A 57,945-nucleotide genomic window follows, 5' to 3' on the forward strand; every position below is an offset into this window, starting at 1 on the left:
ATCACAGTGTCCAGTAAGAGTGACTAAGGATAGGGAAAGGGACTGAAGGCTACAACGGAAGACAGAGGAGAAAGAAAAAAGGGTTACTTTGGGGTGCAGATCATTCAGGATTTTGTAGACCACAATAAAGACATTGGATTTTATTCTAATTATAATACTAAGCCATTGGAAGATTTTGAGCAGAGGATTGGCGTGGTCTGATTTATATTTTACAACAGGGATCACTCTGGTTGCTGTATGAATAATTACAGGATAGTGTGGGAGTTGGGTATATACCAGAGTATAACAAGAGAAGTGTGTGCACATATTCACTGAAAGACAGATACGAAAATGTTTATAGCAACTTTATTCATAATAATCACAAACTGGAAACAATCAAAATTTTCATCAACAGTAGAATGGATTTATAAATTGCAGTACAGTCCTACAATGGAATACTGCACAGAAGTAAAAAATGCTGCTGCTACATGCAACATGGATGAGTCACATAGTATTGAACAAAAGACACAAGAGCACATATAATTATTACATTTACATGAAGCTTTGAAAAGACAAAAGCAAACTATGGTGATAAAGGTCAGAATAGAGTTTCTGTGTGCAAGAGGGACATGAGGGCATCTGCTGGGGTGCTAGAAATGTTTGGTGTCTTGATCTGGGTGATGGGTTCAAGGGTGTATATAAAAATCCACTGAAGCATACATTTAATATTTACACTTTAGTGAATATACCTCAATAAAAAAATATTTTTAAAGAAATTATATAAATGGAGAGATATAACCATGTGTTAATCTAGTGCTGTCTTCCAAATATTTCTGGTTTTCTTCTGAGGCACATGGAAGGATTACACTCTTCCTTGAACTTTGGTGTGACCATGGGATTTGTTTTGGTCAGTGAAAGTGCTTTAAGAGCCTATAAGGGATTTGCTGTATTGTTTTCATTTCCCAAAATGAGCAGCCACATCCTACATGCTATCTGCTTGGTTAACCTGAGTCCCAGAATGAGGACAACTTAGAGCAGGGATCGGTGAGCATTTTCTGTGGGGTCACATAGTAAATATTTTAGACTCTGTGAGGCATGCATTCTTTGTCACAGCTATTTCAATTCTGCCATCATAGAACAAAAGCAGCCATAGCCATAAATAAGTGGGAAAGGCTGTCTTCCAATAAAACTTTATTTACAGACACAGGCAACAGGATGGAAATTGTCTGTGGACTGCAGTTTGGTGACCCTTGACCTCGAGCAAAGTCCCTAGCCAAGTTGTAAGAGAAAAGTTATGGAGATTTTGTGGTTGTTATTCTACAACAACTTTGTCCATCTTGATACAGAAATTGGCACCACTTAAATAAAAAACTTAAACATACCACACATTGGCTTAGTTGGTAGGCATTCAGGAAACTGTTACCAGAGGATGGAAGAAATAACTTATGGGGCAAATCATGTTATGGAGTGTGAAACTGTCTCCTGGGAAAGCCTGGAAGGCACAGAATCTATCCTTTACTAACGGGGCGGGAAGGAAAACAAAATGTTTTATGGTTGCTATTGGCTGCATTTGACAAAATGTATAGAAAAGAGATGACCTCAGAATTCATCAATTTGCAAGCAGAAATGAAAGGGGGCAGAGTTCACAAATTTGAGTACTTACTAGATAGGATGAGGCCACTTCTCAATTATGAAAAGATTAAAGAGAAATTCTTTAATTCAAAGAATTAAAGAAACCCACTGAAATTCAGTTTTGCAGCAAAGATCACTGGATGACTATCACACCTACTGTTAAGATTTCTGGATGAGCTAATGTGCCTCAGACTCAAAGTCCAACTAAGTGTAACACTGGTTAATCCCTTAAATTGGACAAAATGGCTCAAGGAGAAAAAAGACTATGGGTATAGTTCTTCCACAACACCCCAAAAGCCCCAGTTACCCAGATATTAAGTTCAGAGGCACGTGAACAAGAAAGCAAAGAAATACAGCAAATCTAAGACATACACTTTGACTACATGTTACTTTTGGGTCATCATCCTTGGAGAATTGATGAGGACATTCTATAGGCAAGAAAGCAAGAGAACTGGGTATCTAGGGACACCAGGAAGACAGAGTCATTCCTCTAATACTTTATCAAATTTACTTACTTTTAAATCCCAGAAGAGCCAGAAATCATCTGTAAAGGAAAGTAGCAAGTAAATAGTATGCCATTTTCTTCTAGGATTGATACTTTACAAAAGGAAAATGAATATTTTAAACAGCATTATCTTTTTCTAATGCTGAGTGTAACTTTTTAATTACTGAAGTATTTATTGTTTTAGTTCACTAAATAGCTGTCCACCTTTTTCATCTACATTCCTTTGGAACTCTACCTTTGAAAATTAGAGAAAAAGAAAAAGAAACGAAACTAAGACTTCTTAACATTCCATAGAGTTATGTAAGTATACCTGGGTTTGAATCCTGGCTTTACTACTTACATTTACTAGGGCAAATTGCAATCTAAGATTGTTTCCTCAACAACACTCACATAATAAATAATTGAGCCACATGCCAAGCACTGAGCTAAATTCTGGGAATACAATTCTCTAGTCACAAAGAACTTAGTTTCATTTCCTAATTCGTAATACGTGAATAATAATGACCCAACAAACAAACTAAGGCAGGAAGACCTCAGTGAAGGTCAAATGAGACTGTGAAAGAGCTTCAAAGATCAGAAAACACTACACGCATATTTATTCATCCAAGCTTTTATTGGAATGCCAGACATTGTGCTAAGCACTACAGACAGAACAGCTAGCAAGGCACGGTCCCTGCCCTCGGAAAGCTTACAGTCTAACAGTGATCAATAAAGACGTAGCAACAAAATGTGCCAAGTGTGAGGCTGGGAAAAGAAAAGGGTATTTAGAGAGAGTGCGCAGTGGGAGCACCTGGTCTAGAGGGCATCAGTGAAGACTTCCTAGAGGAGGTGGTATTTAAACTGAGACCTCAAAGATGAACAGAAATTGTATCTTACCCTATGCAGTGGTGAAAGCAGTGGAGAGATATGACCAGGTAGGTCTTTTGGAACAATCTGGCTACAGCGTTAAAAAGGATCAAAACCAGAGAAAAAGAGACTAACATGGATGCTGTTGCTATAATTTAGGTAGCCTGATGGCCTGAATTGGCATGGTAGCACTGGAGAAGTGAGAAAAACCTTAGACAGTAGACTTAACACAAAGGTTTTTGTGAGCAGATGTGATGAAGAGTCATGGATAGATCAGTTTTTGGCTTGGGCTAGGGCAACTGGTAGCAGTAGTGCCATCCACTGAAAGAGGGAACAGAAGAGGAGCAGGTTGGGGGCAAGATCAATGGCATGCTGTGGTGTCCATGAGACAGCAGAGTGATTTGAGTTAGCAATTAGATAGATATGTGAATTAGGAAAGGCCTAGAAAGCAGATATGAATTTGGGGGTCATTTGCATATAGATGGTAACTGACCACGGACAGAGATGAGAGCAGCTAAGATGATGTAGAAAGTAGCTCTGAAGCAAAATTTTAAAATCACAAGAACACAAACATGTAAGGGAAAGAAGTGCTTACGAAGCTGACTGAGAAAGCATACCTGCAGATAGTAGCTACCCCTGAAGCCAACATATACAAGTACTTCAAGGAAAAGTAGTCAGTGGTGTCAAAGAGGGTAAGAACGCTGACAAGGATCTAGCTGGGTAGAGTAGTTTGAGCGGCACTGACAGACTGGGAATACAGACAAAGCTTTTCAGAAAACTAGTAGGAGTGGGAGATATAGGGACAAAAGTTTTTTTTTTTTTTTTAAATAATACTTATTTTAACTATATTCACTGATACAACAGGACCAGTAACAACTATTTTGTAAAAACAAAACAAAATTTAAAAGACTGCCATGCAGTTACAGAATTACTTAATACAGAAAACAGTAATATACACACATTTTTTTTTTTTTTTTTTTACAAACAAGACTAGTTTATAGCAAATTCTCTATTATTTAGGGTCAATTTTAAATCCTTAGCTTGTATCTCCACCCCAACTCAGTGACTACATGATGCAAACTAGTTTTATTACCTTAAGCAAAATATATAGTGGAACTTCACAAAATGTACAAGACTTCAATATTTTAGGAACTAGAGTAGGAAAGCAGAAGCAGGTCCTCCAAACACTTTCAGTAAAGCAAATGCCATTAAAGAGAATGCTCCAAACTACTGGCAAATTACCGGTAGATTGGGGTGTGGGTGGGGGTGTGGGTAGAGGGGGTTGGTTGGTTTTTCACTGTTTTCCCAGATATTTAAGCTTACTGCCTGTTAACCAAAAATATCAACTTGACCATTCTCGATTACTAGCTTGTTAAATAATTGCTTTTCTGCTCTAATTACGTTTAACAGAATAGAGCGCTTTAGTCTGGTTCAATATAAAACTGACTTATAAATGCTACTCTGAGCTACCAGAATCTATCACAGCCTTTACCTCACCTTATCAGCCAAACCTGGAATGCTGGAATTAGTTTCCCCTACAAGTAGTGTCAGCTTGCCTGACCTGCCTTTCTCATCCTGCTTCTACTGGTAATTTGCCCTGTCCCTCAAATTAAAATAATCTACAACGGGGAATCTACTGGCACTTTGGGAAGCAGAATTCTCCATTGTGCCTGGCTGTCCTATGTACTGCAGGGGCGCTGGGTGGGGTAGGGTGGGGGGTCCTTCATGCTTAAATGCCAGCAAAATCCCCCCAGATCAGTCTGACAACAACAACAAAAAACCCCTCCATTTTCCAACAACCTCCGGAAACAGGACTTACTGCTTCTGGTTGAGAACCACTGACACAATCTTGGTTCCTGAGCTCTATGACATCTATTTTGATTACTCAGGCAATTCCTTCTAAATTGTTGGTTGCATCCTGGTTCCATGAATTTGCTGGATCAGTGACCACAGAATAGCGTGTTACAATAGTGAAGACAGGACTTCAGCACAAGTTTGCAAATTGTACTTGAAAGGACCTCTAAGTTGGGTCCTGCTTTTAACTCATTTTACATATTTAGCTTACCGTAAGATTTCCTTTTTATGGTTAACAGAAGTTTGAAAATTACTGTTTTAGCATAAAGCAGATGTCTCACTAGAAATATGGATTTGCTACAACCTGTTAATAAAACTGCTTGAGAGTCAAATATTTCTACCTGTGCACTACCTTAAATACAAAATGTGTGGGGCAGTTTTAAGTTCTATAATAAATCCACTTCCAGCAGCTAACACAATCTGACGTCATATCACTTTAAAATAAAGAGTTTCCTTTAAACAGGATTTCTTTATAAAGCAGTAACACCCATGCATAAAGCTAAAATATCTCACACCTCCTGATCCTGGAGAGCAATAATCTTAATAATCTTATTGTCATCCTTTTTTGATAGGGCCAAACTTGTCTGGAGTAGAATAAAGAATTACTACTAATGGGCAACCATTAAGATTCTATACTTACCGTAGTCCTTTAATAGGCAAGCTGATAAAACAGCACCCAAGTGTGAAAAATTCAGGGGAGACCCCCAATAACTGGATAGTCTGATTTCCAAAATGCAGGAAGGCTCCTAAACCAGCAATTTAAAAATAATTCTTACTCCTCTAACTAAAATTTTGTATGATTATTTTCTTCTACTGGTAATATTATCGATAGGGCAGGAGGGGGCGGGGGTGAGAGGAATCTGTATTTACTTCAGACTCAGAAAAATGTTTAAAAAAAATAGTCTCAAACATTTTGATAATTAGACAAAATACCTCCACTGTATGTACGTTCTTCCTTTTCAGAAACTTCTGAACTTGCTATGTGAGTTTCTGCAAACTGGCTCAAACATACATTTAAGGAGTTGATTACTTCAGACCATATGCATCAGAATTTTAACACTTTGTTAAAATAAGAGCTAAAATTTCTTCAAAACATACTTCTAATTCAACTCACATCAATAATGAACTTCTTTAAAAACAATTATATCACAAAAGCAAAAGACAATGACTTTGTCATTAAATTAAATTTTTAAAAAAGGTGTTTGCATGTCTCAGTCCCATGCTGCCTCTTGAGATGAAAAAAAAAAAAAAACATGTCAGAAGAATCTGAATCGTGATCAAGTTGGATGAATAAACTTGGTGCCTTGCCACAATCCAAATTAGTTAACTCGAATAATCAGACAAATGTTTGCTCTTAGAATAAGAATCTCTTTGAGTGTCTCAGTGTTGTACTACCAAGGCTTATGGATTGGATTCATTTCTTCCTCTCACAAGGTCATCCCAATGCGGCTCTATTTCAGTTGTGGCAATCCTAAACAGGGCGTGGAGATGCTCGTCTGTCAATGGCTGGCTCAAAGTGTGTTGGTTTCGAGTCAAATACGAAAAAGCCTTTTCGCAGATTTCATTACTATCAAACAAGGATGCCACCTTACAGGCAACCCCTTTGATAATAGGGTAAGATTCAGCAGACAATCCAGCATAGAACTGCCCCAAGTCTTTGACTCTGTATTCATTCCAAAGGTTAGTATTCGCCTGAAGTTTTGTTAGCTCCACCCTTACCGAAATAGGTGCATATTCAGGTTTAAAGTTAAAAGGATTTGCAAACAGTTCTAAGTCCTTTTTAATGAATCTGAGGTCCTTGAAATGTCTCTCAAATTCTTTCTGTAGACGACAGATCACCACTTGATACCTATCAGGATCAAATATTTTTTGATCTTCTTTAAGATGCTGTTTAAGCTCATCAACAACTTCTCTGAAGGCTGCAAAGTGTGTCAGATTTTTTTCCTCAATATGTCTCTGCAGTAAATTCAGCTTCACTTCAAAGGTACAGATATGGTCAAAGGCAGCAGCAGCAAAGACCTTACTGACTCTCAGTAGCTCACTGAGCTCTCGAAGGTGGTCCATAATATCCACCAAGAAGCCGAAGTCACAAAGCCACTGCTTGTCTGTGAAATGGACTGTCGTTGCCCCTATTGACACCAAGAATGCTTCTATCTCTTTCCGCAGGGAAAATATTAGTTTTAGAGTTTTCCCCCTTCTAAGCCAATTGTTCAGGCATCGTCCATTAACCCTTTCGCCATGCTCCGATTCAGATTCAGTCAGTAAAGCCTGAAATTCGGGGCGCCTAACACCTCTGGTCTTAATCAAAACTATCCATTCTGAGATAGTATTTATGATCTGATTTACGTCTACATCGTAGGAGCTCAGCAGTTCCAAGTGCAGGAATCCTGAATAATGGATAACATTCCAACAGTTGGGGCTTACAGCCTTCTCCCTCATGTACGACACCAGTCCCGAGTTCTCACCGATCATCCTCAGAGTGTGGGTCGTGGTCAGTCCAACCATTCGCTGCAAGCTAAGCCCTGCGGTCTGCAGGGCCTCAAGGATGGCCGCCATGAGGGCACCAACGCTGAAGTGGCGAGTCAGGTTGATGATGGTCAGAAGCTCCTCTTGCACCTCCAAGTCCTGGCCCACGCCGCGGACAAAGACCAGCAGGTAGTTCTCGTAGGCCACAAAGGCCTGGTCGTCCAAGGCAAGGGAATAGGCCTTGAAGTCCTTGGCTCTGTCGAAGAGCTGGCTGCGTAGGTTCTTGTTAATGTTCAGGACCCTCTGCCGCGTGACCTCCGGAGATAAGTCCACACCATCCAGGACGCCTACGTGATCGGGCAGGACATCCCTCAGCATCACTTCCATGCACTGGTACACGAAGTCCCCTTCGCCCCAGCCGCGACCCTTCAAGGCCAGGAGGCGGGCGAGCCCGAGGCCTGCGCGGGCAGCCCTCTCCTCGGGGGTGAGCGGGGCGACCACCGGCAAGTCGCCCTGCCGCAGACGCTCCACCAGCGCCGCGCGCTCGCCCTCCGCCACATACCGCTCGTAGTAGTCGTGCTCGGCCTCGTAGTGGCGCCGGACGTCGCGCTCGCGGGTGGCCACGACCAGGCGGCGGCAGACCAGGCACAGGGCCCCCTCCCCCTCCGGGGGCTCCACCACCAAGTAGCGCTGGGTCCACTCGGCTCGGAAAACGCGAGATTCGTCGACTTCCATCTTGCTCCTCTTGGGCGTCATCCACATTTTACTGCAGGCCACGAGAATAGGGCCGACCTCCGAGAGGCCGCAAGGAGAGGGGAGGAGCGGGCGCGGGCGCGGGCGCGGGCGCGGGAGCGGGCGCGGGCGCGGGAGCAGGCGCCTCCTCCGCTCTGCGCCAAATCACCCCAGCAGGGGGACACCAACCTCCGTCTGCGGCCCCCGCCTTCCTATTGGCTGCAGATTTCGTCTGCCTTAGCCCAGGAGCGAGCCAATGGGGAGAGCGGACAGAGCGCAGGCGCACACGCTTGTAGCCGGCGGCCCGAAGCCGTGCGCTAGGACTGGACACTTGACTGGCAGGCGGCTGCCCAATCAAGAGCTCCCGTGCTCCGCAGCGACTGCCGAGGGGAGGTGGGACAAGACCGCGTAAACAAAGTGGGTGGAAAGACGTGAGCACGAAACCCTGAGGTGATTGGTTGAAGTCACTTCCGGTGAGCGTCTCGACGGGACTTGGGCTCCTCTGGCGCCAAAATGTCGCTCGTAGCGGGGGTTATTCGGCGGTTGGACGAGACAGTGGTGAACCGCATCGCGGCAGGGGAAGTTATCCAGCGGCCGGCTAATGCCATCAAGGAGATGATTGAGAACTGGTACGGAGGGAGTGGAGCCGGGCTTCCTGGTCAGCTACGACTTAACAGGCCCCTCTTCAGGATGGAGTGCGGACACGCCTCCCTGCCCCGGGCGGAGGCGCCTACGGGCATGCGCACGGCGCCAGTTGCCGCGGGATCCTGCCTCCTGGCTTCCCGCGTAACGCGAGTTCCTGGGCGCTCTCGCGAGAGGGCTGTGGGCCCCGCCGGTGGGGGCTACCTAGTACTGTTGTAATGGCGCCGTCAGTTACCGGAGCTGCCTTTAAACTTGTATGTGCGGAAGGGGCGAAATTTTAAATGCATACACATTTTCGTTGGGGGGGGGGGGGTCTCTTCATGCTTCAGAGGGTACCGTGTTATGCGTATTAACGTTCCTTGCTTATTCCAAAAATAATCCGTTCAATTCATTTTATTCCAAGTAAATTGTCGAGGATTTAGGACAGGCCAACGGACTTCGGGTTTAATTTGTGATTTTCCCTATTGCCAAATTAGTGACCCAACTTAGTGTTTTCCTCCCTTTCCTTTCTTCGTGTTTTTTGGGGGTTGGGGGGGCACGTCGAAGATTCCTGATTTTAGGGAGTTTCCCGTGGATTCTTAAGTTTAGCCGTGTCACTGGAAGGAAGAGGTTAAGAACCTGGAGAGAAAGGCGGGTGTCAACCATAAACTTCAAAAAAGACGTGCTCATGATGTACCTAAGCGTCACCTTCGTGCTGAAATCAATTGATGCTAATAAAATAAATAACGGTGAAAGAACAAAATGGCCCACGAAGACTGGTGGGTGCGTGGGGAGGTCTGTTGTGAAAACATAAACCAGCGCTCGGGGAACGGGACTGAAGGGACGGGGCAGCAAGGGCCTCTGAGGGAAGGGAAGGGGCGGGAGCGGCCGGCGCCTGTCCCTTCATCTCCCGTAGAGGCAGCGGGTTCCACCCACGCCGGGGCTCCCCGACGCGGCGATTCGCTGCCGCTCCACGCACAGCCAAACCAGCATAACAGCTGAGGGGCCTGTCACTGGTTCCGTGTGGAGTCCAGTTATGCTCTTTTTAATATGCAAATCAAGAGTTCAATTCATGGGCTTCTGAGGAAGGTCTTTAACATTTAAGTAACTTATTATCTTTTTTTTTTTTTTAAGATTTTGTGTATTTATGAGAGACAGAAGCGGAAGGAATAGCAGGCTCCCTGCGGGGAGCCCAATGGGGACTAGATCTCGGGCTCCCCGGGCCCCTCCCCCAGACCTGAGCCTAAGGCAGATGCTCAACCACTGAGCCACCCAGCTGCCCCTTACTTCCTTATTTTAGAAGAAAGACTTTTCTGCTTGAGGAGCAGATTACTTTTCTTTCTCTTGCAGCCACAGACTGAATTTGTTTTCCGTAGTCTGTGCTCTCTGTGATTGTTGGCTACTCTTTGAAAGTACAAAAGATTTATTGGCTTCTCAACTCTCTGCATTGCCATTTTTCTCTCTGTCCCCCACAAAATGAATTTTCTTAAAAGGGAATAAATAGAAAAATACAAATGGTTTTTTGAAATGGCATCTTATTAGGGTCACTTGGGAACCTGAGGCTGAATAAAATTGAAGTAATAAATGACAAAATTAATTGAGAAGAAGGTAAGAAGTAGGCACATGGTAAAATGATCCTACTTTTAACTTCACTTACTTTCCCAGAGGAACAGAAATGATGTTGAACGTCTTATTGGAAATGCCTCCTCATGCCTCTCTCTTCCCCCTCTCTCACACAGCATGTAAACTCATTACAGTGTAGTCACAGAGTCTGTGAAAAATGGAGGAAAAACACATTAATCAGTCTTCTATTTATTGGGAATTTGTTCTTACAGTTTGGCTCATATTAAGATACGTACGTTAGAATAGTTGGAGAATAATACTTTTTTTTCTCTGTTTGATTTGCCAGTTTAGATGCAAAATCCACCAGTATCCAAGTGGTTGTTAAAGAGGGAGGCCTCAAGTTGATTCAGATCCAAGACAATGGCACTGGGATTAGGGTAAGTAGAACCTCAGAGGAGCAGGCTGTTTGTGTGCTCTGTGGGATACATCTACAGGAAGTGACTGAGAGCCCTTCTCTGTTCTGTTTCTCTGTTCTGTTTCTGGGAAACTGGGCTTTTGTGGATGGGATTTTTTTTAAACTGAAATATTCAATACTAGTGATAAATATATATTGAGTACCAAGTCAAAGCTGGACACTTACTCAGGAAAGTAAGGCCAAGGATAGAGTCATGAGGCTGCTTAAAGGATGAATGTTCTGGGCAGAGAGAACATGCAAAGACCATGAAATGGAAGTACACTTGACTTGTTTAAGGACCAGCAAGGAGGCCAGAGTGAGGCTTCTAACAGGGTGAAGAAATGGAGAAATAGTAGGAGATGAGTAAGCTGGTCATAATGGACCCCATGGGCCCTTGTAAAATCTTTAACTTTTAGTCTAAATAAGGTGGGATACTGTGAGGGTTTTGAGCAAAGAGGTGACATGGCTTGGTGAGTTTTATAAGAACCCTTTGTTTAGAACGTAGAAGATAGTCTATAGCAGGCCAGGACAAAGGCAGTGAGAAAAGGACTCTTGGAGGATCCAAGAGAGGGGTGACTGTGCCTTGGACCAATTTGGTTGCAGTAGAGAGGCAAGAAGCATTGAGATCCTGCAATGATTATGAAGACAAAGCTCTCAGAATATGCTGATGCATGGTGTAGGAGAAAGAGGAGTCGAGAATGATTTCAAGGTTTTGGCCTGTGCAAATGGAAAAAAAGAGTTGCCATTTACTGATGAGAAAGCCTATGGAAGAAACACATTTGAGGCAGATCAGAAATTCATTTGGGTGCATGTTAAACTTGAGATGGCTCTTAGTTGAGTAACTGTGTGAATCTGGAGGGCAGAGTAGAGGTTTGGACTGTAGATAAAAATTTAGTGTGTTGCATTTTAATGGCATTAAAAACCATGAGACTCCAGTGGAAAGGTGCTGAACGTTACAAGTCGTTAGGGAAATACGAGTAAAAGTAGCTATGACATACTATTTGACACCTGTTAGCATGGCAATTATAAAAACAATATAATAACAAGTATTTTAAAGGATATAGAGAAATTAGAACTTTTGTGCATTTGTTAGTGGGAATGTAAAATAGTGTAGCCACTATGGAAAATAGCCTGCTGATCCCTGAAAAAAATTAAGAAAGATTTACCATGTGATTCAGTAGATCTGGTAAGTATATAGTCCAAAGAATTAAAAGCAAGGTCTTGAAGAGGTTTGTACACCCCACCCAGTTCATAGCAGCATATTCACAATAGCCGAAAGCTGGAAGCAACCCAGGTTTACATAGATGAGGGGATTTAAAAATGTGATATATATATATTGAAATATTATTCAGCCTTATAGAGAATTCAAACTCAGACACATGCTGCAACACGCATGAACCCTGAAGATATTATGTGAAGTGAAATAAGCCAGTCACGAAAGGACAAATACTATATGATTTGTCTTCTAGGAGGTTCCTAGAGTAGTCCCATTCATAGAAGGTAGAATGGTGGTTGCAAGGGGGCTTGGCAAGGGGAAGATGGAGAGTTATCGTTTAACAGGGACAGAGTTTCAGTTTGGGAGGATGAAAGGGTTCTGGAGGTGGATGATGGTGATGATTGGACTATAGTGCAAATACACTTAAGGCCACAGAACTGTACACTTAAAAGTGGTTAGGGCAGCCCGGGTGGCTCAGCGGTTTAGTGCCGCCTTCAGCCCAGGGCCTGATCCTGGAGACTTGGGATCAAGTCCCACGTCCAGCCTGCTTCTCCCTCTGCCTGTGTCTCTGTGTCTCTCATGAATAAATAAATAAAATCTTAAAAAATGGTTACAATGGTGAAGTTTTTTAATGTATATTTTACTGTAATTAAATGCCTTTGTAGATTTTTAATAAAAAGGTTTTCTAATAATAATGATTTCTATAAAATCCATGTGGCTGGGAAAACTCATCAAGAGAGTGAGTGTAGGGGATCCCTGGGTGGCGCAGCGGTTTGGCGCCTGCCTTTGGCCCAGGGTGTGATCCTGGAGTCCCAGGATCGAGTCCCACGTCAGGCTCCCTGCGTGGGGCCTGCTTCTCCCTCTACCTGTGTCTCTGCCTCTCTCTCTCTGTGTCTTTCATGAATAAATAAATAAAATATTTAAAAAAAAAAAAAAAAGAGAGTGAGTGTAGACAGCAAAGAGGTCCAAGGCTGGAGTCCTGGGTTACTCCAAAGTCGAAGATGAGATGGAACCAGCAAATGCAAATGAGAGATGTGACTAGTGAGAGAGAAGGGACATCGGGACAGTGTGTGGCATTCTGGATGCCAAGTGAGGAAGTTACTGCTGATAACTCTTTTTTTAAGAGGGATTTCTTCTTGGATTCAGTCAAGAAAAGGGGAATTCAAGATTTGGAAAAATGAATACCATAATTATTTACTTGTTTTTTGGTATCTTCTAGAAAGAAGATCTGGATATTGTGTGTGAGAGATTCACTACAAGTAAACTGCAGTCCTTTGAGGATTTAGCTAGTATTTCTACCTATGGCTTTCGAGGTGAGGTAAGCTGAAGATTAAAGAAATGTGTAGAATATCCTCCTGTGATGACATTTCTGCCATTGGTCAACATATGTTTCTCAACAGAGGTAAATAAGATATGATGCTTTTTACATGTTAAATATATGCAAATTGAACAAACTTAATTACATTTTATTTCCCAAAACCAAGGATTGTTCATAAGTACTTTAACACACTGAAAACTATCTTATCTACAGATACAGCTCCCCCTTCCCTCCTTCCAAGATGTTAGGTGTATTTTAATAGAGAATGCAGCACCATCTACAAAGGTTTTTTGTTTGTTTGTTTGTTTGTTTGTTTTTTGTCAAATTATCAAATGTGAATCTGATTAGTACTTCCTGAATGCCAGTACTGGGAAAATATAGGAAGCAAGGGAGCATGGTAAATGATACAGAAGTTAGGAAACTACATGATAAAAGTCTTGTTTGTTTCCTTCAACAAATAAACTACAATGAAGAAAAGCGGAGGAGCAAGCAAAAACCTGTAGATTAAAAGAGGCTTGGAGCACCTGAGTGGCTCAGTTGGTTAAGCCTCAGACTCTTGATTTCAGCTCAGGTTATGATCTCAGGTTCATGAGGTCGAGCCTCACCTTGGGCTGTACACTGGGTGTAGAGTCTGCATTCGAGTCCCTCTCTTCTCCCTCTGCCCCATCCCACCCCTGTCTTGAGCCCTTTTGCTTACTCTGTAAAGGAAAAAAAAAAAAAAAGAGGCTTAAGAAGCATATGAACCAGCTCCAATGCATACATCTTACTTGGATCCTGATTTGAGCAAACTGTAAGAAGAAAAATTTTGAGACAGATATTTGAACATATTTGTTATTTGACAGTTTTAGGAAGAAGTTGTTGGGGCACCTGGGTGGCTCAGTAGGTTAAGTGGCTATCTTCAGCTCAGGTCATGATCTAGAGCCCCAAGTTGGGCTCTCTGCTCTTTGGGTGTCCTCCTCCCTCTCTACTGCTTGTGCTCTCTCATGCTCATGCTCTCTCTCTCTCAAATAAATAAATAGAATCTTTAAAAAAAAAAAAAAAAGAGGAAGAAATTGTTGATTTTCTTAGAATAGAAAAATGATATTTTTTGGAGGAATTCTTATAAGATATATATGGGAATATTTGTGAATAAAATTATGTGATGCATCAGGAATATACAATATAAAGAGTAGATAAAAACATTTTAAGACTAAAATAGGATCTTATAATTTTATGACATACTCTTGGTATTTTTTCATTCAGCATATAGTTCTATGTAATTTTTAATAGTTATGTTTTAACCTATTTTATTATTGTACTATGGTTTATTTAAATTATTTCCTGTTGGGAACCCTGGGTGGCGCAGCGGTTTGGCGCCTGCCTTTGGCCCAGGGCGCGATCCTGGAGACCGGGGATCGAGTCCCACGTCCGGCTCCCGGTGCATGGAGCCTGCTTCTCCCTCTGCCTGTGTCTCTGTCTCTCTCTCTCTCTGTGTGACTATCATAAATAAATAAAAATTAAAAAAAAATTATTTCCTGTTGAACATTTATGTTTTTGCCATTTTCTTGGTGAATTTTCATATATTCATATACAATGTTTTGTTCAATTACTAATTGGGGTAAATTTATAGAAATAACATCTGTAGGGCACTGGGTGGCTCAGCCTATTAAGCATCTGACTTGGTTAAACATGATCTCAGGGTTCTGGGATGGAGTATGTACTGTATATATTTATTTTATTTTATTATTTATTTTTTGTTTTTTTTATATACTGTATATATTTAATGTCCTTCTCACCCAGGTCTCAAAATCATTTACATTTTTAATGATGAAAATTAGCTCAGTCACATTAACTAGGGAAATCCAGCTAGGACCTGGTACTCTCTGAGCCTAAGCCATGCTCCTTATTAATGAACTGAATCTGCCACAGGCTGTGTTCACTGTCTTTTGAGTTGCTGTCACACATACCCCATCACAGTGCCTGGTTGCATTTTTATATTCTGTAATGTCCTTCTTGTGAAAGGAGGAACAGATTCCAGTGGGCTAGGAAACCAGTCTTGGTTACACGGGGGGGAAATGGTCATTTTTAAAAATTTGTTTTGTCTTAATTAGATAATTTTAAATTGGGGATCCCTGGGTGGCTCAGCAGTTTAGCGCCTGCCTACGGCCCAGGGCGTGATCCTGGAGTCCCAGGATCAAGTCCCGCGTTCGGCTCCCTGCATGGAGCCTGCTTCTCCCTCTGCCTGTGTCTCTGCCTCTCTCTCTCTGTCTCTTATGAATGAATGAATAAAATCTTTAGAAAATAAAAAAAAAAAATTTAAATTTACATTTCTAAACCTCTAAGTGCTTGCAGAAAACCGTTTTGTGTAATAGTGTGCAACATTATGTATTTGGAGTGCCCCCATTTCTGAAGGCAAGTTTCCAAACTCTTGGAAGGCAAATCATTCAAAATAATATTAAGCATGCCTATAATTCTGCTGCTTGAACACACTTGATGCTAACACATTTATAGTCTGGTGCATTTCTTTGCAATGACACGGATAGAGCTAGAGTGTATTATGCTAAGTGAAATAAGTCAAAGAAAGACACATACTATATGATTTCACTCATATGTGGAATTTAAGAGATAAACCAACAGCTGACTCTTAACCATAGAAAACAAACTGATAGTTACCAGAGGGGAGGGGTGGGGGTGATGGTGAAGTAGGTGAGGAGGCTTAAGAGTACACTTCTTGTGATGAGCACTGAGTAACTTACAGAATTGAATCACTGAATTACACATCTGAAATTAATGTAATAGTGTATGTTAACTATACTGGATTTATTTTTTTTTCTTTTTTTAAGATTTATTTATTCATTTATTTTTGAGAGATAGAGCATGTGTACGCATGCACATGGGAACAGAGGGAGAAGGAGAGGGAAAGAATCCTTAAGCAGACTCTGCACAGAGCCCAATGTGGGGCTCGATCTCACAAGGTCAAGATCATGAGACCATGACCAGAACCAATATCAAGAGTTGGATACTTAACCAACTGAGCCACCCAGAAACCCCAATTATACTGGATTTAAAATAAATTTTTAAAATGCGCTGGTGTTTCTTTTTACACTTTTTCTAATATGTATTTTCCCCTTGTTCTGGTAATATGCTACAAATTCAATTTGATATCCTTTTTTTTTTTTTAAATATCATGAAAGTAAGTGAGCAAAATACCCATTATTGCCATTTGTTAATACAAAATGGAAGGGGTAATTTAGATCACCCTTCTCTTTAATGAGGTGACAGTGGGTGACCCAGCAGTGAGTTTTTCTTTAATTCCAATTTTCTTTTCCTCCTAGGCTTTGGCTAGCATCAGCCATGTGGCGCATGTTACTATTACAACCAAAACAGCTGAGGCAAAATGTGCATACAGGTATGGTGCAGTCTGCTTTCATTCATGTATTCATCCTGAAACATGCTTTATGCCTAAATTTCAAAACCTTTCTAACCTTTTCTAAACACCAGTGTCATCTATTTTGACCAAGATCTTGGATAAGTTTTCTTTCTCTATGGACCAGTTGATAATGCACAGGGGTGATTATTAGATAATAATCTTACTCATGGATTCTTAACAGATAAGATGTGACATATAAGTGTTTATAAGCTCTATTACCCAGATGTATTCTAAGTAGGTGGTAAATGCGGATGTGATTCTGCCCTTGTGTGCTGTAATAGTGTATCACTTTGTCTGATTACAGGATTGTTGCTGGGGTGATAGAGGCTCATGGTACCTTAGCTAGCCTGTGAGCCCCTGGCTCCCTGCCACACGTGTGTGCCTGTGCTGGCTTCCCCTCCCATGGGTGGCCACTGGCACAGCTTTCAAAGGCTGACAGCCTTGGAACAGAACAAAAACAGGATTTGAGGAATCATAGTTACACCTTGGTTTTTATAAGCACTGGCCATTTACTAGTGGAGGACAGGTAGGAGTACCTAATTTAGGAGTACCTTAAAATAATTTTTTAATCATACAGATTGTTCATAAATTAATATAGAAAATAGCTCCAAATACCTAATGGAAAAGGGAGCATTCTAGAGTATACAGCACTGTTGCTGGAGGAGTTTGACTCTATGAATTATACTTGCCCTAGGATCTGGATGTGCTGATATGATCAGAATTCCTTTTCACAAAACAGGGAGATACTTGAGGATTAATGTCTTCCTAAATAGCCTGGGACACAAATTCTGTTTCTTTACTACTGGGATTATATGATGCTCCTGCTTGGGAGCTCCAGGGGCTTCCCTTCCATGGTGATATGAAATCCAGAGTCAACCCTAAATAGCACACTCCCACTGTGCTCTGTCCACCTTTCTAGCCTCTGCTCTCCACAAATTCCCAGCTGCCAGGTGTTCCAAAGCTTCTGTGCTTCTATGTTTTCTTTTCCTAGATGGTCTCTGAAACTCTTCCTCCCTAAAGCCCAGATGAATTGTCATCTGTTCTCTGATGCTTTCACCCCTTTCACCGCCCCCAGGCTGAATAGTTGCTTCTCTAGATCACTTAGCACAGTGTTTTGCACTTTAGGGAAAAGTGATTAAGATTAAGAGTTCTCTAAGGCCTTTGTTTATTACCAGGGCCTCTGCCGGCCTGTCAAGTGGTAGCCCCACCAGAGGGTTACAGAATTATTGAAAAAATTTTACCATCACCTTAGGCAGTGTCAAAACTATTTCTTTGTAGCTCAAAACTCAGGAACTAAAAAAACAACATCTACTAGAAGTATAGGGTTTTTTTTTTTTTGTTTTTTTTTGGTTTTTTTTTTTTTGGTATCCAATTGGAATGATAATGGAAATAATAGAAAAAGAAGAAAACGGCAATTAAGACAGTAGATAGCATGGCTATACTTTAATCTATTGTTGTTATAATTCACTTTTTACTCTTTGGATAGATATTCCACTTCTATTGGATGCTAATAATCTCTTATATTTTCTGTTAAGAGCAACTTATTCGGATGGAAAGCTGAAAGCTCCTCCTAAACCGTGTGCAGGCAATCAGGGGACCCAGATCACGGTAAGAATGGTACAGGGGAGTATAAGTTTTTGGAAAGAGCTTTGTGTGAATATTGAAATGAAGAATAAAATTGTCTCTGAGTTTTCAAAGTAATAATAAAATGAATTTTTGTTAGTTAATAGAAACAGCAAGATACTGCTCTCCAAACAGGAGGACTGATAATTGGCTTTTGTGACATGGTAGCCTGTGTGCTCCCTCCATCTGTTTTGACAGACTGGGAGATTATTTTATTGGAATGGCAGAAATCAGTGGCAAAGTAGTTGGCATTGAAGGAACCTTAAACTTGGCTCCAGAAGACATGAGTTAGAGTCTCAGCCTTGCCACTCAGTGGTTGTGTGTCCAGAGGCAAGTTGTTTACTGGCCCTTAACCTCACTTTTCCCATCTCTCAAGTAGAATAAAGAATATTCGCCTCTCTGAGGGTGTTTGAGTAATATGATTGTATCATTAATCAGAGAGAGTCTAGTGTGGTGCCACATTCCGTCTTTTCTTGTTGTGTAATCCCCTAAAGTACCCCACTATCATCTTTTGTGTCCCACCACTCCACCTCCAACCCTAGCTCACAGACATTTCCCTGAAGGCTCTAAGCCCTAACCTTGGTAAGTAAGGCAGGCAGGAGGCAGAAATGAAAGTATGCTTCTAAATGCATGTTAAGACAGATCATGTATATAGGGTGATCACAGTGTGATTTCCAAAAAGCCCAAATGAGCTCAAATTTTCTAATTATTCTTAGTTTGAAAAATATGTTTAAGGGCATCTGGGTGGCTTTGTAGGTTAAGCATCTGCCTTCAACTTAGGGCATGATCCCAGGTCTTGGGATCGAGCTCCACGTCAGACTCCCTGCTTAGCTGGGAGCCTGCTTCTCTCTCCTCCTGCCTCCCACCTCCCCACTACTGCTGGTGCTCCTTTGGGCATGTGTGCTCTCTCTTTCTCATGCTCATTCTCTCAAATAAAATCTTTTAAAAAGTATGTTTGGATGCCATGTGATAGTGTAATTATTTGAAAATTTGCGTTTGCCCCATTGAATCATTCACTATCCTGGGTAAGGCTGTGCTTTATTTGTCTTTGTATTCTCAGCACAAAGAGCCTGACCCAGAGATAGCCCCCAGTACCTATTTGAGGAATCAATGAATGAATATGGAAGCAGAAAAAATATACTTTATTTCCTTTGTTTGTTAAAGCTGACTTATCTCTTGCCCCTTCCCCTAATCAGTGCTTAGAACTATACCATTGGTAAGTATAGTTGGATTCTCTGCTAGCCAGCTTTAGGTAGACAGCTTGAGTCTTTATTTCCATGCATTTCTGTGAATTTACAAGAAAAAAATCTATATTTTCAGGTGGAGGACCTTTTTTACAACATATCCACGAGGAGGAAAGCTTTAAAAAATCCAAGTGAAGAGTATGGGAAAATTTTGGAAGTTGTTGGCAGGTACAGTCCAAAATCTGGGAGTCATTTTTTGAGATCTCTCACTGAAGGAACGTGTGCCGGTGCTTATAAATTGAGAACAGTTGGGCAACCCAGGTGGCTTAGTGGTTTAGTGCTGCCTTCAGCCCAGGGCTTGATCCTGGAAACCTGGGATCGAGTCCCAAGTAGGGCTCCCTGCATGGAGCCTGCTTCTCCCTCTGCCTGTGTCTCTGCCTCTCTTTCTCTCTCTCTCTCTCTCTCTCTCTCTGTGTGTGTGTGTGTCTCTAATGAATGAATAAATAAAATCTTAAAAAAAAAATTGAGAACAGTTGGTGAGCTAGGTGGAAAATAGTACATTGTGTTCTAGCCTACAGATGGTTTCTGGTCAAGATTTAGTCACTGGTTCTGGGCTTTGATCTCTCCAGGAAGGAGCATGGTCTCTTCATTGAGGGTTCTTTGGTAGAAAGCAAAACAGATGGACTCTAGCCAACTTGAGTCCAAAAGAAATTTATTGGAAGGCTAAGAGTGACTCACCAAGTGGCAAGAAGTGTTAGTAGCTGGTTTCTGGGGAGGATGAAAACCAGGCTGGCTTCGGGGATTTGATAGTGGCCCTGGTACAGTTGTTTTCATTCTTTTCTGACTACTCAAGGGTCTGTTTCCTGGGAGAGTACATCAGATTGGCATGGCTTGGGTCCCCTCGTCAAGTGCCCCGTCTATGGGGAGATTCCTTGGTTGGCAGTCTAAGAGTACATCAGGTGGAATGGGGATGAGGTCGTTTCCCAAAGAAAGACTGGGGGCTGTTAAAAGAAGAAGGAGAAAGGGTTCAGGGCAGGTGAAAATAATGTCTACCGTAGACTGACTTCACCTGCTGGTGTTGGTGGATCTGACATGGGTTCTCTAAGCCTGCACATCCTTGAATTGTAGCAGAAATCTGTTAACCTTTTTTCGGTATTTCTGATAACTCCAAAATGAGTACAACAATGAGTCCAAATGAGTATTTGCTCCTAATAAAATGGAACAGACTTATACATCAAATTTCTTTGCTTTTCCCTGGAGTTGTATAAATCAGCATCAATGTTAATTATCTCCTGTAAATAAAGGAGTTCTAGTTGACTGTTTTGGATCTAGGTGTGGTCAAGTGAATTCTTTATTGTCAGCTGCATGAATGCATTTTGCAAGACACAGTCCTTCAGTTCATGGGGCTTATGGAGGGAGGAGTAATCAATAAATAATAGGCAACAGAAAAGACTGGAAGATGCTGGAACAGCCTGGGACTGAGGAAGAAGCGGGTGAGGGGAGGGGTTATCTTGAGGGGCTCTGGGAGAGAAGGAAAGAGTTCAGGAGTTGTAAAGGCAAGGTTCTCAAGATGCAACGTGGACCTGAAGGGTTTGTGAAAGTAAAACTGTGGGCAAGGAGGAGATTATATTGAAATATCCTTGAGTGTAGTCAGAACCCTATTAAAGGAAAAAAAAACTGTTTTTTGTTTGATTCTGCCACATTTAGCATTGTTATCTCCATGAAGTCTGTGGGTAAAATATATATGGAGATATTCTTGAGTGTATGTATCTCCGTTTAAATCACTTAACCCTACGGATTTATTTAACCGGTAGGGAAATCTGCCTTATATTGTGCATTTGGCCACTCTGCTGACGATTTTCTTGTCTTTTCTTTGCCAGGTATTCAATACACAATTCAGGCATTAGTTTCTCAGTTAAAAAAGTAAGTGGTTGGTTTATAAGGGATGGTTATATATTAGAAAAAGGGATTTTTTTTTAATACTTCACCTGAAGAACTAAGTTGAGGATGTTTCCTTCACAACTGAGACAGTAAGTTGTATTTTCTGCTCTGTTCATCAGCAAGGCGAGACCGTAGCCGATGTTAGGACACTGCCCAATGCCACAACGGTGGACAATATTCGCTCCATCTTTGGAAATGCTGTCAGCCGGTATGTTGATAATTGATATTTTGAAAAATCTGCATTCCATGTCTTGGTTTATCATTTATCACATTATTTTGGAATCTGCCAAGGTAGCACCTGCCTTAAGAGTTTGCTTTAGTGAGATATACGGGCTTATTTCTGTGCTTCGGATTTGTTCATGGAGTCCTGTTTTCAGGGAACCCACACTTCCTGGATGCATGTTATCTCCCAAATGCTCTGGCTGTAAAACAGTGTGTTCTCTCTAGTCTCTGATTCAAAATATTGACAGTGTAGTAGGATTCTTTCATCTTCCAGTGCTTCCTCTTTTCCTGATATTTCCCTTATCAGCACATTGGGATTTCACTTGTTATTGTTTGGCATTTATTCACTGCCTCCCATACCTGGCTTTGTGCCAGAAGTTAAGGATGCAAAGACAAATAAACTATTCCTGCCCTTAAGGACTTCCCATCTGGTGGCAAGTTGTTACCAAATCTTCATCATCAAGGAAAACATTGGGGAACTTGCAGTATAGACTCCTGACAGCACTCCTCATGCAAGCAAAAGCCACAATTTCTACCACCGAACACTGGCTCAATCTCAGGACTCCGCAGAGCCCAAAGTGCCCCTGTCATAATCTGAAGGGGAAAATACTAAGGGCTCTCCGTGTGCCAGGCATGGCATGATGGTGTGGATGTAGGGTACATGCAGATGGAGAAGGCAGCCCCTGGCTTCACTTTTCCCAAAAATCTTAGAAGCAGCAGTAGTCCTAGAGCCCAGTTTTGTACTTCAGAGGGTAATTTACTCATTTCTTTGAGCAGAACCAAATTCCTGACTAGGGAACAGTCTATTTGCTTTTAGTTACCCTTTTCTTTATTAATTGTTAATGAAGTTTTTCAAAATGTGTTCCCAGAGCAGGGAGAGCACACTATTGTACAAGGAAAACTGTACGAGCTTTCTTTATTCTTTAAAGACTCAGAACTAGTCGTTATGAAATTCCTAGGGACAATAAGAGATTAGAAATTGCCCAGAGCAGCAGTTCCCAAAGGATATTTCCAGAACACCAGCCTCTTGAGACAGTTTTGGGAAGAAAGGCTTTGCTGGTGTATTGTGTGTGAGAAACACCGCAAGCTGTATTTTCTTCTCAGAGACTCAGAGTACACATTATTACTTGACAGCTTTTACTGTACATTCAGCAAATGCTTCATGAATGACTACTGTTTATTAGGTGCTGTGCTGAGAAATATAGTAGGGCATAAAGCAGAAATGCTTCTTGCCCTCAGAGGACTCATATCCAGTTGGAAAGACACATGAAATAATTATTATGCCATTCATTAGTGATTGTGCTAGGTGTCTCAAAGGAAAAATATAAGGCACAACGGGAGAATCTCTCAGGGTCAGGGAGAAGGGATAGTCAGAGAAAGTTCTTTGAAGGAGTAAGCCCAGACATAGGAGGGATAAGGAGGAATTAACTAGCTATCAGTAGGAGCTTTCCAGGCAGAGGGACAGCACTTGTGAAGATCCTCAGGCAGAGGTGAGTGTGGCTTATATGAGGACTACCTTTCATCCATTAACCTCACCTCCCCATAAGCACAGCCCTGAGGACACCACACTAGAGCCCCAGTGTGGTGCTGTTCATATAGTAAGGGATTCAGTAGAAATGAGCCCTTCTGGAATTTCATCTTTGGGGTTTACTAAGATCCATAAAGGTCTCAGCAAAATAAGGTCTCAGAGCTTGGACTTGTCATTATGTCCCAGTAGTCAGAGCAGTGCTTGGCACAGAACGGAAGTACTTGAGAACAGTGATGAGGTGAGTAGGTGGGTAGATGGAGGGACAGACAGATGGATGGATGGATAGGTGGGTGGGCCCAGAGGACTCAACAAAGCCAGTCTCGGGAGTCCTTATTTGGCACTATTAGTTTATGAAGGAACCCTGATTTTTCCAACTTTCATTCTTTATGCTGTTTGAATTTTCCATTATTTTCAAGACCTTCAAAATTTTTCTTTTTCAACCAGAGAACTGATAGAAGTTGGGTGTGAGGATAAAACCCTAGCCTTCAAAATGAATGGCTACATATCCAATGCAAATTACTCAGTGAAGAAGTGCATCTTCTTACTCTTCATCAACCGTAAGTGAAAAATAACCATATGTGGAAGTCTGTCCACAGGAAATTTTATGGGCCTGTGGAAAAATTCCGAATCCATAGGTTTGATTACATGCAGGAAACCCTCATGCTGAAGTGTAGCTTGGTTAGGAAGCATTTATAATTTCTAGCCTAAATCTACTCAGCCCTCTGATTTGTGCTCATTGCTGGCTGACTATTGCAGTGTGTGGTTGTTGCCTCTGGAAGAGAGCATCTCTGAGCCTGACCAGCTTCCTCCCCTGCTGGCATCAGAGCCTTACAGCAGGCCAGGCTTTGAACTGCACAGCAGGACACAGGGAGGGGGTACCTTGGGTTTAGGCACTGTCATCAGTAAAGAAACGGAATGTTAACCCCTTGGGAATTTTTCTTTTTAAAAAATGGGTTATTTATGGTATAATGAGTGGTACTGGAAATCAGGGAGGAAATTAACTAAATGGATTTGAATTTTTGTCAGATTCCTCTCCAGTCTTTATCTCTCTGTGGGCATATTGTTTACATGATTGCTACTTGTTGAGTAAATACTATTTTGCATTCTGTTTCTTTTTACTTAATTGCATATTATATGGTTTTGAGAGACTGTGACGGGGAGCCACAAATGGATCTGATTCAGTTTTTAATTTCCCAGCCAGAAATGCATCCTGTATCTTACCGTTTGTTCAGTGCTTACATTTTTATCATATATATCCTTTACCTTTATTGTTCAAAACAACTCATTGTATAGTTTTGTTTGCTTACTGTTGAAAATGGTGTATTCCCCTGTTCCATTTATAATAATAACCATCTAGAAGTGTCCCAGATTATACATGTTTTACAGCAGTTTTCAAAGCCATATAGAAACAGGGAAGAGGGAGTCAATATAGACACATTCTGTTAAACTGGTCTATATTAGTATGGTTTTTTCCTACTTCATTAAGAAAGACTTTAGCCTAATCTATAATAAAGCTTGCTTTAATCAAGGCTTAGAAATGTTTTTCATTTGTTTTTCTAACCATGAAGAACACTGCTTTGTGACACATCTGTTGGCTACAGAATAGACAAGCAGAAATCGGTGTAAGTGCCATGTGGGGGGCCCATGTCCATGCTGCTGGTGAGTCCTGCATCAGCGTTAGCTAGTCTGGTCACCATACGAAGTTCCCTATAGCAGAGAGGTCAGACTCTTAGAGCACATGCCATGTGCTCTCACTCAGGCAGTGGAAAAAGGAACATTGTTTCGGCGTGTCTCCAGTCCAGAAATCACAGCAGAAGGGCTCTGGCCATCCCCTTGTCAGGTGCCCACATCTGCTCAAGGCCTGTGTGCTCAGGGCATGTGTTACCACATATAGCAACTTTGTTGAGGGGCTGTGGAGTCGGTGAGGACTCAGAAAATAATGGTCTCCTCATTGATAAGATCACAGCCTCTCTTCCTATTGGAAATAAAACCATGGGACATATCCTTGGCTACACCATCCCAGGAGAATAGATCACCAGCAGGTCATCTGTCTGGGGAGAAAGGAGGACTATGTTTTCAGAAAATACATTTTCCTCTGATTTTTTTTGTCTTACCTCTCCCAGCTTTTAGTGTTTTCCATCCCCTTCAACTCTGTGTCATTTCCTAAATCACCTTAAACATACATTCAGATATTTGTACTGCCTTTCAGTACTGCCTAGAAAACTGTATCTTACATCATAACTCAGTTGGGATACCCCACTGTTGGACCCCACCCCACCTGCCCTGGGCAGAGTTGGTTGCCTCATCCCCCCATTACTTAGCACACATCTCTCGTGTGGTTTACCACTTGGAACTGGAGTTCATGTAGTCACCAATGTATTGTCTCCCAGCCCGTGGCATATGTGCTAGGCAGCCAGTACATATGTGCAGCAGGAAAAGTTTGAGAGCTGATGGATGCTGCCTGCTGTGCCCAACAAGGGCAAAGGTAGTCCTCCCAGGCAGATTGAGGGAAGGGCAGCCGGGAGGTAGAACTTAACTGTCTTCCCTTGTTTCTGTGACTTGACTGAGAGGAGACAGCTCGAAGACCGGGGTGAGATGCTGATGAGTAGCAACACATGGAAGGCCTCTCTTCCCTGGGGTCTGCTGCAGATGTCACTCTAGAAGTGTTTTTCCTGAGTGATTTCATGGCATGGTATGAATGTGTACCTCGTACCTCTCCTGTCAGGACAGTTTTGAGCTGGTTACTCACCTTTTATTTTCTAGATCGTCTGGTAGAGTCAACTTCCTTAAGAAAAGCCATTGAAACAGTATATGCAGCATATTTGCCCAAGAACACACACCCTTTCCTGTACCTCAGGTAATGCAGCGCCTGGCTCCTCACCCGAGACTCACAAGGAGTAAATTCTGTCCAGCTGCCCTCTTTGAAAGAGATGGGCTTGCTAATAGCTCCATCAGAGTGAATCCCATCCACCATTGGCAAAAGGATGTTCTGTCCTTTCTCACAGGTGAAGGGAACAGTTTTCCTTCATTTACTGATGCAGGAGAGTCTGACTGAAGGCCTCCCATGTGCCAGCCACCGTGTTAGTGAAGCAAAGGTGAATAATGGATCTTGTCCCTGAACCAATCAGAAACTTCACCCTACCTGGCAGAGAAACTCCTTCCTCCTCCACAGGCCCTCTAGTGCCTTGTACTGACAGGGATTCACATTGTGGGCACAGAGCAAGCAATGAAAGATGGATATGGAGCTGAGGCAATAAGGTGATAGCTGGCACGGCCTCTAAACTGACTTTTTTTTATTACATTTTGATGATAGAGCATTCTCTCACATGCATTCTTGCTTTGATCCTCAATACTGACAAGTAAGTAAGGGACAAGTTCATGGTTACAGATGAGAAAACCCATCCAGAGGTGTTAAGTGACTTGCCCCAGGTCACATAGTAAGAAATACCATGAGTTCTGGAATGATGGTAACAACTGATGTACAATGTACCAAGTATCTGCAGAGTGCTCTGTGTGAATTTCAGCCCCACCATTTGTTATGTCCCCTTTATAGACAAGGAGACTGGGGCAAAAAGGGGTGCTGTCACTGCCTCAAGGCTGCACAGCTTCAGAATCCAGGTCGCTCAGACTTGACCCTGAGGTTCGACCACTGTGTTGTCTCGCTTTCCCAAGCCTGCTGGTCACCGTGTATATCGTATGAGAGTTGTCTTCCCCATTCCCCACCACCGGATGTAAGACGTAATTGCTTACTTTTATCCCTGCCAGTTTAGAGATCAGCCCCCAGAACGTGGACGTCAATGTACATCCCACGAAGCACGAAGTTCACTTCCTGCACGAGGACAGCATCCTGGAGCGGGTGCAGCAGCACATCGAGAGCAAGCTCTTGGGCTCCAACTCCTCCAGGATGTACTTCACCCAGGTGAGGGCGCTCTTTGTCCAGCTCTTGTTCTGGTGCTTTCACCCACTGCCTGAAAATGAGGCCCATCTGACATGAGAGCCCAGATTTTGGCTTGTTGCTTTAGGACTGTCTTTCCAAGGATTACCAGGATAGTTTTTCTTTAGTAACATTTCCTTTTTTGAACCTGACTGTGAAAGTATTATGTTATCCCTGGGCCTGGTCATGATTCAGTCTCTGTCTAGAACCTTAGGCTGACTTCTCAGAAAAGCAAGCTGTCTGAAACAGCATAGGGCACCTCTCCCATGTACTCTTTTTCCCTGAGAGTATTCAGGAGGAGGCTGATCCCACACTTACAGGGCAGAGTGGAGGGGGCCAGGTCCATGAGAGGTAGGGGGACAGTGGGAGGAGCAGGACCTTTAGTTTCAGACAGGCCTGGGTTAGTGCCATGTGACTATTAACCTTCCCTGGTCTCCCTCAGTGAGGACCAAACTGGTCACCCTCACATCTGAATGTGGTTATAAGCAGTAGGTGAAGTGTCTAATGCAGGGCCTGGCACCATTTACCTTATTAGAATTCCCCAGGTTCTAAGTGCTTATGATTCTGAGCTACTACTCCCAGCTCTCTGGGGCCTCAGTTTTCCCATCTATAAAATAGATGTGTGGATAATATGATCTCCAGTGTCCCATCCCAGTTCTGACATGATGGGATTCTAGGCCGCACAGGGTGAGGGTGTGTTCAGAAGCACCACAAACCCCAGAACTACAGAAACGGAAACATTCCCACCTGCCCCCCTCCCAAAAAGAGGGAGAAGTAATGCGCCTGAGTGGCTTGGTCAGTTAAGCATCTGACTGGATTTCAGCTAAGGTCATGATCTCAGGGTTGTGGGATTGAGCCCCATGTCAGGCTCTACACTGGGTGGGGAGCCTGTTGAAGATTCTGTCTCTCTCTCTCTCTCTGTGCCCCTCCCCGCCTTTCTCTTCTACTCTTAAAAAAAAAGAAAAACAGAAACATTTCCCCATTAGTTGCACCAGGTCCTGCAAGCAGAGAGAATGGGCTTCTGTGAGCCTGCTTTGATTTACCAAGCCAGTGAATGCTTCCCTTAGGAAACTTCACAGAACACACCTACCTGGGAGGTGGCATGGGCAGTAAGCAGTGAGAGTAAATGCAGTTAGAGCAGCTCCACCACTGCTGGAGCCCAAGCAGAGGATTGGGCAATGAGTACACTCACGCTGCTACTGATGCCATCTGAAGGGCATATGTGGCAGGTGGGCAGAAGGAAGTTCTCCCTGGGCACAGGGTGGTGGGCCCCTGATGCCACATGAGCCCTATGTCTTGTATAGGTAATAGGTATGCACATCCTTTAGTGCTGTTGTTGAAATGAGGACACATGCGCTGTAGGGGAGCTGGACCTGACACGGTGGGTACAGCTCTCAGCAATGTGTGATACATAGAGAGTGCTCAGTCACTGGTAGTTGGTTTATACTTGTTGCTGCATCTCATCTTCTGTCTCCCTTGTAAACATGCACTGAGAGTCCTGTGTGGGCAAGCGGCTCTTGACTGCCTGGGAACCCACCACTGCTGGTTCCTGCCTTCATGGAGGCCCTCCTGGTCTCCTGGAGAATATATCCCATGAGAGAGAGGAAAAGAGGGACTCTGGGGACTCCTGGGTGGCTCAGTTGGTTGAGCATCTGCCTTTGGCTCAGTTCATGATCCCAGGGTCCTGGCATGGAGCCTCGCATCGGACTCCTCCACTCAGTGGGGAAACTGCTTCTCTCCCCTCCTTCTGCCTGCCACTCCCCCTGCATGTGCTCTTGCTTACTACCAAATAGATAAATAAAATCTTAAAAAGAAAAAGAAAAAGAAAAAGAAAAGAGGGACTTGGGAGGGTGTAAGAGTAATCAGGGAAGGGAGGGAAGGGACGCAGAGGCTGGGACCCCAGGGCTGGGTAGAAATGAGATGGACAAAGGGGACGAGGCATGGAAACAGGATTTGTGGCTGAGGTATTGGTGAGGAAAATGCCTGAGGGGTTGGGGGAGGTCAGAGGACGTGTGCATGAGGGTCTGAAAGTTCCACGTGGTGGATCCAATATCACCCTGGCTGCCATCAGAATTCCCTGGGAAATAGCACTCTTGCCTGGGCCTTCTCCAGACCAAGAAGTCAGTCTCAGGTGGGGCATAAGAGGGAGTACCAGTAGTTTTACAATTTTCCCAGGTGTTGTCATGTGCAGCCAGGGGGAGATCTGAGTGTGGGCCTGCTGGGGAGCTGGCCCTGGAGAGAGGAGGCTGTAGAGGTCCCTGGTGGTAGACGTTTTGGTCAGTATGTTAAAGAGTTTCTGCTTTGGCTCAATGGGAATTGACGAGATCCAGTGTGCATTTTCTGAAAAATCCTGTGGTTGCAAAGGGAGAGGATTGCAGAGGGGCACAGTGGAGGCCTGCAGTTATTTGGGAGAAGCAATGAGGGGCCTGGGCAGAGGAAGTAGCTCCACTCACAGACGGTGGAAGATCTGGAATTGCCAGGACCTGGAAAGGGTTTGGCTGGCAGGGAGCAGAAGACAGGCTCAAAGAATGAGATGAAAATGAAGAGCATGTTGTCTGGGCCCGAGTGGTTGTCCCTTGCTCTGTCCTAGCTGAGGTCAAAAGAAAGACATTTGCCAGAGGTCCTGGCTACACTGGGGAAAGAACATCTTGTCTTCCTCCTTGTCTTATTTTGCATGAGTCAGATTCATTTAGTTAGCTTGAATAAATAGTAGTCTTTTCCTATAGAATTCTGCATATTACTGACCAGTGTGTCTTCAGAAGGAAAGTGGATTTCTGGATCTGACAGCCTGCCTGTGTTGGTGAAGCAGCAAAAACCTTGGCACATTGTTGTGGGTAGTGGGGTCCACATTCCTCTGGGGGCATCAGAATACCTTCTCTCCCACTCTCCAGCTACACCTTGCACAGCATTGCCCAGGGTGTACAGCATAGCCCTGGTTTGTAGTGAAACTATTTGGTATGGAAATTAGGAAGCCTGGGAGCTCTTGGGTTTTGTTGCATCTCCATCATATTGGACAAAATGTTTCACTTTTTGCACTTTAAAATTACTGCAAGTAGTTATGTTAATTTCTGCTGGTTTGGCCATTGCATAGCCAAATGAAACAAAACAGTTGACTCTTTAACAGCATGGGGGTTGGAGCTCTGACCCCTGGGCAGTCAAAAATCTGACTCTTCAAAAAGTTTAATTCCTGTTAACCCACTGTTGACCAGAAGCTTTTTTGACAACATAAACAGTCGATTAATGCATATTTTGCATGTGTTATATAAAGTATTTTTACAATAAGTAAGGTAGAAAAATGTTATTAAGAAAATCATAAGGAAAAGAAAATACATTTACAGTCCTGTACTATAAAAAAATCAGCATGTAGGTGGACCCACAGTGTTCAGATCTGCTTTGTTCTAAGGTCAACTATATTCACTTCATTTGCCTATGTATGCTACAAGGGTGTTTATGTTGTCTATGAAGGAAGGTTTTTCCTTTTTGAGCAGAGTTGCTACCTTATTTAACTTGTTATTACTTAGCTCATTATTGAATATTCCTAAGTACACATAAGAGTAGATATTACACAAATAGTCCATGTACCTGTCACTCAGCTTCAACAACCATCCTCGTTTTGCCATATTTGTTTTCTCTTTCCCTTTCTCATTTGGTGGTGGGGGAAAGAGTATTTTTTTAAAATATTTATTTATTTTAGAGAGAGTGAGAGAGCACACACAGAAGAAGCAGGGAGAGGGAGAGAGTCTTTAAGTGGACTCTGCACTGAGCATGGAACCTGATGTGGGGCTCAATCTCACAACCCTGAGATCATGACCTGAGCTGAAACCAAGAGTCAGATGCTTAACCAATTGTGCCACCCAGGTGCCCCAAGGGAAAAGAATATTTTAAAGCACATTTCAGGGATTTACTCTTTTCCCTAGTATTTTATTATGTGTTTTTAAATATTGTTTCCTGGGGCACCTGGGTGGCTCAGTGGTAGAGCATCTGCCTTTGGCTCAGGTCATGATCCTGGGGTCCTGGGATCAAGTCCCACATCGGACTCCCTGCAGGGAGCCTGCTTCTCCCTCTGCCTGGTCTGTCTCTCTCTCTCTCTGTATCTCTCACGAATAAGTACATAAGACTTTTTTAAAAATAAATTATTAAAATATTTTCCCTTATATAATCACAATGTCCTTTTTTATACATAATAAAACTCATAGTAATATTTAATTTCTAGTCCATATTCAAATGTCCCCATTGTCCAAAAATGATCCTTTTATAAAGTAATTTTATTCAAATCCATATCCAGTTAAGTTCCACTCTTATAATTTATTGTTGTCTTTTAAATCTCTCTTAAGTCTCTTTGAAACCAGAGAAGTCCCTGTACATTTTTGTTGTTGTTCCTATTGGCTTATTCTGAAGGCTTTCTGTAGAATAATGCACATCTCTGTTTGATTACTTATCATTAGTGTCATTGAACTTGTTCTAATCCTCCACATTTCCTGTAAACTAGGAATTCCTATAAACCGGCATGATTACATTCAGATTTAAAAAATAATTTCTGTATGAGAATTCTTGATAGATGATGTCTTGTATTTTCTGCCACACCCCAGCAGGAGGAGGCGCATCCTGACTTGTTATGTCATTTTGGTGATAAGACTCCTCAGTGGGTTCAACTGGTGACCGCCTGTTTCTTCTTCCTCAAGTTCCCCAGGAATATTTAGTTTAATGATTTCACCATTCATTGATGACCATTACCTGAATCACTTATTTCACGAGGATTTCAAGATTATGATTTTCTGATTTTATTTTCTGTGTTTTAACTAACTGTAATTCTTCTGTATACAATAACTTTCCCTCATTTGTTAGAGCTTTTTAGTTATCCTGAAACACAGTTCATAGTAGAAAGTAAGAGTAAATGCTGAGTTCTGCCCCTTTAATTATCAGTTTGCAAAGGAATGAATTCATGTCCTGATGATCTCCAGTGATTTTTTTTTGAAGATTTTATTTATTTATTTATTTATTCATTCATTCATTCATTCATTCATTCATGAGAGACACAGAGAGAGAGGCGGAGGCATAGGCAGAGGGAGAAGCAGTCTCCCTGTGGGGAGCCCAATGTGGGACTCAGTCCCAGGACCCCAGGATCACAACCTGAGCCCAAGGCAGACGCTCAACCACTGAGCCACCCAGGTGCCCCTCCAATGATGTTTAATGACTTTGTCCTCTTTCTTTCTCTTTGCCTCTCCCTATTTTTTTCTTTTCCCTTGATATTTTAACATAGCTGTTAACAAAGCAATATCGTTTAATTTTATAGTCATTTTTCTTTTGGATCCTCAAATCACCCCATCTCAGACCAACAAAATCCCCTTCAAACTGGTGCTCTTGTCCTTTTGACCCAATTCTATTAGTCTTTGATGGTTTCTTTATTTCTGACAAGAAAAGATATTGTATGCTCACTCTGTACTTTCCCATTCCCAAGTCCTGGAATTGGCCATTTCTCCAAGGAACTCTGGTTTGTTTTAGTGGGGATGATGTTTAGAGACTATAGTTATGGATCAGAGGGTCCTTATTGCTGCTGGATGGTCATTGGCTTTCGGCCTTTCCAGTGGACAGAGCTAGGAAATATGTATCTTTAAAAAGAGACAAAAGAGTAGCCGCCAGGAGCTGGTAGGGAGGGAGAATGGTGAGTTACTGTTTCATGGGTACAAAGTTTCAGGCTGTGAGGGTGAAAACTAGAGTTAGATGGTGGTGATGGTCACACAATGATGTAATGTACTTAATGCCACAGAGTTGTACACTTAAAAATGGTTAAATAATAAATTGAATGTATATTTTACTATAATAAAAAAACGAAAATCTCTCCAGACAAAAATATGAGAACTTCACATTAATATTCCCTATTTCAAATGAATTTTAAAAATTATGAGCATTTTGCTGAATTTTTATATTTTTACTGGTGTATCTTTTAAAACTTCAAGTTTTGGTCTGAATTGCTTCTATAATAATATTTCTATAATGATTATACCTGCTTCTAGCTCTCTAGTTCTGCTTCACTTTGGGACCTGGACGTCTTTCTTCTCTCTTTTTTTTTTTTTTTTAAATTTTATTTTTTTTAACCCAACTCTACACGCAACTTGGGGCTCGAACTTAAAACCCCAGATCAAGAGTTGCATGCTCTACTGACTGAGCCAGCCAGGTAACCCTGGAACCTAGACATACTTACTTCATATTCTGAATCATGCCACTGTCTCCTTTTTTGTGTGTGTGGATGTTTTGTTTTGTTTTGTTTTGTTTTTTTCAGATTGACTCTACTTCATTGAAATGTATAGGACAGAATGTAGAAAGGGTTCAATATCAAACATAAATGAGTCATATGTTACATAAATGCCATTGAGCTTGAAAAATCACAGCGGCTAGAAAACATTTACTTAAAAAAGTTTTTTAACCTACTACCTTCTTTTTTGACACAGACTTTACTACCAGGTCTTGCTGGCCCCTCTGGAGAGGTGGTTAAATCCACAACGGGTGCGACCCCCTCATCTACTGGAAGTGGCGACAAGGTCTATGCCCACCAGATGGTCCGCACAGATTCACGAGAACAGAAGCTCGATGCCTTTCTGCAGCCCATGAGCAAGGCTCTGTCCAGTCAGCTGCAGGCTGTTGTCCCAGAAGACAGGACCGATGTTTCCAGTGGCAGGACTGGGCAGCAAGATGAGGAAATGTTTGAACTCCCAGAGCCTGATCAAGTGGCTGCCACAAATCAGGGCATGGAGGAGGAGACAACAGAGGGGACTTCGGAAACATCAGAGAAGAAAGGGCCCCCTTCCAGCCCAGGCAACCCCAGGTATGGACTTCGGGAGGAGTGCAGCTTGTCTCTGCTATTTCTTCCTGAAACCACCTTCTGGCTTGACTGGGCATGAACCACCTGCAGCTTCTCTCTGCCTGACCCACTCTCTGCCTCCAATGAGATATTCTTTGCCTTTGATCATGGCTTGAGCAGCCCCCACTCAGTGGCTTTTGAGATATCTTAAATGTCCATGGCTCCAAGCATGAATTAAACACACACCAGAAAAAAGAATAAGATTTATCCTTTATTTTTAGTTCCTGGATTTTGATAAAGTCTCAATAGCAGAGGTGGCTAGAAAGAACCCTAAAATATCCAGAAGATTCTCCCTTATTCCACTCAAAACTGCTTCAACTCCTCTCAGGAAAAATGCATTTTCTCAGTTCAAATTATGAAGACCCTGAAGCCCACGGGCTGGTGGTAAGAGTGGGAAAAGGGCGGATGGCAATAGTGGCTGTCCTTCACCTGTGCTCCCAGGACGTGCTTCACATGCTCCTCAGACTCCTTGGGCACATCGCCGAGCCCAGGCCCCAGGCAGACGCTCCATCCCCAGCAGGCTCAGGATGAAGACGCCTGCTGTAGGCGAGCATCTGTGTAGCGGCCTGCCACTGAAACCCTGGTGCTGAGTGGCTGCTGGAATTCGGAGGAGTGGGACGAGTTACTTGACTCCAGTTTCCTCGTTGCCAAGCCAGTCTAGCAAGACGACTTGTTGGGATGTTTCCAGGGAGTAAGAAAGGGTGCTGCCACTTGTGGGTAACCCACGACGTGCTGGATACTTTACATACATTATCCCATTTCATGCTCTTAGCCACTCTGCAGGGCAGGGTTATGTGTCTCTCTGTCACCAGGGGAAGTAACACCACCAGCTCTTTACCACACAGCAGTCAAAAGAAATCTCTGCAACCAGAAATGAGAATGTATCACTCCTTAGCTGAAAACCAATGCTTCCCCTTGCGTTTATTAGGGTGCACCCACCCTTCCTCCCATTTGGTTCCTCTCCCGAGGCCCACTCTGGCCACACTGTTTTGTGGCTGACGCCAACTGCCTGAGCTTCCCTCCTTTGCTGTCCCTGTGCTCTGGGTCTAGGAAGACTCTGCCTTCTTGTTGCTCAGGCCTCCACTCAGTGTCGCCTCTTACCAGAGGCCCTCTCACTGCCCCATCATCCTGTTACTTTGTTTACTTTTCTTCTTAGCTTTTTCTTCCACTTCAAATGATCTTTTTCTGTGGCTGTCTGACTCCCCAGCTAGAAAGTGAGCATGGTGAGGACCATCACCTTGTCTGTCTGGTGCATGGCTGCCTGGAGCTGGTGCTGTCACAGTCTGAGGGGGGTACTGAACGGGTGAGACTCAGCAAGGTAGGCACATATGCCCAAGGCCCTGCAGCTCCACAGGCGAGTGACTCTGGTGTCCTGCTGTGCACAGTGGCTGGCTGCAGCCGGGGGGACTCAGGATCCTCTGCTATGCAGTGTGCCAGAGAACAGATTGATCTTGCTAGTCTACTGCCTGCACAAGGACCCCCGCCCCAAACGTGCAGAGTCAGCATGAGAAGCTCTTCCCTGTTCAAAATGCAACATACAAAATTTGGATGACTTAAAAAAAAAAACAATTTTAAAGGGTAGTCATGATCTGTGGGCTCCTTATCTTCATTGCAGAAAGAGGCCTCGGGAAAGCTCTGATGTAGAAATGGTGGAAGATGATTCCCGAAAGGACATGACAGCAGCATGTACCCCTCGACGGAGGATCATCAACCTCACCAGTGTTCTGAGCCTCCAGGAAGAAATTAACGAGCGGGGACATGAGAGTATGTAAATGCTGTGCTCTGTCAGGGCCCCAGAGGACTGGACTGCTAATATGGAGTTTTAGGATAATGCAGGAAATGTAGATGGTAGGGTGGCCACTGCAGCGTGCTGAGCACACCTCCCTCTTCTCACCTACAGCAGCAGCAACAGCAACCAAAAGGCGGTTTTCAACTAGGAAGGGAAAAAGTAGTCTCTGGTTTTAATTATAATTAATCAGTATTCTCACTAAATCCTAGTTAGCTGGAGTAAAGCATTCATTTAAATAATCTTCAGTTTGTTTTTTATCTTAAAGCAGTGTGATGTCCCACAAGATTCTGATTTGTGGCCTGAGTGGGGTGTGCTCTTTCGAGAGCACACAGGCTTTGGAGGGCCTCGAGTGGATTATCCTGGCACTACCATTTCCGCTGTGCGACCTTAAACTTGTAACAACATTGCTGTGCCTCGGTTTTTCCTCATCTGTAAAATGGGATTAGTTTTACCCTTGAAGATGATTATGCTGGTTAGAGGTAAAATATAAGTGAAACAGCTATTACAGCATAAGAAGTCAGTAGATATTTTTATATCCCAAAGTCAAAGTCATAAATCAGGATCACCTTCCTCAGAAATAGCTTTTTAGAATACTGAAGTAGAGCTGCGTTTTGGTCCCTGTTACTTCAAAACTCGCTAAGAACGTGGTTTTAGGAATTAAATGGGGCCAGTCGTGTCCCAGGCACAAACTGAGCAGGGATTGAGGAGTAGAACAGCAACTTGGCCCAAGAACCATCTGCCCCAAGTGAGTCCAGGAGTCATGCTCCAGGTGTAGACGGCACTACTCCAGGCTCCAGATAGCCGCTCTGCGTGTGTCTACACAGCTTAGTCATGGCCTTGCTGTGTTTCACCTGTAGCACATTTCCTTAGTAAAATAGTTGTGTTTTAATGCTGTGTCTTAAAATATGACGATCTGGATTAGCTTATAAAGTCTCGAGTGGCCAGGAGCAGGGTAGCACTTTTCACACTAATCCTCCACCCTCTGAAGCACTGCCGTGGCTCAGTGGCACCTTACATTTTTCTCTGTACCATCTCCCCTTGTTTGGATGAGTTCATTCAGCAAGGCCTCAGTTTGCCTTTCCTTGTTTGTTTTCTCTTCTCTCAGCACTCCGGACCTTTCTTTGTCTGCATGTGGGCAGAGCTGTAGGTGTCTGCATGTGGGCAGAATAAAAGCTTCCTGTGACCAGGGTCTTGCCAGTTGTTGAAGGAGCTGCCCAGCGGCCTCTGATTTTTGTTTCCATGAAGATTTGCTCCGGTTGCTCCTCTGTTTATTGGCTTTCAAGCTGGGAGCTTTTAAAACCATTTTAAATAATGCAAGAGAAGTGGGCTGGCTGTTCCTTGATTTATTTAGCAGGCTCACTCACAGTAGATTCAATTGATAGCTTCCCTCAGCTTTGGCATTTACTGAGTCCTCCTTAAGGGTTTGTATCCCTTATGTAAAGCAGGCTATTTAAAGTTAGCATTTTGAAAAATTTCTGACTAGTTGCACAGTTTTCAGTGCAGTGTAAAGCTAATCTGTGTCAAGTTTGATAAGGTTTGGAGCCCATTGCTGAGGCTCAGATAATCTAAATGTTCCCAAATTGTGTATTTGTACACATTGTTTCATGTAATTCTAGAATCATCTTGTGAGAGAGGCAGAGCAGCTGCTGTTACCTGTTTTGAAGGTGAGGACATGGAATGGAAAATGGAGAGGACAAAAGAGGACAGATGAGTTGGAATATCCAAACAATCAGAAACTGACCTGGGGACACACCTCATTGAGGGCGGGTGGTAACTGGCAAGGCCTGCACACGAGGTGGCAGGCCCAGGATTCAGATGCTAAGCAAACCAGCTGCCTGTGTGGGCGGGTGCACCTTGCGATTTGATCATGCCAACTGAAGCCAGTGTTTCAGATGTGCCAGTGTAGGGTCTCACAGAAGGAGCACTGTCTGTCACATGCAAATGGAGTGAGCTGGAAGGGCTCTGTGGGAGCTCCTGCCAGCTGCACCATTCCCTAGCCTGTCGGAAATTCATTCACCTTTTTGGGGCATTATTTTCCTGCCCTCCCACATGACAGCACTGCTATAGCCTCTACTGGGCCCTTGTGATAAGCACCTGAATTACCATGTGTGTGCTTCATAAGGTCAGACCTCCGTCCCAGGTTGGGGGACCTCTACCTTGGGTCCTGCCCGCTGGTGTGTGATTTACACCCAGGGCCCCTGGTCCTCGAGGGGAATGCAGTATAGGGATTTCCCTGGAGCTCAGATATGGTGAAGTAGGCCACTTGCCTTAACAGACCAACGATGCAGCTGCTCCCCCACAGGAGGTCAGGGATGCTCTCCTTGTGCCAGAATTCTTGGTTGTGCTTCTTTGTGTGATGATTTGATCATGTATTGTCTGTGCGGGGATCGTGTCTGTCACGCCCACCATTTCACCCCTGGCATCCACAGAGGGCCTGGCAGGTGCACGCAGAACGTATGTCCTGAGGCAGTGTGTAAATGGTTGAGAGGAGGAGCATGGGAGGTGAATCTTTGTTCTGAAGGATGTCAGAGTTGAACACTAAGACAGTCTCTGGAGTCTGCTGGATCTCCCCATCCCCAGTGGTCACTTTCAGTCAACCAGTGAGGTTAATTTTTGCCCAGTACCCCAGTTGTTCATGGAATTAGGCTCATCTCAAATTAGTAATGACTGAATCTACTTGCTAGTTCCATAGTTTTGATCTATTAATTAATGAGGACAAGGACTGTTGTAATGTGTTTTTGCTGTCATTTGAATGTGAATGTGTTTAATATTTCACCCAACAATTCTATTTCCTTGGTCTTTGGAGAACGGTCCTGGGTCTCAGTGTTCATACTTTTGTATGAACTTGTATGTTGTATGAACTTGTATGGCTTGTCCCCAGATGATCATTTCTTTTGGCACGTGAAATCAGCTTGGCAAACATTTGTCAAGTATGTTCTCTGAACAAAAGGCACGGTGCAAGCCCTGAGGCAGAAAGTGAGGTGAATGAGCCTTGACCCCTGCCGTATGGGATAGCACAGTGTTGTGGGGAGTGTTTAGTAAGTAACTGGCTGCCCACATAAGGTAAAATGAAAGATATTCTGTAACAGAGGTGGAAGGCCGCTTCAGCAGAGCCCAGGGTGAGACATGCCTGGGAGGGCTTCTGGATCCTGTGAGACAACAGCCAGAGGCTATGCACATGGGACTTCTGTAAGGCGGTCCACCAGGGTGCTGAGCTTCTGCTCTGCACATGGTATTAAGAACTCAGGGACTGGTTGTGCTTCCTTCGGGTTTGGCTTTACTTGCCAGTTCTTAGAAAAACAGGCTGAGACCCAGGGCCTCCACTGAGAACTCAAGATGTGTGGTTTGGCTTTCAAGCATGGAAGGATCTTGTTCCATTTTGCTGCTGGCACAATGGCAGGGAAATGCCCACAGACTTCTAATGCTGTGAAGATATTTAGAGGAGGAATGAAATAGAGGTCCTTGAGGTCCTGATAAGAGATCGTGAAGAGGCCCAAGTAGCCTCATGAAGCCGAGGGAAGAAAAGTCCTGCCTGAATGAAAGAGCAACTCTGGAAGCCTTACGCAGGGCCAGCAGATGCCTCATTCCTTCCCTGCCCAGGCTGGCAAAGCTGCACCTTGGTAGCTAGGATGCGTCAGAGGGTTCCATGAAAAATCTGTATGGAAAACTCTCTGACCCTTTTTTTAGTGGATTACACTGCTTTCTCTTTTCTCCAGTGCCTCATTATTCAAGATTATTTGATGTTCTCCAGCTTTTAAAATAATCATTTTCCGCCTACACAGTACATCCTGTAGAGACATTGAGTTTCCAGTGGGAACAGAGGGGAACACTTCATTCTAAAAATGAAGAAAATAAGCCTCTTTTTATTGGGGGTTGGGGGGACAGAGTGTTAGAGAACTAATGTAACAATATAAGAATTCATTTGTTGTGGCCAAGCTAAAAAAAGGTATAGTGAAAATGTGGTGCATACCACATTGCTTATGCTTATTGCTGTCCCCAGACTCTTCCCTGTGGTCTCCAAACCCTCTTCCCCTACCCCTCTTTATGGTGGTGGTATTTTTAATTACATACATATGTACACACAATGTATTGGTAAATAAAAAATCAAATTTATAGAATATATACATAGGATCCACATGAGAAAAAACATGAACACTTGTTTAAGAGATAGAGCATTGTAGGTTTCATCACCTTTGAAGCTCTTGGGTACTCTTCCCTAACCTGTACCCTTCCTTCTCCCTTAGAGGTAACCACTATCTTAAATTTGTCATTATTATTTCTTTTCTTTTTAATACATTTTAGCACCCATATTGTAGCCCTAGAAAATGTGTTTAGTTTGCAAGTTTTAAATTTTACATAAAGGAATCATACTGTATGGGCTTTTTTTGATATTATAGATATATATAGATATATAGATAAATAGATATCACACACATTATTATGTTCCTAGGATCCATCCATCTTATTGTATACAGCTCTGGTTTGCTTTTTCTGTGTAATCAATTCCGTTTGGTGACAGTGACTGCATGTTTGTTCATTCTGCTGTTGAAGGATGTTTGGGCTCATGCTGCCTCATCCCCACCCCCTCATGCCCTGGCCTGCTCCTGGCCCTGAGGGAGTGAGAGTCTGGTGTATATTGGGAAGCTTGGCTGTAGGCATATACTCCGGAGAGCTGCTACTGGGTTGGTCATACAATGATAAACTGGTTTTCAAAGGGGTCAGATAAATGTACACACATTGTTGGTCCCACCAACAGGATACAGAAGTTGCATTTGTTCTCCTTCCTCTCTAGGGTTTGATCTTGACAGATTCTTTTTTACCAGTTTAATGTTTGTGACATGGTAACTGATGGTGGTTTTATTTGCTTCTCCCTGGTTACTATAAATTTAAGGATATTTCTCCTTCTGTTAAGTGTCTCTTCTAGTTTTTTGCCCATTTTTCTGTTGGGTTTTTGGTCTTTTCAAACTGATTTGAGGAGTTCTTCATATATTCCAGATATGTTCCATATTAGTTACATGAAAACATCTTCCCCCAGTTTAGGACTTACCCATTTTCTTCTTTTTTTAAACAAATACTCATTTCATGAACAGAAATTCTTAGATTTAACATAGGCAGATTTTATGAATTGTTCTTTACAGATTGGCTTTTTAAATCTTATTTACGAGATGCTTTCTAATTCTGGGATAATTAAAGGCACATTCTTATATTGTCTCCTAAAATGCTTATATGTAAATCCCTAGTCTTCTTGGAATTCATCTTTGGTGTAGGGTGTTAGATTCATGTAATTTTCATGTGGGTATCAAATAGTTCCATAAAACATTGTTACTTTCAGTTTGTTTGGACGTAGCAAATATTATTAGCTCGTAATTCTTTCCTTTAGATCTTTCATGGTCTGCCTGAAGCACATCCTGTAGTGGGGCCTTGGGTGGCCAACTGACTTGTTTTGTCTAATTCATCTTCATTTTGAAAAGTGTTTTTTTGCTGGGTTTAAAATTCCAGATTGACAGTCACTTTTTCTTAACACATCGAAGTTGGTGTTCTATCATTTTTCGCTTCCACTGTTGCTGCTGAAAATCCAGCTGTCAGCTTTATATTTTATTCTTTGTGGGGAATCCCTCTTTTGTCTCAGAGTGCTTTTAAGATCTCTTTAGTGTCATGCAGTATTTCTGTGTGCCAGGTGTGGGTTTTGTTGGGCTTCCTGGAACTGAGGCTTGGTGTCTTTCATCACTTCTCAGATACTATCAGATATTTTTGTCTTCAACATCTCCCCCTGCCCTTTTTCTGTTCTGGAACTTGATTTATATATTTATTATCCTCCACATTGCATAAGCTGTTTCTGTAGTTTTCCTGTTTCTCTGTCCTGATTTCCTCTCTTTATCTTTTTTTTTTTTTTTTTTTTAAGATTTTATTTATTCATTCATGAGAGAAACAGAGAGAGGCAGAGACACAGGCAGAGGGAGAAGCAGGCTCCAGGCAGGGATCCTGATGTGGGACTCAATCCCAGGACTCCAGGACCATGCCCTGGGCCAAAGGCAGACACTAAACCGCTGAGCTATCCAGGGATCCGATCCCTCTTTATCTAGATTTTTAATTTCAACTGTTATATTTTTAATTTTTAGAAATTCAGCTTCTTTTGGAGATCTTCATCATTTGTTAGTCTTCTGCTACTTATTCATTGCTTAATCCCTCCTAAGCATACTAAACATGCTTATTTTTCTCTTCCTTGCTGGTATTTCCAGTCTCTGAACCTTTGCAGAGGTTGTGTGGTTTCTTCTGGATTCTAATTCTTCGTGCATTCTTTGTGTGTTTTGTAATTTTTTTACTGCTAGCTCCTGGTATTTTATCTGTGGGGGATAATTTGAAGCCTGGATTGACACTGAATTTCTCCACAGAGAATTTGCATTTCATTCTGTTACGGACCTGGAGGAACAGTCAGTCCTGAATCACATTAAACTAAAATCTCCCCACGAGGTTTTAGGCAACACACTTAGCGTGAATCCTGGCTGTGAGGCCTAGCTCATGGTTACAGATTCTCAGGGCTGTGATGTTTTTTATGCTTTACTCCCAGGATCCAGGCTTGAGGTGGGTGGGCAGTTTGGCTCACTGCCCTGGGGCCTGGGACATAGCAGTAGTTCTTCTTTTTTGCCTGAGGGTAACAGCCGCTGGCATTTCAGCTTCCTGTGCTGGGGAAATGGTCTCCTGTTAGACTTCTCATTTCAAACCATTTTTGTTTTTCTTTCTCCACACCTCAGAGCCTACAAAAAGTAGTGTTCATGATTCCTGAGGTCCCTCTGGTACCTTTGAGTAAAGCTGGCTGCGGAGCTTGCAGCACTTTTCTGGCTTCCTGCTTTGCCCTAGGTGGTGATCTTTAAGTAGTCCTTTATCTTTGGGCAGTTTTTTGTGGTATTTTGAAAGATCTGTTATAATTTATTCCTCATTTGTATTTGTTTTCAGCAAGAGGTACATTTCAGGCATGCACATTGTGGCCTGTTTGTTGTCTTGAGCTCTGGGGCTTGGTGTTTTGGGCTGCAGAGAGGTGTTGGTGGGATGCCATGACTTACCTGCTTTTCATTTTCCAGCACTCCGAGAGATGCTGCATAACCACTCCTTTGTGGGCTGCGTGAATCCTCAGTGGGCCCTGGCTCAGCATCAGACGAAGTTATACCTTCTCAACACCACCAAATTGAGGTAAATGAGTGAGTCATGACAGAAGCAGGCCTGCTAGAAGAATGGTTCTCAAAGCACAGGCACCAAAAGCTAGGAACAGCGTTATGAGGTGTTTGGAAAGGTCCCAGACTTGGGGGACAGAGGGTTTCAAATCCAGGCTCAGGCATTTACCATTTATGTCATTATGGACAATGTACTTTCTTGAACTATGTCTCAGATTTCCCATCTACAAGATTTAGAAATTACTACTTAGCTTGCAGGGTTTTGTGAGGGTAGAAAATGACAGGGAAGCCTAATGTTTGGTAGGTTCTTGGTCCTTACTAAACATTGACGACTGTGGTTGAACCAGGTGTTGACGGGCTTAGTGCCAGTAGAGAATTCTAGCATCTGCTATGTGCAGCACGGTACTGTGGGATGCAAGAGAAAGAGGACCTAAGGCCCCCTTTCTTCCTTAGGGAATGTAGCCAAGGCTTACTCTCACCTTGAGTAAGGCGAGAGTTACCACATGAGCCAGAAGGGCTGACAACCATGGGAGGGGTGATCTCAGTGGTGCTATTTGCCCAGCCCATAGCCAGCAACCTTTCTATTGATTGTTTCCAGAGACCTTGGTGGATGAGCTCCTAGTGAGTCTAGAACCTGTATTAAATATGTTCTCAGGGATACCTGGGTGACTCATGGTTGAGCATCTGCCTTTGGCTCTCAGGTCATGATCCCAGAGTCCTGGGATCAAGTCCCACATCAGGATCCCTGCATGGAGCCTACTTGTCTGCCTATGTCTCTGCCTCTCTCTGTCTCTCATGAATAAATAAATAAAATCATAAATAAATAAATAAATAAATAAATAAATAAATAAATAAATAAATAAATAAAATCTTAAAAAAAAATGTTCTCAAATAGGTGGCACAGATGGGACATGTATTAGACATCACCTGTCCTCTGTGGGACCCTTTCCCATCAGCCCTGTTGTTGCCTCAGTGCTTTCTTGAGCCAGTGAGCAAGGGAGCTGCCTTATGTTGCTTGGGGGTGGCACACAAGATAAAAACCAATTTGATGTCCCTCACCTAGAAACTGCCCTGGTCCAGAGCTGACTGTTGGCACACATGCATCTTTGCATCCCAGGACTCACCCTTTTTAGCCCTTTGGTGCAGCTCTGTTCAAGGTCTATCATCTTTGAGAATCCTTTGGCTTATGCACTGGGCTCTCTTATTAATATGTTGGCAATTCAGCTATCTTTGTTCTTTCTTTTCCAGCATATAAGTACATTTCTAGACTACAAATCCCATTGTGTTCAGATTATTTCATTTTACAAACAATGCCAGGCCAGTCCCAGAATTTCAGTTTTTAATAAATGTGAGTGATTTCCCAGTGAGAAAGTAAAAGAAACAGATGGAGAACCAAGATCAGAGTGCAGTACCTGGATTCAGCTCTTCCCTTTTCAACCTTATTAACTCTGACCTGGGACAAGTCAGGTACTCACTGGGTACCTCAGTTTCCCCACTATAGTGCCAGTGTAGCAGATGCCTTGTCTACTTTGATAATGAGAACAAGTTTTTAAATAGACCACTGTGGTCCGTATTGCCTAAAAACTAGAAAGTACCATTTATTTCAGCACTATGTTGTATAAGGAGGTCAGTGTGTTGCATACTTCACAGCTGCTTCTGGAATGTTGCCAGCTAGTGCTTCATCGTACACTGTACACCGGGGTGGTCTAATTCTGCCTTGGGTGTCCTGGTGATTATTTAGTAAGTCTCCTGCCTTCCCTATACACACCGTACCATTTTTAATGGTAATTGTAAAGAAAAAGAAAAAAAGGTGATTTATAGGATTCTTTGTAAGTGGGGGGAAAAGATAAGCAAACAAAACTCTTAAATTTCACCTACGGGGTGCGTTCAACAGCTTTTAACCGCCAGTGGGTGGGACAGAGCATGGGTGACTTAGAGACTTAGATCTAGTGCTCTGAGCCCTGGCTGGAGGCCGCCAGCTGAAGCCCTGGCTGGAGCTTGCTGTGGGGCCCAGTTCCTGAGAGCCTACAGCCTGTCAGGAAGCCTCCACAGCAGGCAGAACCGTCCCTTTCTCCCATTCATGTTTCAGGGGTTATTTCTCCTATTTGCAATGACTGCTTGGATCTCAGGCATGGATTGAGCATTTCCTTAAAGTCACTTCATTTTTATTTTTCAGTGAAGAACTGTTCTATCAGATACTCATTTATGATTTTGCCAATTTTGGTGTTCTGAGGCTCTCGGTAAGTGTATTTCCCGCTTCTCACTGCTGAAACTTCCAACGCCTGGTCATTTCTGAAAATAATCGCTCTATCCTAATATCTGATTTGTAGTATATTAGATTTTCTTAAATATGTTTAGGATAGTTTCTGTATTGCACGATTTGCATTTGGAAGTATCTTTAGTTGTAACACAGGTTTATACAAAGCAGAATAGTCATTTGGTAGCCAGCTTTTTTTTTTTTTTTTTTTTAAGATTTGTTTATTCATGAGAGAGAGGCAGAGACATAGGCAGAGGGAGAAGCAGGCTCCTTGTGGCGAGCCCAATGCAGGACTCAGTCCCAGGACCCCAGGATCACGCCCTGAGCCAAAGGCAGTTGCTCAACCACTGAACTACCCAAGGGCCCCTGGTAGCCAGCTTAAACAAATGTGTATTATTATGTAGGTTAATATATATCTACTTAAGAAAACTTGTAAAGTGATAAAAGTAGAAATAAACATCCTCTAAACCCTGTAACCCAAAAACAGCCAACCCCAGTTGACAGTATTAGGGCATTTCTTCCAAGACCTTTTCATGTTTAATTTTAATTTAAAATTAAAATCAGACTGCTTATCTATATAGTTTCATACTATCTTTGTTACAGCTAACATACTCTACAAAAAAGACTTCTGGGATTTTTATTGGGATTGTCATGAATCTCCAGATCAATTTGGGGAGGAAATCTTTTGTTAGATTTATCCCTTAGTATCTCACTTTTTTTGTTGTTGTTGTTGCTATTATGCATGGCATTATTTATTTATTTATTTATTTATTTATTTATTTATTTAGATTTTATTTATTCACGAGGAACACAGAGAGGCAGACATAGGTAGAGGGAGAAGCAGGGTCCCTGTGGGGAGCCCGATGTGGGACTTGATCCCCAGACCTGGGATCACGCCCTGAGCTGAAGGCAGACACTTATCCACTGAGCCACCCAGGCGTCCCTATACGTGTCATTTTAAAAATTGTCCAGTTGTTTGTTGTTAGTATATAGAAACACAAGTGTTTGTGTATATTAATCTTGTACCTTGCAGCTTTGCCAAACTCACTTAGTAATTCTCATAGCTTTCTTATAGATTCCATCAGTATCTACATAGATGATCATGGTCTCTGTGAATAAAGACAGTTTTATTTTCCCTGTCCAACCTGGATCGCTTTTTTTCTCTCTTGCCTGGTTACACTGGCTAGACCAATGTTGAATAGAAGTGGTAAGGGGGCACCTGGGTGGCTCAGTGGTTGAGCGTCTGCCTTCAGCTCAGGGTATGATCCCGCAGTCCTGGGATCGAGTGCCACATTGGGCTCCCCACAGGGAGCCTGCTTCTCCCTCTGCTCTCTCTGTGTCTCTCATGAATAAATAAGTAAAATATTTTAAAAAGTGGTAAGGATGGAAATTGTTCTCTTGTTCCTGATCATAGGGGAAAACACATTCAGTCTTTCAAAATTAAGTATGCTTTCCGCCGTAGGTAGAGAGGAGATGGCCTTCATGAAGTTGCGGAAGTTCCCTGTTTCTTGTTTGCTTAGAGTTGTTTTTATTTGGGAATGGATATTGGGTTTTTTCAAATGCTTTTTTTGCATCTCTGTTAAGATAATTGCATGGTGTTCTTTTTTAATTTGTCAATATATTACATCTTCATGTTAAAAACCAATCTTGCATTCCTGGATGAACCCTGCTTGTATGTGATATATCACCCTTTGTATAAATTATTGAAATTGACTTGCTAGAATTTTGTATACACTTGCTACATTTATGTTTATGAAGGATACTCCTTTTTTTTCCTTGTAGTCTTTGTCTGGTTTTGGTATTAGCGTAATGCTGGCTTCATAGAATGAGTTGGGAGGTATCCTCTACTCTTCCATCTTCTGAAAGAGTTTGTGTAGAACTAGTGTTTATTTCCTAAATGTCTGGTAGAATTCATCAGTGAATGAAGCCATCGGGGCCTGGAGATTTCCTATGAGAAGGTTTTTAATTACAAATTCAGTTTCTTTCACAAATAACTAATTCAGGTTATCTTTTTCCTCTCGATAGAGCTTTGGTTTGGTTTCTTTCAAGGAATTTGTCCATTAAAGTTTTCACATTTATTGGCATGAAATTGTTCATAATATTTTTCATAATTCTTTTAATGTTTAGATTCTCTCTCATTCCTAATATTGGCAATGTGTATCCTCTCATTTTAACCTAATCAGTCTGGCTAGACGTTTACCAGTTTTATTGATCTCAAAAGAACCGACTTTTGGTTTCATAGATTTCTCTCTATTCTTTTTCTGTTTTTTATCTCATTGATATTTACTCTGATCTTTATTACTTCTTTTCTATTTATTTTGGGTTTAATTTACTCTTTTGTTTCAAATTTCTTAAGGTGGAAGCTGAGATCACCTTTTGACATTTTTCTTCTTTTCTTTTTTTTTTAATAAATTTATTTTTTATTGGTGTTCAATTTGCCAACATACAGAATAACAGCCAGTGCTCATCCTGTCAAGTGCCCCCCTCAGTGCCCGCCACCCAGTCACCGCCACCCCCCGCCCTCCTCCCCTTCCACCACCCCTAGTTCATTTCCCAGAGTTAGGAGTCTTCATGTTCTGTCTCCTTTTCTGATATTTCCTATCCATTTCTTCTCCCTTCCCTTCTATTCCCTTTCACCATTATTTATATTCCCCAAATGAATGAGAACATATAATGTTTGTCCTTCTCCAATTGACTTACTTCACTCAGCATAATACCCTCCAGTTCCATCCACGTTGAAGCAAATGGTGGGGATTTGTCATTTCTAATGGCTGAGGAATATTCCATTGTATACATAGACCACATCTTTTTTATCCATTCATCTTCCGATGGACACCGTTTGGCTATTGTGGACATTGCTGCTAGAAACATTGGGGTGCAGGTGTCCCGGCATTTCATTGCATCTGTATCTTTGGGGTAAATCCCCAACAGTGCAATTGCTGGGTCGTAGGGCAGGTCTATTTTTAACTGTTTGAGGAACCTCCACACAGTTTTCCAGAGTGGCTGCACCAGTTCACATTCCCACCAACAGTGTATGAGGGTTCCCTTTTCTCCACATCCTCTCCAACATTTGTGGTTTCCTGCCTTGTTAATTTGCCCCATTCTCACTGGGGTGAGGTGGGATCTCATTGTGGTTTTGATTTGTATTTCCCTGATGGCAAGTGATGCAGAGCATTTTCTCATATGCATGTTGGCCATGTCTATGTCTTCCTCTGTGAGATTTCTGTTCATGTCTTTTGCTCATTTCATGATTGGATTGTTTGTTTCTTTGGTGTTGAGTTTAAGAAGTTCTTTATAGATCTTGGAAACTAGCCCTTTATCTGATACGTCATTTGCAAATAGCTTCTCCCATTCTGTAGGTTGTCTTTTAGCTTTGTTGACTGTATCCTTTGCTGTGCAAAAGCTTCTTATCTTGATGAAGTCGCAATAGTTCAGTTTTGCTTTTGTTTCTTTTGCCTTCGTGGATGTATCTTGCAAGAGGTTACTATGGCCGAGTTCAAAAAGGGTGTTGCCTGTGTTCTCCTCTAGGATTTTGATGGAATCTTGTCTCACATTTAGATCTTTCATCCATTTTGAGTTTATCTTTGTGTATGGTGAAAGAGACTGGTCTAGTTTCATTCTTCTGCACGTGGATGTCCCTTTTCCCAGCACCATTTATTGAAGAGACTGTCTTTCTTCCAGTGGATAGTCTTTCCTCCTTTATCGAATATTAGTTGACCATAAAGTTGAGGGTCCACTTCTGGGTTCTCTGTTCTGTTCCATTAATCTATGTGTCTGTTTTTGTGCCAGTACCACACTGTCTTGATGACCAAGCTTTGTAGTACAACCTGAAATCTGGCATTGTGATGCCCCCAGATACGGTTTTTTTTTTTTTTTTAAATTCCCCTGGCTATTCGGGGTCTTTTCTGATTGCACACAAATCTTAAAATAATTTGTTCTAACTCTCTGAAGAAAGTCCATGGTATTTTGATAGGGATTGCATTAAACGTGTAAATTGCCCTGGGTAACATTGACATTTTCACAGTATTAATTCTGCCAATCCATGAGCATGGAATATTTTTCCATCTCTTTGTGTCTTCCTCAATTTCTTTCAGAAGTGTTCTATAGTTTTTAGGGTATAGATCCTTTACCTCTTTGGTTAGGTTTATTCCTAGGTATCTTATGCTTTTGGGTGCAATTGCAAATGGGATTGACTCCTTAATTTTTCTTTCTTCAGTCTCATTGTTAGTGTATAGAAATGCCACTGACATCTGGTCATTGATTTTGTATCCTGCTACACTGCCAAATTACTGTATGAGTTCTAGCAATCTGGGGGTGGAGGCTTTTGGGTTTTCTATGTACAGTATCATGTCATCGGCGAAGAGGGAGAGTTTGACTTCTTCTTTGCCAATTTGAATGCCTTTAATGTCTTTTTGTTGTCTGATTGCTGAGGCTAGGACTTCCAGTACTATGTTGAATAGCAGTGGTGAGAGTGGACATCCCTGTCTTGTTCCTGATCTTAGGGGAAAGGCTCCCAGTGCTTCCCCATTGAGAATGATATTTGCTGTGGGCTTTTCATAGATGGCTTTTAAGATGTCGAGGAATGTTCCCTCTATCCCTACACTCTGAAGAGTTTTGATCAGGAATGGATGCTGTATTTTGTCAAATGCTTTCTCTGCATCCAATGGGAGGATCATATGGTTCTTGGTTTTTCTCTTGCTGATATGATGAATCACATTGATTGTTTTACGAGTGTTGAACCAGCCTTGCACCCCGGGGATAAATCCTACTTGGTCATGGTGAATAATTTTCTTAATGTACTGTTGGATCCTATTGGCTAGTATCTTGTTGAGAATTTTTGCATCCATGTTCATCAGGATATTGGTCTGTAATTCTCCTTTTTGGTGGGGTCTTTGTCTGGTTTTGGAATTAAGGTGATGCTGGCCTCATAGAACGAATTTGGAAGTACTCCATCTCTTTCTATCTTTCCAAACAGCTTTAGTAGAATAGGTATGGTTTCTTCTTTAAATGTTTGATAGAATTCCCCAGGGAAGCCATCTGGCCCTGGACTCTTGTGTCTTGGGAGGTTTTTGATGACTGCTTCAATTTCCTCCCTGGTTGTTGGCCTGTTTAGGTTTTTCTATTTATTCCTGTTCCAGTTTTGGTAGTTTGTGGCTTCCCAGGAATGCGTCCATTCCTTCTAGATTGCCTAATTTATTGGCGTATAGCTGTTCATAATATGTTTTAAAATCGTTTGTATTTCCTTGGTGTTGGTAGTGATCTCTCCTTTCTCATTCATGATTTTATTAATTTGAGTCTCCTCTCTCTTCTTTTTAATAAGGCTGGCTAATGGTTTATCTATCTCATTAATTCTTTCAAAGAACCAACTCCTGGTTCTGTTGATCTGTTCCACAGTTCTTCTGGTCTCGATTTCGTTGAGTTCTGCTCGAATCTTTATTAACTCTCTTCTTCTCCTGGGCGTAGGGTCCATCTGCTGTTTTTTCTCTAGCTCCTTTATGTGTAAGGTTAGCTTTTGTATTTGAGTTCTTTCCAGTTTTTGAATGGATGCTTGTATTGCGATGTATACATCGGACTCCGGACTGCTTTTGCTGCATCCCAAAGATTTTGAACGGTTGTATCTTCATTCTCATTAGTTTCCATGAATCCTTTTAATTCTTCCTTAATTTCCTGGTTGACCCTTTCATCTTTTAGCAGGATGGTCCTTAACCTCCACGTGTTTGAGGTCCTTCCAAACTTCTTGTTGTGATTTAGTTATAATTTCAAGGCATTATGGTCTGAGAATATGCAGGGGACCATCCCAATCTTTTGGTATCGGTTAAGACCTGATTTGTGACTCAGTATATGGTCTATTCTGGAGAAAGTTCCATGTGCACTTGAGAAGAATGTGTATTCAGTTGAGTTTGGATGTAAAGTTCTGTAGATATCTGTGAAATCCCATCTGGTCCAGGGTATCATTTAAAGCTCTCATTTCTTTGGAGATGTTGTGCTTAGAAGACCTATCGAGTGTAGAAAGCGCTAGATTGAAGTCACCAAGTATAAGTGTATTATTATTTAAGTATGTCTTAACTTTGGTTATTAATTGATTGATATATTTGGCAGCTCCCACATTCGGGGCATATATATTGAGGATTGTTAAGGCCTCTTGTTGGATAGATCCTTTAAGTATGAGATAGTGTCCCTCTTCATCTCTCACTACAGTCTTCAGGGTAAATTTTAGTTTATTTGATATAAGGATGGCTACCCCTGCTTTCTTTTGAGGACCATTTGAATGGTAAATGGTTCTCCAACCTTTTATTTTCAGGCTGTAGGTGTCCTTGTGTCTAAAACGAGTCTCTTGTAGACAGCAAATAGATGGGTCCTGCTTTTTTATCCAGTCTGAAACCCTGTGCCTTTGATGGGGTCATTAAGCTGTTCACGTTCAGAGTTACTATTGAAAGGTATGAGTTTAGTGTCATCATGAACTGAAGTTCCTGTTTTTGTGGATTGTTCCACTGAACTTCTTCTTAAAGGGGAATTTTGAGAGTCCCCCTTAAAATTTCTTGCAGAGCTGGTTTGGAGGTCACATATTCTTCCAGTTCCTGCCTGTGTTGGAAGCTCTTTATCTCTCCTTCCATTTTGAATGAGAGCCTTGCTGGATAAAGTATTCTTGGTTGCATGTTCTTCTCCTTTAGGACCCTGAATATATCCTGCCAGCCCTTTCTGGCCTGCCAGGTCTCTGTGGAGAGGTCTGCTGTTACCCTAATACTTCTCCCCATAAAAGTCAGGGATTTCTTGTCTCTTGCTGCTTTAAGGATCTTCTCTTTATTTTGGGATTTGCAAGCTTCACTATTAAATGTCGAGGTGTTGAAAGGTTTGTATTGATTTTAGGGTGGATCTCTCTATTTCCTGGATCTGAATGCCTGTTTCCCTTCCCAGATTAGGAAAGTTTTCAGCTATGATTTGTTCAAATACATATTCTGGCCCTCTGGCCCTTTCGGCACCCTCGGGAACCCCAATTAAACGTAGGTTTTTCTTCCTCAGGCTGTCATTTATTTCCCTTAATCTATCCTCATGGTCTTTTAATTGTCTCTTTTATCCTCAGTTTCCCTCTTTGCCATCAACTTGTCTTCTATGTCACTCACTCGTTCTTCCACCTCGTTAACCCTCGTCATTAGGACTTCTAGTTTGGATTGCATCTCATTCAGTTGATTTTTAATTTCTGCCTGATTAGCTCTAAATTCTGCAATCATGAAGTCTCTTGAGTCCTTTATGCTTTTTTCTAGAGCCACCAGTAGCTTTATAATAGTGCTTCTGAATTGGCTTTCTGACATTGAATTGTAATCCAGATTTTGTAAGTCTGTGGGAGAGAGGACGGTTTCTGATTCTTTCTTTTGAGGTGAGGTTTTCCTTCTAGTCATTTTGCTCAGTGCAGAGTGGCCAAAAACAAGTTGTATTGGGAAAAGGAGAAAAAGAGAGAAAGAAGGAAAGAAAAGAGGAAAAAGGAAGAAAAAAAAGAGAGAAGAAAAAGAAAGAGAGGGAAAAAAAGGTGGGGGAAGCAAACAGAAATCAAAAAGCAAAAAAAAGAAAAAAAACAGCACGGGGGAGTACCTTCTGATTCTGTATACTTTAAGTCCCTTGGCTTCCCCTGGAACTTGTCCGTCTAGCTGGTCTTCTGGGGGAGGGGCCCGTTGTGCTGATTTTCAGGTGTTAGCAGTTGGGGGAGCTGCTCAGCCTCTGCCTGGTGCTCAGTGGGGGTTGTTTACCCCTTGAGGCCCCAGGAGGAACAACCCCAGTGGCTGCCTCAGCTCTGGAAACCTGGATTCAGCCCCTGCAGTAACTCCAGAGCTCTCAGCCTGCAGGGCCTGGAGGCTCCAGGCAGCGCGCTGATCTGCTCAGCTCGGGGCAGGAGCGTCCTTGCTGTCCTGGGCCCTCCTGGCCTCTGCGTGTCCCAGGGGGAGGCCGGATCCTGGGCTGTGTCCCCGGCGCCCTGTGCTCTGGGGCCTGCGCTCCTGGCCAGGCAGCCCCTTCTCTGCGGAGCTGCCGCCCGAGCCCCTCGGAGCTGCTCCCGGGGGGCCGCGTAGCCCCCTCCGCGTGGAGCCTCTTCCTCTGCTGGAGCTACCTCCGTTCTGCTCCCAGGGCTGCGCAGCCCCCTCTCCGTGGAGCCACCACCCGAGCCTTTCCAAGCTGCTCCCGGGTCGAGTCCTTAGGGAGCTCGGCGCACTCTCCCCAGGGCGCAGGCGTCTGTTAGTGTCCCAGGGAGCCTAAGGGCATCCCCACCCTCCTGGGGTCCTGCTCCAACTCCCTGCGAGCCCCTTTCCGCCCGGGAAGGTCGGTGCAGCTCCTGCTTCTCCGGGACGGGGCTCTCCTGTCCTGGGGACACTCGCCCCGGCCTTAGCCCTGCTCCTCGCCGGGCCCCTCCCTCTTGGAGGCCTTTTGTTTCTTTATTTCTTCCCCCCCCCCAGTCTTCCTACCTTGATAGAAGCGTGAACTCTTTTCACTGTAGCGTTTCAGCTGTTCTCTCTTTAAATCTCAGGCCGAATTCGTAGATTTTCAGGATGATCTGAAGGCTGTCTAGGTAATTTGGTTGGGACAGGAGATTTGGGGACCCTACTCTTCCGCCATCTTGCCCCTCCCTCCTCTTTCTCCTTTTCTAATACAGGTGCTTAGTGCTAATAAATTTCTGCTGAGTCTTGTCTTAGCAGCTCCCCACAAATTTTGATAAGTTTTCGTTTTCATCCAGTTCAAAATATTTTATATCCTTCTTTATTTCTTCTTTGCTCTACAGGTTATTGAGAGGTATATTGTTTCCAGTTACTTGGGAGATCTTCTGGATATCTGCTATTGATTTCTAATTAAATTCCATTTTGATCAGAGAATATACTTAAATCCTTTAACGTTACTGAGATTGTCTTATGGCCTAGAGCATGGTTTGTGCTGGTAAAGAATCCATGCACACTTGAAATGAATTTGTGTTCTGGTCTGGTTAAGTGGAGTATTCTTTGAGTGGCAAGTACAGTAAGTTAACAGTGATGCTCCGATCTTCTGTACCTTGATTTTCTCCTTGGTCCAGTGTATTTTTTTGAAAGGATGGTATTGAAACCTCGGACTATAATTGTGAATTTGTCTTTTTCTCTTTGCCAGGTCCACTGGTTTGATCCTTCATAGATTTAAAAGCTCTAGTACGGAGTGCACAAACATTTAAATTGTCGGGTCTTTTCATGGACTCCTCTCTTATTATGAAAAAATAGTAACAGTGTTCTGTGTGTTTATAACATGTGTAAAAGTAAACTGTATGACCACAGCAACATCAGAAGGGGAGAAATGGAAGAAAATTTAGGCATCTTATTTTTAACTATATATTTCAGTCTTCTTCCTTATCAGATGGTTTACCTGAAATGACATTTATTCTCCCTTCCCCTTGCTTTAGTTATCAGTGAGGCAGTAGAAATATGAAAGTAAGTGGAGTCCTTAGAGCCGCACAGAGGGGAAATGCCTCCACACAGCCTCGTGCTTCCCACCCATTCAGCAGGCTGTCACATCCTCTCTATTGAAATGGTGACCAATGAGAGGAGGAAAAGGTTTTTTTTGTGGATTTTCAGGGTTTTTCTTTATGCGAGATGGGGATTGAGTGTTAGATTTGGGGTTTCTCACTTACTGTCATGATCATGGTTTTGTGGTTATTCACTTCATTGTACTTCACAGACATCGCATTTTTACAAATTCAAGGTGTGTGGTAACCCTACACCTAGGTAGGGTTGGCACCATTTTCCCAACAGCATTTGTTCAATTCATGTTTCTGTGTCATAATTTTGGTAATTCTGGCAATAGTTCAGTCCTTTTTATTATTGCATTTGTGTATAATACAAACTGTGATCAGTGATTATAATTCACTGGAAGCTCAAATGTTAGCATTTTTTTCACAATATTTTTTTTTTAGTTAAGGTTTTTTTCAGATTTAATGCTATTATACACTAACTAGACTTTAGTATGTATTTGTGTGTAAACCTAACTTTTATGTGCACTAGGAAACCAAAAAATTCATTTGACTCCCTATATTGTGATGCCCCCTTTACTATGGTCGTCTAGAACCAGACCCACAGTACCTTCGAGGTGTACCTGTGGTGGTTTTATGGGCAGGAATTCAGGCATCACTTGGATGCACTGTTATCACTTCCTGTGTTCTAGGAGCCTGCACCGCTGTTTGAGCTGGCCATGCTCGCCCTGGACAGTCCCGAGAGCGGCTGGACGGAGGAGGATGGTCCCAAAGAAGGACTTGCTGAGTACATTGTTGAGTTTCTGAAGAAGAAGGCTGAGATGCTCGCAGACTATTTCTCTCTGGAAATTGATGAGGTGTGTGACAGCCATTCTTAGGCCTTTGTTTTATTCTTCAGATAGGAGTCAAGTTCTAAGATAATCCAAGATCAGGGCAAGAAGGCTGTTGTTCGCTCCAGTTAGAAGCAGCACGTGACATCCATTCACGTCTTCACTCCCTATTTGCATTTCTCGGTTACACAAATATTTTCATATCCATTCATGCCCATTCCTGTGCCTGGGGTGAAGGACTCGGGAGAGTGGAGTCCATAGTGCCTACAGGCCACAGCAAATGAGATGATGCCAAGCCACTTGATTTCCTTGTTTCTTCCTTTTATCCCTTAATCTTTGGGGCTTTTCATCTCGATGTATTCTTTAGTTGGTGAACATAGCGAAAGAACAAGTTGTTTTGCCTCATGTCAATACAAAAAGCTTTTTTTTTTTTTTATTAAGATTTTATTTGAGAGAGAGAGAACATGAGCAGGGAAGATGGGGAGAAGTAAACTCCCACTGAGCAGGGAGCCCGACATGAGGCTTGATCCCAGGACCCTGGGATCACAACCTGAGCTGACGGCAGGTGTTTAACCAACTGAGCCACCCAAGTGCCCCAAAAAAGCTCTTTAAGTGCCCTGCTCTCCTGCCCCCAGTGCACTGCTCAGGTACCAACTCACCCAGAGTGCCCGGTATGAGGACAAGACCTGGAGGAAGCCCTGGGGAAAGGGAACTGGATTCAACTCTAACATTGTATTTCTGATTTCCCTGTCCTGGCCTTTTCTCCACAAACAGGAAGGGAACCTGATTGGATTACCCCTGCTGATTGACAACTATGTGCCCCCTTTAGAGGGTCTGCCTATCTTCATTCTTCGACTAGCCACGGAGGCAAGTGGTCAAGCCATCCCTAAGTGTGTGGGTGCATGTGTGTGGGCTGGAGGGCAAGGGCACAGGGCTGTACCTTCACGTCGAATGAGGAAGATGAAAAGGATGAAAGAGCAGAAGGCCCCACCCCCACCCCACCTCTCCCAGCAGTATTCAGCAGTTCCAGGTTACAAATTGAATGCCTAAACAGTTAACATTTAAAAAGTTAACTGAGCTGGCCATGTTGGAATGGCCACTCCACTTGGAATGAAATGTGTTTATTAAAGCAAGTACCTATGTTGAGGTATTAAATTCTCTCCTTGGACCAGGTGAACTGGGATGAAGAGAAGGAATGTTTTGAAAGCCTCAGTAAAGAATGTGCTATGTTTTACTCCATTCGGAAGCAGTATATATCTGAGGAGTCGACCCTCTCGGGCCAGCAGGTACTGCGGTGATGCACATTAACACCCGGAACTGGAATGAACCCTCACACAACCTTTAGGAAGTTAAATTCGCTGTCTCTGAATTCCTGTGATTAGCTAGCTGTACACAAAAAGGGCCTGAGTGAATGCACTTCCTACTACTGCCAGTGAACATCATAGTCAGGATCAGACACTGTTAGATCCTGCTACAGTCAACACTTCCTCCCGAATGGAAACCAAGTTTCCACGGGAGAAAGTCAGCCTTCTTTTCCCCTTATCTCCTCTCCCACAGTCAGGCCTGTAGGATCCCTAAGAGGATGTTTCAACCGCAGTAGGTAAAACAACCCATTGTAACCAGCAGGACTTCAGGCCTAGTACACGTCAGTCAGGAAACCATGAACACTGGGGTGTGAGAGGGGTAAACGGGGAGGCTTGTGACATCTCACATGTCTTTTCCAGAGTGAAGTATGCGGCTCCTCTGCAAACCCCTGGAAGTGGACTGTGGAACACATTGTCTATAAAGCCTTCCGCTCACACCTTCTGCCTCCCAAACATTTCACAGAAGATGGAAATATCCTACAGCTTGCTAACCTGCCCGATCTGTACAAAGTCTTCGAGAGGTGTTAAACACAGTCACTTGTGGACTCTGGGATATGCAGTTCCTGCACTGTGTCCTGACAAGGATAGGTCTTACGGTTGAAAACTCCCGTTTGCCTTCTCACTAGAAGCACTCTTTCACAGTTGATGGACTAATCAGAAATAAATTGTCCAAGGCGTCCTGACATGATTCCTTATTTAATTTCATCACACTTGAAAGGTGTTCTAGATCCATTTTCCGCTACAGTATACCTCATTATGGTGAAGAATCCAGTAGTTTGAAAGCCCTTTGGGCATCTGATAAGAATTCTAAAAAGGACTTGATATTCTATAGATCTTGCTTTGGTTTGATTCTTTGTGTATTCTGGTACATTTCTAATATCAGGTGATACAAATTATGCTGATTCACATGCCTTTGAAAAGAGATCCTGGACATACAAGAGGCTCTGGTGACAAAGAGTATGGAGAAAGCTGAATTGATAATCTGTTACTACCTTAAGTAACCAAAGCTAATTAATTTATTTGTAATGAAAAACTTGGAAGAAGACAAAATCCTATCAAGTCTGTAACTAGTGTGCACTTTAACTCAGCCCCCTTTTTAATGGCTGTGAATACTACCAGCTTAAGATAAAGTTGTAGTTATTCTTGTCTGAAGAATGACCATGACATAAAAACACAAA

The 57,945-nt window shown here is 42.7% G+C and overlaps 2 protein-coding genes across 7 annotated transcripts; one reads left to right on the forward strand and one right to left on the reverse strand.

Annotated features, from left to right (window-relative positions):
- Window positions 1–331: 331 nt before the first annotated feature.
- Window positions 332–8,468, reverse strand: EPM2AIP1 (EPM2A interacting protein 1). The gene is made up of 2 exons (XM_035704827.2): window positions 5,457–8,468; window positions 332–2,155 (listed from the first exon to the last, which is right to left on the reverse strand). The coding sequence occupies exon 1, from the start codon at window positions 8,042–8,044 to the stop codon at window positions 6,218–6,220; it is 1,827 nt and encodes a 608-aa protein (XP_035560720.1). The 5' UTR covers window positions 8,045–8,468; the 3' UTR covers window positions 332–2,155; window positions 5,457–6,217.
- Window positions 8,466–57,450, forward strand: MLH1 (mutL homolog 1). Of its 6 annotated transcripts, none has more exons than XM_025461330.3 (19): window positions 8,466–8,643; window positions 10,545–10,635; window positions 13,088–13,186; window positions 16,501–16,574; window positions 18,131–18,203; window positions 19,539–19,630; window positions 21,283–21,325; window positions 21,463–21,551; window positions 23,538–23,650; window positions 25,857–25,950; window positions 26,859–27,012; window positions 33,477–33,850; window positions 35,502–35,650; window positions 42,755–42,863; window positions 45,021–45,084; window positions 55,266–55,430; window positions 56,178–56,270; window positions 56,576–56,689; window positions 57,128–57,450. In XM_025461330.3, exons 1-19 carry the CDS (start codon window positions 8,528–8,530, stop codon window positions 57,293–57,295), a joined length of 2,274 nt encoding a protein of 757 aa, XP_025317115.1. In that variant the 5' UTR covers window positions 8,466–8,527; the 3' UTR covers window positions 57,296–57,450. The 6 variants fall into 6 exon arrangements, with proteins under 6 accessions (XP_025317115.1, XP_025317117.1, XP_025317116.1 ...); XM_025461332.3 differs by having other exon boundaries at window positions 8,624–8,643; window positions 10,550–10,635; window positions 13,088–13,270; XM_025461331.3 differs by lacking the exon at window positions 8,466–8,643 and adding an exon at window positions 8,759–8,910 and having other exon boundaries at window positions 13,088–13,270.
- The last annotated feature ends 495 nt before the right edge of the window (window positions 57,451–57,945 follow it).

The sequence above is a fragment of the Canis lupus genome, chromosome 23, assembly GCF_003254725.2.
Source record: "Canis lupus dingo isolate Sandy chromosome 23, ASM325472v2, whole genome shotgun sequence".
NCBI lineage: Eukaryota > Metazoa > Chordata > Mammalia > Carnivora > Canidae > Canis > Canis lupus.

Bases quoted from the DNA above. Each gene is read 5' to 3' on its own strand.
- EPM2AIP1 (XM_035704827.2), bottom strand. From the start codon at position 8,044: ATGTGGATGACGCCCAAGAGGAGCAAGATGGAAGTCGACGAATCTCGC.
- MLH1 (XM_025461330.3), top strand. From the start codon at position 8,528: ATGTCGCTCGTAGCGGGGGTTATTCGGCGGTTGGACGAGACAGTGGTG. The intron at 8,644-10,544 runs GTACGGAGGGAG...TTGATTTGCCAG, and splicing joins AAGGAGATGATTGAGAACTG to TTTAGATGCAAAATCCACCA. The intron at 35,651-42,754 runs GTATGTAAATGC...TTCATTTTCCAG, and splicing joins TAACGAGCGGGGACATGAGA to CACTCCGAGAGATGCTGCAT.